The following is a 72,089-nucleotide window of genomic DNA, read 5'->3' on the forward strand; positions in this document are numbered from 1 at the left end:
AATAATAACGATATCACTTCCATTTGCATAGCACTGGACTGTTTGTTTCATTGAGTTAAACAAGGTTGTGGTCTGTGTGATCATACTGGCTAGTTTTCTGTGATTATGGTTTTAGTGTGTCTGCCCTCTGATGCCCTCTTGCAACACCTACTGTCTTACTTGTGTTTCTCTTACCTTGGAGGTAGGGTATCTCTTTACAGCTGCTCCAGCAAAGTGCAGCCACTGCTCCTTACCTTGGATGAGAGGTATCTCCTCAAGGCTGCCCCTCCTGACCTTGAACGTCAGGAGAGGTGGCCTATTGGCCCTCCGGCACCCATGCAGCCACCGCTCCTTGGACGTGGGGTTGCTCTTCTGGGCCGCAGCCCCTGACCTCAGGCATGGGGTAGCTCATCTCGGCATCTGCCCCTGACCTCAGGGGTTGAGTAGCTCCTCTCAGCCACCGCCACTGATCTCGGGCGTGTGGTAGCTCCTCTCGGTCACGACACTTGACCTCGGACGTGGGATAGCCCCTCTGAGCCCAGAACACAGTCTTGTCTAACTCAATGAAACTAGGCCATGTCATGTGGGGCCACCAAAGACGGATGGGTCATGGTGGAGAAGTCTGACAGAATGTGGTCCACTGGAGAAGGGAATGGCAAACCACTTCAGTATTCTTGCCTTGAGAACCCCATGAACAGGATATAAAGGCAAAATGATAGGATACTGAAAGAGGAACTCCCCAGATCAGTAGGTGCCCATTATGCTACTGGAGGTCAGTGGAGAAATAACTCCAGAAAGAATGAAAGGATAGAGACAAAAAAAAAAAAAACAATTCCCAGTTGTGAATGGGACTGGTGATAGAAGCAAGGTCCAATGCTATAAAGAGCAATATTGCATAGGAACTTGGAATGTTAGGTTCATGAATCAAGGCAAATTGGAAGTGGTCAAACAGGAGATGGTAAGAGTGAATGTTGACATTCTAGGAATCAGCAAATTTTAATGGACTGGAATGGGTGAATTTGAATCAGAATGACCATTGTATCTACTACTGTGGGCAGGAATCCCTTAGAAGAAACGGAGTAGCCATTATGATCAACAAAAGAGCCTGAAATGCAGTACTTGGATGCAATATCAAAAACGACAGAATGATGTCTGTTCGTTTCCAAGGCAAACCATTCAATATCACGGTCATCCAAGCCTATGCCCCAACCAGTAATGCTGAAGAAGCTGAAGTTGAACGGTTCTATGAAGACCCACAAGACCTTTTAGAACTAACACCCGAAAAAGATGTCCTTTTCATTATACGGGCCTGGAATGCAAAAGTAGGAAGTCAAGAAACACCTGGAATAACAGGCAAATTTGGCCTTGGAGTTTGGAACGAAGCAGGGCAAATACTAATAGAATTTTGCCAAGAGAACACATTGGTCATAGAAAACACCATCTTCCAACAACACAAGAGAAGACTCTACACATGGCCATCAACAGATGGTCAACATGGAAATCAGATTGATTATATTCTTTGCAGCCAAAGGTGGAGAAACTCTATACAGTTAGCAAAAACAAGACCGGGAGCTGACAGTGGCTCAGATCATGAACTCCTTATTATTGCAAAATTCAGACTTAAATTGAAGAAAGTAGGGAAAACCACTAGTCCATTCAGGTATGACCTAAATCAAATCCCTTATGAATATACAGTGGAAGTGAGAAATATATTTAAGGGACTAGATCTGATAGACAGAGTGCCTGATGAACTATAGATGGAGGTTCGTGACATTGTACAGGAGACAGGGATCAAGACCATCCCTGTGGGAAAGAAATGCAAAAGGGCAAAATGGTTGTCTGAGGAGGCCTTACAAATAGCTGTGAAAAGAAGAGAAGTAAAAAACAAAGGAGAAAGGGAAAGATATTCCCATTTGAATGCAGAGTTCCAAAGAAGAGCAAGGAGAGATAAGAAAGTCTTCCTCAGTGATCAATGCAAAGAAATAGAGGAAAACAATAGAATAGGAAAGACTAGAGATCTCTTCAAGAAAATTAGAGATACCAAGAGAATATTTCATGGAGAGATGGGTTCAATAACTGACAGAAATGTTATGGACCTAACAGAAGCAGAAGATATTAAGAATATGTGGCAAAAATACACAGAAGAACAGTACAAAAAAGATCTTCATGACCCAGATAATCACGATGGTGTGATCACTCACCTAGAGCCAGACATCCTGGAATGTGAATTCAAGTGGGTCTTAGAAAGCATCACTACGAATAAAGCTAGTGGAGGTGATGGCATTCCAGTTGAGCTATTTCAAATTCTGAAAGATGATGCTGTGAAAGTGCTGCACTCAATATGTCAGCAAATTTGGAAAACTCAACAGTGGCCACAGGACTGGAAAAGGTCAGTTTTCATTCCAACCTCAAAGAAAGGCAATAGTAAAGATTGCCCAAACTACCACACAATTGCACTCATCTCAAACACTAGTAAAGAAATGCTCAAAATTCTCCAAGCCAGGCTTCAGCAATACATGAACCAAGAACTTCCAGATGTTCAAGCTAGTTTTAGAAAAGGCAGAGGAACCAGAGATCAAATTGCCAACACATCGAAAAAGCAAAAGAGTTCCAGAAAAACATCTATTTCTGCTTCATTGACTATGCCAAAGCCTTCGACTGTGTGGGTCACAATAAACTGTGGGAAATTCTGAAAGAGATGGGAATACCAGACCACCTGACCTGCCTCTTGAGAAACCTGTATGCAGGTCAGGAAGCAACAGTTAGAACTGGACATGGAACAACAGACTGGTTCCCAATAGGAAAAGGAGTATATCAAGGCTGTATATTGTCATCCTGCTTATTTATCTTCTATGCAGAGTACATCATGAGAAACGCTGGGCTGGAAGAAGCACAAGCTGGAATCAAGATTGCTGGGAGAAATATCAATAACCTCAGATATGCAGATGACACCACCCTTATGGCAGAAAGTGAAGAGGAACTAAAAAGCCTCTTGAAGAAAGTGAAACAGGAGAGTGAAAAAGTTGGCTTAAAGCTCACCATTCAGAAAACTAAGATCATGGCATCTTGTCCCATTACTTGATGGGGAATAGATGGGGAGACAGTGGAAACAGTGTCAGACTTTATTTTTTTGCGCTCCAAAATCACTGCAGATGGTGATTGCAGCCATGAAATTAAAAGACACTTACTCCTTGGAAGGAAAGTTGTGACCAATCTAGATAGAATATTAAAAATCAGAGACATTACTTTGCCAACAAAGGTCCGTCTAGTCAAGGCTATGGTTTTTCCAGTGGTTATGTATGGATGTGAGAGTTGGACTGTGAAGCAAGCTGAGCACCGACGAATTGATGCTTTTGAACTGTGGTGTTGGAGAAGGCTCCTGAGAGTCCCTTGGACTGCAAGGAGATCCAACCAGTCCATCCTAAAGAAGATCAGTCCTGGCTGTTCATTGCAAGGACTGATGTTGAATCTGAAACTCCAAAACTTTGGCCACCTGATGCAAAGAGTTGACTCATTGGAAAAAATCCTGATGCTGGGAGGGATTGGGGGCAGGATGAGAAGGGGACGACAGAGGATGAGATAGCTGGATGGCATCACCGACTCGATGGACATGAGTTTGAGTAAACTCCGGGAGTTGATGGACAGGGAGGCCCGGCCTTTTGCAAATTATGGGGTTGCAAAGAGTCAGACATGACTGAGCCACTGAACTGAACTGTACTATTTGTGGCATTTTGTCATCTAAATTATTGCCACATCAACCTTATTAGTATGTATGCCAATTTTTGTTACTTTTACTCATATTAAGAAATTGGTGTCCTCAGATCTGAGGCAGTAATTCTTAAATTAATTGGTCCAGATAACCCACATATTCTGACAAGATAGTGGCTCTTTTCAATATTGCAGAAATATTGTTTTATCCTGAAATAGAGATACATAGTTAATGAGTGGTATAAATAATGGATGTGTCCCTTTGCTATTTCCTCATCATGAACAGTTATGGAATAGGCAGACCTATTCAATTTTCCTGGATATAACATGCTCCTGTATCCCATAAGTCTTTTATTTTCTCCCCATCCAGTATACATTCTTACTGTTGTTGTTTAGTCACTAAGTTATTTCTGACTCTTTTGTGATCCCATAGACTGTAAGCCACCAGGATCCCTGTCCATAGGATTTTCCAGGGAAGAATACTGAAGTGGGCTGCCATTTCCTTCTCAGGGCATCTTCCCTATCCAGGCATTGAAACCCGGTCTCCTGCATTGGCAGGCAGATCCTTCACCACTGAACCACCAGAGAAGTCCAATATCCAGTAACAAGTATCAGTTAATTGGAGCAGGGAGGGAACTGAAGAGGGTGGAGCTGTCTCCATAAGTTATATGCTGGAGAGTGCAGGTAGGAATATTCCAGGGCTGACCCCACTCCCCTAAAACTGAGCTGTTGCTCAGGGGACATTATGAAGAATGTTTGGGACTTAACATAGAGCTCCTAGTAAGACAGGTGACACTGAGGCAAGAAAGGCAGTGTGGTTTCCTGCATGCATCATTCTGCCGTAATTAACTAGAATGTATGTGATCTACTCACCAATAGATCAGATATGTAAGATGTTTGGTAAAATTACTCCTATGTCTTCAGTTCCACATATGCAAAAAGATTCACATATTAGTGATGCCTCCATCCCAATCCCCCAGACACTGTAATATTGGTTTATTGTTTTCTTTGATCCTTATTCTACCTCTCTCTGGTTTAAAGGAGTTGATGTTTCCTGAATTCCCTGCCCCGGTCTTACATTCTACACAATAAGTTATGTTATATACAATGTCACAAATATTCTCCTCTGTTCTTTTAGAATATTCAAACAGTGGAGTTGCATGTGTATGCAATGTTGATATATAAAAACTGGGGTGTGGTCTGACTTTTATTCTTTCTAGGCTTAAGTATTATGGTGAATTTCCCAGGTGGTGCAGAGGTAAAAAATCTTGGGTGGGGAAGATCCCTTGGAGAAGAAAATGGCAACCCATTCCAGTGTTTTTGCCAGGAAAAGTCCATGGACAGAGGAGTCTGGTGGGCTACAACCCATGGGGTAGCTAAGAGTTGGACATGACTTAGAGACTAAATAACAATAAAGAATTATGGCATTTGGGTATCATAAATATTGTGTTATTTATTGGATTTATACATATTGGTAGTTGTAATATGTTATCTCTACTATTATTTAAAAAAGACAAAAGCAAATTGAGCTGTACAATGACATTATGTGCAACAGCGAAATATCGCTTGCATATCAACCTTGATTAAAATAAAAAAGCTAAAATATTTAATATTCTTCTACAAATTATAAATGATCTTGTCAAATTCACACAGGTTTAACAAGTAAGTATCTTTATTTAGTTATTACATTTTAGTGTTTATGCAACTGAGCAAGTATAAAATGACTCATTTGAAAATTTTCAGTACTTCTTCACTTTTCTACAAAAGTAAGTCTCTCTGCCACTCTCCATATTCTTTAAATTCATCCATTTAGAAACCTACCTGCAATGAACAAGTCTTCCGTCTTTTCACTCTGGTACATGTACCATAGGCAGATTGCTTTTTATTTCTGTCTGGCGACTGTTGGGACTTAAGTCTCTAAATCTTCAACTTTAATATTTTTATGTTATAAGAACATGGTAAATTAGATTTCTCGTTCTGTATTTTCGCTATGGATGCACAACAGCTTTAGCAAGGGTTGAGCTTTTAATACTTCCTTCTTTTCACAAAATTGATCACAGTCTGAAATTTATCAGAATTCATTTTAATACTATGCTTTATGGATACCAAAATCTACATTCTCCTCCCATGAAAAGAGATGCCTAATGAAATTAAAATAGATTTTTCCACTAACAATTTTCATGTCTTTCTCATTGCTGATCCAGTTTCTTCCATTTTTAAAGACTGCCTTCATTTCTTATTTATAGATATGACAATCTTACATGTTGCTTTATTTGTTAGTCAGGGTCTGAGACCTTTTCCTCAAGGACATATCAGTCACCCTTATTTCATTTTTTTTTTTTTTTTTGATTGTGTGGCTTCAGAATAATTTTCCTTTCTTCTAAGTTATGACTAGCCTAATAGTTAAATGAACATAAGACAGAGTAATAGGAGAAAAACAAATTTACTTTTCTACATATGGATGTCCCATAAAAAATATTGAGATTCAAAGTGACCAAAGCAGAGAGCTTTTATTCATTTTAGGCAAGAAAGCAGTAATTTGTGAGGAATTGACAAGACAAAGGTGTTTAGGCTTAGGACAGTAATTAGTAAGCATCTGGTCCCACCACTTCATGACAAATAGATGGGGGAAAAGTGGAAACAGTGGCAGAGTTTATTTTCTTGGGCTCCAAAATCAGTGTAGACAGTGACTAAAGCATGAAATTAAAATATGCTTGCTTCTTGGAAGAAAAGCTACGACAAACCTAGAAAGTGAAAGAAAAGTGAAGTCGCTCAGTCACGTCTGACTCTGTGCGACCCCATGGACTCTAGCCAACCAGGCTCCTCTGTCCATGGGATTTTCCAGGCAAAAGTACTGGGGTGGGTTGCCATTTCCTTCTCTGGGGGATCTTCCCTACCCAGGGATCAAACCCAGGTCTCCCACATAATAGACAGTTATTCTAGACAGTGTGTTAAAAAAGCAGAAACTTCACTTTGTCGACAAAGATCTGTACATTCAAAGCTGTAGTTTTTCCAGAAGCCACGTATGGATGTGACAGTTGGACTATAAAGATTGAGTACCAAATTGATACTTTAGAAATGTGGTGCTGAAGAAGATTCTTGAGTGACCCTTGGACAGCAAAGAGATTAAACCAGTCAATCCTAAAGGAAATCAACCTTGAATATTCACTGGAAGGACTTATGTCAAAGCTGAAGCTCCAATAATTTGGCCACCTATTGTGAAGAGCCAACTCACTATAAAAAAATTTAAAAAAAAAAAAAAAAAAAACCTGATTCTGGGAAAGACTGAGGGCAGGAGAAGGGGGTGACAGAGGATGAGATGGTTGGATGACATCACCAATTCTATGGACATGAGTTTGAACAAACTCCATGAGATGGTGAAGGACAGGGATGCCTGGTGTGCTTCAGTCCATGGGGTCGCAAGTAATTGGACAGGACTGAGAGACTGAACAACAGCAACAAGCAGTCAATAAAGAAGTAACAAGGTTTGGTCATGCAGACTTCTTGGCCTATAAACTCCGTTTCTACCCTCTGGTACAGGGAGGGGAACTTTCAAATGAGAGATTTATTTCCTGCTTTCAGGGCTACAAAGGAGAATCAGAGTGTCCTTTTTCCGCTGTTGTTTCTTAAGTAACTTTAATTCAAAGTATTAATATACCAAGCAGCATATTTTGGGGTGATATAGTCTGCTCTCCTTCAGCGGCATAATATCTATCACACATAGTTCACTCTATATTTAATTTCCTATTCTATTTGTATACAGATAGATCTCATTTTATCATGCTTCATTTTGTTGTTTTTTCTGTTAGTTGTATTTTTTTTTTTTTTTTTTTTTACAAGCTGAAGGTTTGTGGTCAATCTGTATCAACCAAGTCTGTCAGCACAGGTTTTCCAATAGAATTTATTCACTTCATGTCTCCATGTCACATGTTAATAATTCTCACAATTTTTGAACTGTCTCATCATTAATCTATTTGTTCTGTTGATCTGTGATCAGTGATTTTTGACATTACTTTTACAGCTCATTGAAAACTCAGATGATGATTAGCATTTCTTCTTTCTTTTAGTGATCAAGTACTTTTAAATTATGGTATTTGCATTTTTTAGACATAATGCAGCTGAACATTTAATAGACTGTGATATTATGTGAATGTAACTTTAATATACACTGGGAAACCAAGCATTTCTTTTGACTCTCTTTATTGTGATACTTACTTTATTGTGGTAGGCTGGAACTCAATCCACAGTATCACCAAGTTCTGTTTGTAGGTAAGAATTATACATTCTTACAATGCATAAGAAGATGTCTATAAGTAATTGTTACATGAATGTGTTTTTAAATAGTTTCCTGTTGTTATACTGGTGAATGTTCTTTATCTCTGGTGATATAAGGCTGGTAGATGTTCAACAACAATTAAAAATAAACAGCATTTGAAGGTTTTTTTCTACTAATACAGTTCATATGAACAAAGATAATATTTTATTAAAAACATGTGTTGGGATACTTCTGTGATAAATAAAAGCTAATATCCATTTGTTTCTAAAATAGCCTTTGTGTGTTACCCATAGGAAGAGAGAGAGAATGATGGTTACCAGGAGATGGGAGTGGGGGATTGAGAATATGCTGGTTAAATTGTACACAATTGCATTGTAGGAGAAATTAGTTCTTCATTTTATGTACAGCATTAGGATTAAAGCTACAATACTGTATTATATATTGTAAAGTTTCTAGGATACTAGATCATAATTATCCCTCAACAAAAATGAACAATAATTATATGACTGATGCAGGTTTTAGCTAAAGATATAGTGGTAATCCTGTTCTAATACATAGATTACTAAATAAATACTGTACTATACAATTTCATGAAGCAAAGGAAATAACTAAAATATTGTCCCTGAAGTTGTGCAGCATAGCAGCCTTAGAGGATATGCTCTTTATTTTTCATATTCAGTATGATAATATATGAATCATTTCAGGATGCTTACAAGCATATATTCTTATGTATTCATTAAATTCTTCTCCTGAATGTAACATAAAATAAAGTCTTCTTACTGTGAGTTTTGTTTATCACAATTAATTTATTTCTTTACCACAGAAAAGGTAAATGCAAAATTTTTGTGTATGGAAAGTAATTTGTGAAGATAAATATAAGCCAGTATATGTTTACAAACACTCCAGGGGATTTTCTCCTCTGAAACCTCACTGAGAACTAGATAGAGACCTAGGTTTATTTTAGGGTCCTATAAACCTAGAACCCACTGTAAACTAAAATCATTAAAATAAAATATTATTGATATGTGATAAAGAGTGCCTGAATAATGTACTAATTGTTGCCTTATTGTAATTATTAGAGTGATGATGTCTATTTAAATATACTTAACTTACATACACTACAGGAGAGGACAAGCACAAGCAAAGTACTTATAATAATTTGCTACATACTAAACTGAAGGTGTTTGCGTCACTCAAGAGCTTTACTACCATTATCTAGTTACATATTTGAAGGTTGGAGTTTGTCCTTGCTTACTTCATTATGATTCCTTTGCAAAATCACTTTTCTCGTCAGGCACTTCACTATTTCCTAGGATTTCTTAGGATTTCACTCTGTTGAGATAGGACTTAAATTTAGCTTCCTAAACATGGCCGTCTCTGCAGACCATTTAGTATAACTTTCTGCCATTATGAGGGAATGAGCTGTTGTGGCTACATTATTATTAAAAATTGGATAATTAGCTTAACAAAGGGTTTTACATTTAATTGAAGTTGACTTTCTTACATTACAGAAGAAAATCACAGTTAAAATTTAATACATCAGAGGCAAGCAATTGAGAAAGAAATATGAGTCCCCTGTGCCACTATACCTCTATTTGTAATACTCTATAGGAACAGCTTATTTATTAATACAAACACTTGCCTTTAGAAAATAATTGTGTGCCACTGAGTCATGGGCCAATGTTCAGTGTACCAAGGAGGGTACCAAGAGGGGTACCAAGGAGTACAAGATTCATTAAGTCTCTTTGTTGCTGGGAAAAATATTAGAAGTACACATGGGTTTAAAAGGGGGCTAAATAAGACATTTTTGCATTACTAAATAATCTATGAAGATTGTACTATTTATTTCACAAAAATATACTGCACTGTTATGTATATCAAGAGTTTCTAGGGATACAAATTTATAATAATAATTCTGAAGTTTCTGGTAATGGTAAACGACTTTACTTTTGGAAAATGTTTTTGATGTGCAATGAACGAATCAGTTCAGTCAGTCGTGTCCAACTCTTTGCAACCCCATGGACTGCAGTATGCCAGGCTTCCCTGTCCATCACCAATTTCAGGAGCTTGCTCAAACTCATGCTATATAGAGAACACTTAAATGATAACTATATAGATAAACATTTTTCCAAAAGGTTACCTGTTGACCTAGGTACGTACAGACCAAGAAGTAACAATTTCCACAATTAACAAAGCCTTTTATAAACTCCCTCCTAAATGGCTAATCTCTTACCCCCAAAGAATAGATACTTTCTTGACTTTTACTGCGACAGATCAGTTTTGTATTTTTTTTTGAACCAGACATAACTGGATGTCTATAGCATGGAGTATTTTGTTCAATTACATGCAATCCATCCATGCTGTTGCATGCAGTTTCAGTACATTCAATGTCATTGAAATATCTTAATTTTTTGTGCATATGCATCATTTATTTATCTATGTTAATGTTGATGAACAATCATATTTGCCACCAACTGGTAGTGAGTATACTATGAAAGGCATATGAATTAAATATATAGAAAGTGAAGAAAATGGTTAGAATTGGAATTAAATCATGCAAGACAAAGTATCTTGATGCTAACTTTCCCTTTCTATGGAAAATCAAACAAGAAATCTCTTACAAGTCCTTAGCTCAAGCCCCTATTTGAATCATAAATTCTGTGGGGTGTTCACATTAAGTGACTATTTATCCTCCACATTCTATTTAAGGTCAGAGATCTCACACATTGTACAAGTCAATCAATTTAAGACACCCTTTATTGAGATTAAAATTCTTCATTTAATATGCAACATTTTATTTTCTTCAGTTCACTCATTAGCCTTAGATTTGCTCATAAGGGCTAAATGCAGATGAAATTTGATTTTAGACACATTAGCATTTCATGTTTGTTTTTTTCTTTTTTAAGAGAGTAATGTGCTAACTGTATAATATTTATACTTCTGAGATTGACACCCATCTTTGTGTCAGGCTTCATTCTGAATCAATCTCACTTCTGCCATGCTGCTGTTCAATATAGTATCTAGAAGGTAGAGAAATATTCCAAGAGAAGGAAATGGCGACCCACTCCAGTAATCTTGCCTGGAAAATCCCATGGACAGAGGAGCCTGGTAGGCTACAGTCCATGGGGTCACGAAGAGTCAGACACAACTGAAAGACTTCACTTTCACTTTTCACTTTCATGCATTGAAGGAAATGGCAACCCACTCCAGAATTCTTGCCTGGAGAATCCCAGGGACAGAGGAGCCTGGTGGGCTGCTATCTATGGGGTCGCGCAGAGTCAGACATGACTGAAGAGACTTAGCAGCAGCAGCAGATAAATATTTCAAAAGGTAATAACATTAAAAATGATTGAGAAAATGTTATAAATACAAGAAATACCCCCCTCATTTTTCTATACATCAACACATCCCCCTACCTGTCTCAGAATCCTAGAAAAGCTTTTACCCTGGCGTCTACTACCTATTCTCCTACTTTGGCTTTAATCTAAAATGTTTTCACTCAAAGGTGTCTTACAAAGGCACTTGGATACACTTAGGTACCAAATTATTTTTGGCTTGTTTTATTGTAGCAAACACTCAAGAATGCACTTGATTCTTACAGGGTCCTTCAAATGAACGCTTATGTCTCTGTCTACTAAATGGGCCACTTTCAGCAATTCAATCAGCAGCAAACTAGAGTAGAGCTATGTGAAGTTTTCAAATATCTTCTAGCCAGAGGAGAGTTCTTTAAAAAAAAATCATCTGTATGTCTTTAACTTTCCATTACTTTTAGTATTCACAACCCATTTATGTACTTAGATATAAGATGTGTGTATGTGTGTGTGAGTTTGTGCTCAGTCGTGTCTGACTCTTTGTGACCCCCTAGGCTATAGCCTGCCAGTTCCTTTGTCCATGGAATTATCCAGGTAGGAATACTGGGGTGAGTTCCCTTTCCCTTCTCGAGGGGATCTTCTTGACTCAGGGATCAAACCTGCACTCCCTGCATCTCCTGCATTGGCAGGTATATTCTTCACCACTATACCATCTGGGAAGCAGATATAAGGTACAAAACATGTGTTTAAGGCACATGCATTTAAAGCTATCAGTATTTTTTTTTGCTTTATTATGAATAAATTTTCAATAAAATTAACTTCTTTCTTTCTCCTTTTCTCTCTTTCTCATTCTTTCATTTACCCACTTGCTATATATCTCCTGGGTAACAGTCCTTAAAATCAGAATGTTCATAACCCCACATTGAAGGAAATAATTTAGAAAACAGATACAACAATGATCTGAAGCAAAGGCTGGTGTGTGAATCAAGCTCAGAGCTTGCAGGAGAGACATACAATTCCTGGAGGAGGTGACTGGGTTGTAAATTGCAGCCCTCCAACCTGGACACACTGAGTTTCCTTAAATGACACGGTCTTGTCCACCTCACGGTCACTCTAACTGTCCAACCATCTTCACAAAATGCTTTCTCTGCTGACTTGCATCTCTCAGTTACTTCCTACTTATCTCTTAGATACCAAACTAGTTGTGTTCGTTTTCAGGGAGCAATTTTTAACTTTCTTCACTATATTTGAACAATGTGCTTTGGGTTTATGTTGTCCAGTCTTTACATTATTGTGAAAATATAGTTAATTATAAATAATGTGAATAATTATCTAGTTAACACCTATCACTTCCATTAGAAAAGATTAATTTGTGTAAAAACTGCTAGATTTACCATTAAATTCAGAGGAAGCAAGAACTTGGCAAACTTACAGTTCAGAACTTTTCCACAAATAGGGAGCCTTAAATATAAGTTCAAGACATAAAATGGAAGTATGGAGTATATAGGAAACAACACATTTTGGAATGACTTGAATATACTTATTCATCAAACCAGAGGAATCAAAACAATTTTGACTTAAATTGTAGTGTAAGAGTAGGAGAAAAACATATACCTACAGCTTTACAATGGAACCACTTTCCATTTTTAGGCTTCTTCAGAGCCTCTTTCACATGCTTGTTTCTTAAGCTATAAATCAGGGTGTTTAACATGGGAATCACAAAGGTATAAAACAAGGAGGTCATTTTGTCTTCATCTAGAGAGTAAGATGAACTTGACCAGAAATACATGAAGAGCAGAGTTCCCTGGAAAATTGCCACAGCAGTTAGGTAGGAGGTACAGGTGGAGAAAGCCTTGAACCTCCCTTCAGCAGAGTGGATCTTTATCGCTGCTAGGATGGTGTAACAGTAAGACACAAAAAGACCTGAAAGCGTAATCAGTTCAATGAAGCCCAAAATGATAAATATCACTAACTCACTGGCCTGTACATGTGAGCAAAATAGCAAAAGTAGAGGAGGAACATCACAGAATAAATGATTAATCTCTTTTGACTCACAGAAACACAGGCAGAATATTAATATTGCATTAATTAAAGCATCCACAATGCTGATCATGTAAATCTCAACCATGAGCAGGGAGCACACCCTGCTGGACATGCTGACTGCATAGAGCAAGGGGCTGCTGATGGCCTTGTACCGGTCATAGGCCATCACTGCCAGCAGGAGACACAATCTGCAAAGGTTCAGAAGATCAATGACTGCAGAGCACAGCCATAAGAGGGGATTGATTTGCTCTTGGCAAGGAGGTCTATCAACATCTTGGGTCCAGTTGCTGTGGATTAGCAGAGGTCACTGAAGGAGAGGTGACCAAGGAAAAAGTACATTGACATGTGAAGCTTGGAGTCCACTTTTATTAAAATGATCATCCCAATATTTGCAGCAAGAATAATGAGATAAACAACCAGAAACATGGTAAACATCACTTTGATTCTAGGGTCGCTATTAATTCCTAAGAGAATGAATTCATTCAAGGAAGAGCAATTTTCTCCATCCATTCTTCTTTATTCTTCTAAAATGCTCCAGAAATCATAAGAAGAAAAAAAAAAAAGAGTGAGATCAAAGGTTTAACTCTTCTTGACATTTGGAAAAATATAATCTGTAAATAAGAAAATATTTATTACAGTGTATTATATTTTTTATATCCTTTATCCTCATAATGTAACTTAGAGATGTCTCATTTTATGTTGTTGACAAAAGTTGAAGTGTCTAGGATAGGATTTTGACAGCTTGATCCTCAATTTGGATGTCATCTGTGCGGTATTGAAATTGTGTGGAACTTCACTGCTTTATCTCAGCAATCAATTATGAGATTAGAGATCACTACAGGTTAATATGATATGAAAGCAACACCCAAATTAAACAGACAAAACTGGAGTATACAACCTTGTATGTATAAAATAAATATCCAATTGAGCATAAAAATGGTTATACTTCTTGAGCTATTTAAGAATCATATATCAGAAACCAACACAACTTTGTAAAGCAATTATCTTCCAATGAAAAATAAAACTTAAAAAGGAATCATAATTTGCTTAAGATTGTGTATTAAACTCACACAATGAGCGTATCTTGGAATTTAAAATGAACAATATGATATTACTATTCTCAGTCTAAATTAGTGTTCATATTTTTGAGACATTAGGTAGTTCATAAGTTTTTATCTAGATATATTCCACATTATTGTTACTTGCATGCAGGAGTGGTGAGGGGTCAAAAGATATGTCTCTTGGTCAGCCAAACAAATTCTAACAAGTGGAATCAACACAGCTTTTTAGATTTTAGCCTCATTTATTCCAGGTGGCTGCTAAGGTAGGCGGTGCCTGAGACGGGGTTCCATACCTGGGTTGCGAAGATCCCCTATAGGAGGGAATGACCACTGGAACCACTCCAGTGTTCTTGCTTGAGAATCCCATGGACAGAGGAGCCTGGCGGGCTATAGTCCACAGGGTCACAAAGAGTTGGACCCAACTTGAAGCAACTTAGCATGAACACACATCCATTAAAAATAGAGAAGGAAAAAGGAGCAATAAACATATCTTTGATATATTGCCTTCTATTTATGTGTACATGTCTGTGTATGTATTTTTGTTTCCCTGTTAATATATGAAAACTGGAATATGAATGATAGCTTCATTTTGCTTTAAACAAGTAAATATATTATGTGGTTTATACCAGGCTGAATTTATACAAATTTGTATTTGTATTGGGATATATCAGTGGTGACTGGTGAAATATTGAAAAAAGTCTTAGGTATACATATACCATTTCATAGTGGTTAAAATATGAAATATGAAATAAAAATATGATTATCTTCTTAATTTTGATTATTAACTAAATTAATATAACTTTTACTTATCTAATCAAAATGAATCATTTTCTCTTACTTTAAAAGAAACATCATTTTTTTGCAAAGAGATTTCAGACTATGACTAAAGAAAATAGCAAAAAAAAATCTATCTACAAGTTTTTAAATAATTTATGCCTTATTTTTTCAAACATAAAGTATTTTATTTTCCACTCTTATATTTGGTTACTTAGAAACCTACCTGTGATCAGCAAGTCTTTTGGTGCTTGCTCCTGGTAACTGAACAACATACGCAAATCACATTTAATTTTTCAGAGTGACATTTGGGAGTAAATCTCTAAAGCATTTACCCTCATGCTTTTGTATTATGCAAACATATGATTAATTAAATTTCTAGTTCTGTATTTTCCCCTGTGATTGATGAAACCACTTCAGCGATGGCCAAACTTTAGTTCTTTGAACTTGCTTCAAGTTGATCAATATTAGAAAGGTAAAATTATTTTAATATTATGATTCATTGTTACTCTAAGTCTGCACCATCTTCCACTCAAATTAGACATCTAATGAAAGTGAAACAAACTTTCTATTTAATTATTTTATGTTATCACTCATCCTGTTAAATTCTTAAATTAATACATTAATTAAAATACCCTTTGCGTTCTCTCTCCCTCTCCCAACATGGCGGCCTCAGTGAAAAAGAAGAATAAGAAGGGGAAGACTATCTCCCTAACAGACTTTCTGGCTGAGGATGGAGGGACTGGTGGAGGCAGCACCTATGTCCCCAAACCAGTCAGCTGGGCTGATGAAACAGACGATCTGGAAGGGGATGTTTCAACCACCTGGCATAGTAATATGATGATGTGTATCGGGCACCTCCAATTGACCATTCCATCCTGCCCACTGCTCCACGGGCTGCTCGGGAACCCAATATCGACCGGAGCCATCTTCCCAAATCTCCACCCTACACTACTTTTCTAGGGAACCTGCCCTATGATGTGACAGAAGACTCCATTAAAGAATTCTTTAGAGGATTAAATATCAGTGCAGTGCGTTTACCGCGTGAATCCAGTAATCCTGAGAGGTTAAAAGGTTTTGGTTATGCTGAGTTTGAGGACCTGGATTCCTTGCTCAGTGCCCCGAGCCTCAACGAAGAGTCTCTAGGTAACAGGAGAATTCGAGTGGACGTTGCTGATCAAGCACAGGATAAAGACAGGGATGATCATTCTTTTGGCAGAGATAGAAATCGTGATTCTGACAAAACAGATACAGACTGGAGGGCCCGTCCTGCTGCAGACAGCTTTGATGACTACCCTCCTAGAAGGGGTGATGATAGCTTTGGAGACAAGTATCGAGATCTGTTATGATTCAGACCGATATCGTGATGGGTATTGGGACAGTTACCGTGATGGCCCACGCCGGGACATGGATCGATACGGGGCCGAGATCGCTATGATGACCGAGGCGGCAGAGACTATGACAGAGGCTACGATTCCAGGATAGGCAGTGGCAGAAGAGCATTCGGTAGCGGGTACCGTAGGGATGGTGACTACAGAGGAGGCGGGGACGCTGCGAAGACAGATACGACAGACGAGATGACCGGTCCTGGAGCTCCAGAGATGATTACTCTCGGGATGATTATAGGCGGGATGATAGAGGTCCCCCCCAAAGACCCAAACTGAACCTAAAGCCTCGGAGTACTCCTAAGGAAGATGATTCCTCTGCTAGCACCTCCCAGTCCAGTCGGGCAGCCTCTGTCTTTGGAGGGGCAAAGCCTGTAGACACGGCTGCTAGAGAACAAGAAGTAGAAGAGCAGCTACAGAAGGAACAAGAGAAACTGCAGCGTCAGCTGGATGAGCCAAAACTAGAGCAACGGCCTCGGGAGAGACACCCAAGCTGGCGAAGTGAAGAAACTCAGGAACGGGAATGATCGAGGACAGGAAGTGAGTCATCACAGACTGGGACCTCAGCCACATCTGGCAGAAATGCACGAAGAAAAGAGAGTGAGAAGTCTCTAGAAAATGAAACCCCCAATAAAGAGGAAGACTGTCAGTCTCCAACTTCTAAGCCTCCCAAACCTGAACAGCCTCTAAAGGTAATGCCAGCCCCTCCACCAAAGGAGAATGCTTGGGTGAAGCGAAGTTCTAACCCTCCTGCTCGATCTCAGAGCTCAGACACAGAGCAGCAGTCCCCTACAAGTGGTGGAGGGAAAGTAGTTCCAGCTCAACCATCTGAGGAGGGATCAGCAAGGAAAGATGAAAATAAAATAGATGGGGTAAGTGCCCCAAAAGGCCAAAGTGGGAACTCCAGCCGTGGTCCGGGAGATGGAGGGAACAAAGACCACTGGAAGGAGTCAGACAGGAAAGATGGCAAAAAGGATCACGACTCCAGATCTGCACCTGAGCCAAAGAAAGCTGAAGAAAATCCAGCCTCGAGGTTCAGTTCTGCAAGCAAATATGCTGCTCTCGCCATTGATGGTGAAGATGAAAATGAACGAGATTACACCGAATAGACCTCTGCATTCTGTGCTTTCTCCTAGTCTCTCTCCACCCTGGAACATTGGAGAGCAAATCAAACCTCTATCCAGACAAGACAAAATAAAACTCACCATCTCCTGGGGAAAAAAATACATTAATTAAAATAATTATTTTACTTATTATTGTTTATTCTTAATCATTTTTGATTTTGTGTGTTTATTTCAGTGTCAAACCAAAAACTAATTTACAAGACTGATGTCAAGTTTACCTCCTGTATTTTGTTTAGAAGTTTTATGGTTTCCATTCTTATGTTCAAGTCTTTAACTCACTTTAAGTTGACTTTTGTGTATGGAATAAGGAGTACATTTGGCACTAGTGGTAAAGAACCTGCTTGCCAATTTTGGAGACATAAGAGATCCTCCATTGGATCCCCAGGTAGGGAAGTTCCCCTGGAGAAAGAAATGACAGTCCCCTCCAGTATTGTTGCCTGGAGAATTCCATGGATGGAGGAGCCTGTCAGGTTACAGCCCATGGTGTTGCATGACTGAGCAATGCAACACAGTTTCATTATTTTGCCTGCAGCTATCTAGTAGTCCCAGCACCATTTATTACAGAACACATTTGAATCAGTTCTAATGAGATGGATGAAACTGGAGCCCATTATACAGAGTGAAGTAAGCCAGAAAGAAACACCAATACAGTATACTAACACATATATATGGAATTTTAAAAGATGGTAAGGATAACTCTATATGCAGGACAGAAAAAGAGACAAAGATGTATAGAACAGACTTTTGGACTCTGTGGGAGGAGGCGAGGGTGGGATGATCTGAGAGAATAGCATTGAAACATGTATATCATCAAGTGTGAAACAGATCGCCAGCCCAGGTTGGATACATGAGACAAGTGCTCAGGGCTGGTGCACTGTGAAGACCCAGAGGAATGGGATGGGGAGGGAAGTGGGAGGGGGGATCAGGATGGGGGACACATGTAAATCCATAGCTGATTCATGTCAATGTATGGCAAAAACCACTACAATATTGTAAAGTAATTAGCCTTCAACTAATAAAAATTAATGAAAAAAATAAAAATAAAAAAGACTATCTTTCCCATTGTATATTATTTGATCCATATTGTACATTTATCAACCATGTATAAGGTGGCTTATTTTTTCCATTGATCTATGTGTCTGCTTTGTTCCAATACCATACTCTTTTGATTACTATGTCTTCATAATATAGTTTGAAATCAGGAAATGTGATGCCTCCAGGTTTGTTTTGCTTTCTCAAGATTGCTTGCCTATTAAGCATCTTTTTTGATTCCATGTCTCTAGAGGTTTTTTTTTTTTTCTTGTAAAATATTGAATATGTAGCTTGTTTTGAGTGATACAGATATTCTAGCAATAATAATTATTCTGATGCATAACAATGAAATACCTTTCCATTTATTTGTGTCTTCTTCAGTTTCTTTCAGCAGTACAATGTTTCTGTACTGCATCAATACAATTTAGGGGATAGTTCGTTCACCTCTTGGTTGTTTATTTTAATTATTTTTATGAGTTTTTTTTGCTTAATTTCTCTTTCCAATAAATAATTGTTAAGTGTATAGAAATGCAACTGCTTTTGTATTTATTTTATACCTGAAATTTACTGAATTTATTTATTGGTTTTGTTACACTTTTGCCAGCTCATGCGAAGATTTGACTCATTGGAAAAGACCCTGATGCTGGGTGGGATTGGGGCAAGAGGAGAAGGGGACGACAGAGGATGAGATGGCTGGATGGCATCACCGACTTGACAGACATGAGTTTGAGTAATCTCCAGGAGTTGGTGATGGACAGGGAGGCCTGGCGTGCTGTGATTCATGCATGGGTCACAAAGAGTCGCACACGACTGAGAGACTGAACTGAACTGAACTGAACTGATAGTGAAAAATTTAATATTTTCTATAAACTATATGATGCTACCTGCAGAGACTATTTCACTTCTTTTTCCACCTGAACTCCTTTTATTTCTTTTCTTTCCTATTTCTTCTGGCTAGGACTTTCAAGAAAACGTTAAATGCAATTTACAAGGGTTGGAGTTCTTGTCTGTTCCTCATCTTCAAAGGAAATATTTTACCTTTTCACTGTTTCATGTGATATAAGCTGAGTTAATGTGATATAAGTGATATAAGGACATATATGATATGTCCTTTATTTTTACTGAGATAGGTTCCCTCTCTAACTGGTTTGCTGATAATTTTATCATGATTTTTTTTTAAATTTTGTCATTTGTTTTCTATATTTATTGAGATGATTATATTACTTTTTCTTATGTTTGTTAATGTGGTATATCACATTAATTGACTTGCACATTTTAAACTGTCCTTGCATGCTTGGAATAAATAACACTAGATCATAGTGTATGATCTTTATAATACAGTTTTGAATTTGTTTTTTTATATATATTTTGTTAGAGATTTTTGCATTCATGTTCATCAGGAATATTAACCCTTAATTTTCATTCCTTGTTGTGTTTTGTCTGGTATTGAGCCAAGGTAATGCTGGGCTCATAAAATGAGTTTGGAGGTACTACCTATGCTTCTATTTTTCTTTTCTTTTCTTTTTTCTTTTTTTTTTTTTTGGAAAAGTTTAAAAAGTATTAATTCTTTAAATGTTAGAGTTCACCAATGAAGCCATATGGTCCTGAACTTATCTTTTGGGGAAGCTTTGGATAACTGATTAGATCTTCTTACTAGTAATTGGTCTATTCAGATTTTCTATTTTTTCATCACTCAGGGTTTGTAGATTGTTATGCTCTAGGAATTTAACAATTTCTTCTAAGTCATTTGATTTTTTTCGGGGGGAGGAGTTGTATATTGTTCATAGTAGCTTCTTATGATCCTTCGTTTTTGTGTAGTATCAAGGGTCATATCCCTAATGCCATTTATACTATTAGTTATTTGAGGCTTCTCCCTTATTCTTGGTAAATTTAGCTATTTCCCCCCTCCATTTTGTTAATAACAGAAGAACTGTACAAAAAAGATCTTCATGATCCAGTTAATTATGAAGGTGTGATCACTTACCTAGAGCCAGACATCCTGGAATGTGAAGTCAAGTGGGCCTTAGGAAGCATCACTACAAACAAAGCTAGTGGAGGTGATGGAATTCCAGTTGAGTTATTTCAAATGCTAAAAGATGATGCTGTGAAAGTGTTGCACTCAATAAGCCAGCAAATTTGGAAAACTCAGCAGTGGACAAAAGACTGGAAAAGGATGCCAAAGACTGCTCAAACTACCGCACAATTGCACTCATCTCACATGCTCGTAAAGTAATGCTCAAAATTCTCCAAGCCAGACTTCAGAAATATGTGAACCGTGAACTTCCAGATGTTCAAACTGGTTTTAGAAAAGGTAGAGGAACCAGAGATCAAATTGCCAAAATCCAATGGACCATTGAAGAAGCAAGAGAGTTCCAGAAAAAAAAAAACTCTATTTCTGCTTTATTGACTATGCCAAAGCATTTGACTGTGTTGATCACAATAAACTGTGGAAAATTCTGAAAGAGATGGGAATACCAGACCACCTGACCTGTCTCTTGAGAAACCTATATGCAGGTCAGGAAGCAACAGTTAGAACTGGACATGGAATGACAGACTAATTCCAAATAGGAAAAGGAGTACATCAAGGCTGTATATTGTCACCCTGTATATTTAACTTATATGCAGAGTACATCATGAGAAATGCTGAGCTGGATGAAGCACAAGCTGGAATCAAGATTGCCGGGAGAAATATCAATAACCTCAGATATGTAGATGGCACTACCCTTATTGGCAGAATGTGAAGAACTAAAGAGCCACTTGATGAAAGGGAAAGAAAAGAGTGAAAAAGTTGGCTTAAAGCTCAACATTCAGAAAACTAAGATCATGGCATCTGATCCCATCACTTCTTGGGAAATAGATGGGGAAACAGTGGCTGACTTTAATTTTTGGGGCTCCAAAATCACTGCAGATAGTGATTGAAGCCATGAAATTAAAAGAGGCTTGCTCCTTGGAAGGAAAGTTATGATCAACCTAGATAGCATGTTAAAAAGCAGAGACATTACTTTACCAACAAAGGTCTGTCTAGTCAAGGGTACGGTTTTTCCAGTAGTCATGTATGGATGTGAGAGTTGGACTATAAAGAAAGCTGAGCACAGAAGAATTGATGCTTTTGAACTGTGGTGTTGAAGACTCTTAAGAGTCCCTTGGACTGCAAGGAGATCCAAGCAGTCCATCCTAAAGGAGATCAGTCCAGGCTGTTCATCGGAAGGACTGATACTGAAGCTGAAACTCCAATACTTTGGCCACCTGATGTGAAGAGCTGACTCATTTGAAAATACCCTGATGCTGGGAAAGATTGAGGGCAGGAGAAGGGGACAACAGAGGATGAGATGGTTGGATGGCATCACCGACTGGATGGACATGGGTTTGGGTGGACTCCAGGAGTTGGTGATGGACAGAGAGGCCTGGCGTGCCTGGCGTGACTCATGGGGTCACAAAGAGTCGTATACAACTGAGCGACTGAACTGAACTGAAGTGAAAAGTACAGCTTTTATGGTGATTGTCTTTTTCTATTTCATATGTTTTAACTCTGATCTTTCTTATTTCTTTTCTGTTACTAACTTTGGACAGCATGTTTTGCTTTCCTAATTCCTTGGGGGTGTAAAGTAGCTCTAGGGTTTTTTGTTTTTTTTTTTTTTTTCCCTTAATGTAAGAATTTTTTCCACACAAATTTTCCTCTTAAAACTGTGTTTGTTGTAGCTTGCTATTGTCCTCTAATTTTTGGCATGACATTCTTCTATTTCCATTTGTCTCTATATATTTTTTTGAATTATTCTTTATTTCTTCTCTGAACTCCTGGTTGTTCAGGGATATGTTTAATCTCCATACATTTGCAAATTTTTAAACTTATATCTCTAATTGAATTATAGTTTTATACTGTTGTGGCTGGAATAATGTTTGATACGGTTTCGATTTCCTGTGACATTCTTTTTTTTTTTTTCCCATGAATATTTTTTTTTAATTTTTTTTTTGTCATACATTGATATGAATCAGCCATAGATTTACACGTATTCCCCATCCCAATCCCCCCTCCCACCTCCCTCTCCACCCGATTCCTCTGGGTTTTCCCAGTGCACCAGGTCCGAGCACTTGTCTCAGGCATCCCACCTGGGCTGGTGATCTGTTTCACCATAGATAGTATACATGCTGTTCCTTTGAAATATCCCACCCTCACATTCTCCCACAGAGTTCAAAAGTCTGTTCTGTATTTCTGTGCCTCTTTTTCTGTTTTGCATATAGGGTTATCGTTACCATCTTTCTAAATTCCATATATATGTGTTAGTATACTGTATTGGTCTTTATCTTTCTGGCTTACTTCACTCTGTATAAGGGGCTCCAGTTTCATCCATCTCATTAGGACTGATTCAAATGAATTCTTTTTAACAGCTGAGTAATATTCCATGGTGTATATGTACCACAGCTTCCTTATCCATTCATCTGCTGATGGGCATCTAGGTTGCTTCCATGTCCTGGCTATTATAAATAGTGCTGCGATGAACATTGGGGTGCACGTGTCTCTTTCAGATCTGGTTTCCTCAGTGTGTATGCCCAGAAGTGGGATTGCTGGGTCATATGGCAGTTCTATTTCCAGTTTTTTAAGAAATCTCCACACTGTTCTCCATAGCAGCTGTACTAGTTTGCATTCCCACCAACAGTGTAAGAGGGTTCCCTTTTCTCCACACCCTCTCCAGCATTTATTGCTTGTAGACTTTTGGATAGCAGCCATCCTGACTGGCGTGTAATGGTACCTCATTGTGGTTTTGATTTGCATTTCTCTAATAATGAGTGATGTTGAGCATCTTTTCATGTGTTTGTTAGCCATCTGTATGTCTTCCTTGGAGAAATGTCTGTTTAGTTCTTTGGCCCATTTTTTGATTGGGTCATTTATTTTTCTGGAATTGAGCTGCAGGAGTTGCTTGTATATTTTTGAGATTAATCCTTTGTCTGTTGCTTCATTTGCTATTATTTTCTCCCAATCTGAGGGCTGTCTTTTCACCTTACTTATAGTTTCCTTTGTAGTGCAAAAGCTTTTAAGTTTCATTAGGTCCCATTTGTTTAGTTTTGCTTTTATTTCCAATATTCTGGGAGGTGGGTCATAGAGGATCTTGCTTTGATTTATGTCGGAGAGTGTTTTGCCTATGTTCTCCTCTAGGAGTTTTATAGTTTCTGGTCTTACATTTAGATCTTTAATCCATTTTGAGTTTATTTTTGTGTATGGTGTTAGAAAGTGTTCTAGCTTCATTCTTTTACAAGTGGTTGACCAGTTATCCCAGTACCACTTGTTAAAGAGGTTGTCTTTTTTCCATTGTATATCCTTGCCTCCTTTGTCAAAGATAAGGTGTCCATAGGTCCGTGGATTTATCTCTGGGCTTTCTATTCTGTTCCATTGATCTATATTTCTGTCTTTGTGCCAGTACCATACTGTCTTGATGACTGTGGCTTTGTAGTAGAGTCTGAAGTCAGGCAGGTTGATTCCTCCAGTTCCATTCTTCTTTCTCAAGATTACTTTGGCTATTCGAGGTTTTTTGTATTTCCATACAAATTGTGAAATTCTTTGGTCTAGTTCTGTGAAAAATACCGTTGGTAGCTTGATAGGGATTGCATTGAATCTATAGATTGCTTTGGGTAGAATAGCCTTTTTGACAATATTGATTCTTCCAATCCATGAACACGGTATGTTTCTCCATCTGTTTGTGCCCTCTTTGATTTCTTTCATCAGTGTTTTATAGTTTTCTATGTATAGGTCTTTTGTTTCTTTAGGTAGATATACTCCTAAGTATTTTATTCTTTTTGTTGCAATGGTGAATGGTATTGTTTCTTTAATTTCTCTTTCTGTTTTTTCATTGTTAGTATATAGGAATGCAAGAAACAAGAAAAAAACCAAATAAATAACCTAACTCTACACCTAAAGCAACTAGAGAAGGAAGAAATGAAGAACCCCAGGGTTAGCAGAAGGAAAGAAATCTTAAAAATCAGGGCAGAAATAAATGCAAAAGAAACTAAAGAGACCATAGCAAAAATCAACAAAGCTAAAAGCTGGTTTTTTGAAAAAATAAACAAAATTGACAAACCATTAGCAAGACTCATTAAGAAACAAAGAGAGAAGAACCAAGTTAACAAAATTGGAAATGAAAATGGAGAGATCACAACAGACAACACTGAAATACAAAGGATCATAAGAGACTACTACCAGCAGCTCTATGCCAATAAAATGGACAACTTGGAAGAAATGGACAAATTCTTAGAAAAGTATAACTTTCCAAAACTGAACCAGGAAGAAATAGAAGATCTTAGCAGACCCATCACAAGCAAGGAAATCGAAACTGTCATCAAAAATCTTCCAGCAAACAAAAGCCCAGGACCAGATGGCTTCACAGCTGAATTCTACCAAAAATTTAGAGAAGAGCTAACACCTATCTTACTCAAACTCTTCCAGAAAATTGCAGATGAAGGTAAGCTTCCAAACTCATTCTATGAGGCCACCATCACCCTAATTCCAAAACCAGACAAAGATGCCACAAAAAAAGAAAACTACAGGCCAATATCACTGATGAACATAGATGCAAAAATCCTTAACAAAATTCTAGCAAACAGAATCCAACAACATATTAAAAAAATCATACACCATGACCAAGTGGGCTTTATCCCAGGAATGCAAGGATTCTTTAATAACCACAAATCAATCAATGTAATACACCACATTAACAAATTGAAAGATAAAAACCATATGATTCTCTCAATAGATGCAGAGAAAGCCTTTGACAAAATTCAACACTCATTTATGATTAAAACTCTCCAGAAAGCAGGAATAGAAGGAACATACCTCAACATAATAAAAGCTATATATGACAAACCCACAGCAAGCATCACCCTCAATGGTGAAAAATTGAAAGCATTTCCCCTGAAATCAGGAACAAGACAAGGGTGCCCACTCTCACCACTCCTATTCAACATAGTGTTGGAAGTTCTTCCCACAGCAATCAGAGCAGAAAAAGAAGTAAAAGGAATCCAGATAGTAAAAGAAGAAGTGAAACTCTCACTGTTTGCAGATGACATGATCCTCTACATAGAAAACCCTAAAGACTCTACCAGAAAATTACTAGAGCTAATCAATGAATATAGTAAAGTTGCAGGATATAAAATTAACACACAGAAATCCTGTGACATTCTTGAATGAAAGTCTTATTGTCTGTCAGAGTAAGATGATCTGGAGACGTGTTGACCCTTAAAGTGTTGGTCACTCCATCATGTCAGACTCTTTGTGACCTCATGGACTGTAACCCAGAAGGATCCTCTGTCCACAGAATTCTCCAGGCAAGACTACTGAAGTGGGTAGTCATCCCTTCTCCAGGGGATCTTCCTGATCCAGGGATTGAACCCAAGTCTCCCATATTCCAGGCAGATTCTCTACCATATCCCTAGAATAGTCATAAGAGCTGAGGTACATCTATGTGTACAAATTCCTTCCAGAGAGATACTGGTAAATTGGGATGAGAGCTCCACAGACGATTGAATACGTCTATTTTAATTTTATAATCCCTCTTATAGGGATTAAAATATTCTTGCCTTTATTTCACATCTGCTAGATCTCATAATAACAGCCAGTATGTAGATCGAATGTATCTTTAGATGCTCTGATACAGGGCGGTCATAAGGAGAGAGATTACCTAACCAGATTACACATGCATATTCTCCAAATTAGCAACAATCCACCAACACTCCATTTTTCTTGGACAATATATCTCAAAAAATTATTTCTACCATGTTTCTGCTCATAAATAACAGTTCTAAAATATTGTGTGTAAATTGAAGAAACATAGTACAGGTGAAAACCTCTGCAGTATTTTAATTCTGAAACGTTTTTGCACAAAGACACTTTACAACGATAGCTAGAAAATCTAAGAAACAGTGGTGTTTAACTGTAATAAACAATAAAACAGTGTAAAACAATAAAAACAGTGTAACAACTGTAATAAATAAGTACATGAATTTTACATGCTTCTTCAAAAAATATGTGCTGTTTAGACATGCTGATTCAGTGCTTTAGCATCAGATTCTAGAGCAGAAACCAACAAAATATATATGTATTAAGAATGTATACAGATGAATGCTCTTTGCTTCTAGTGTGATATGTATTTTCTTTCTAGATCAGCCATTTTATATTAGTATTCCAACCATTTTATATTCTTTCTTAAAATTTATTATATACATATATATATATATATGCTGCCCATATAACCATATATTCAAGCCACATACAATATCTTCAGTTAATTTTGATTTTGTTAATTATTGATGTCTAATAAACACTCACAAATGTTATCTACTCTTTATTCCTTCCTCTCTCTCTCTCTTTCTCCATTTGTTTCCCAAACATTAGTTATGTTCTTTGGATAATACAGATGGAATGCAGAATCCTTGGTCAAAGATTGCTCACAATCTCACACTGTAGGCCATGATTTCACAAGCAAGATGATATTATACCCAGAATGACTAAAGAAAATGGTTGCCTGTGAACTATGAAAAGGAGCATTTAATCAGAGACTAGAAGGGGAGGAGTTGAGAACTAATTATTAAAGTAAACTATGTAATTTACCAAGGCACTTTAAATTGCTTTCAATTTTGGATTTCTTAATTCTAAAAAGGTTTGTATAAGTGTGTGTCTGTGTATTCAGTCGCATCTGACTCTTTGTGACGCCAGGGACCACAGCCTACCAGGCTCCTCTGTACATGAAATTTTCCAAACAAGTATACTGGAGCAAGTTGCCATTTCCTACTCCAGCAGATCTACCTGACCCAAGGACTGAGTCTGAGTCTCCTGCATCTCTTGCATTGGCAAGCAGATTCTTTACTAAGCCACTGGCAATTCCCTAAAAAGGTATACAGCTGCTCACCTCTGTAAGTATCAAATCATCTTCCTAGAATCTTTTCCTTTTCCAAATTATTTTTGAATCTGACAATATCTCCATTCAAGAAAACCTTTCTTCGGCACACTGTGTTTTGACGTTTGTTCCTAAATTTTTCACCCTGTTTTTACTTTTTTTTTTAATTAATGAAAATCTTAAACTTTACTATGAATTGTATGTGTGGTTAGTTAATAAATGTTTCTTTATTCATCTAGATTATAAGGTCCATTTTTATACAAACTAATGGATTTTTTAAGAAATGTAAAACACTTAGAGGCAGGCAAAGAAACAGTAAATAGTTGATAAATATTAACATACTTGAAATAATAATGCTTGAATGAATGGATACACACACAAAAAATATGACAGAATTTAAAGAGCCAGGAAGTTTTGCACAGAAAGAATTTCAGAGATAAAGTCAAGACATATAATAAAGCATGGCAAGTTTTGAAAACTGCAACAATTTCCTATGGCTGAACTTTAGTATAGATACTCATTTATTAAATAATTTGATAAAATTATATTTCTCACATATCATACCATATAATTTTGCAAAAATAATAACTACTATATGTGTATGCATATGTATGATATAAATATTTGAAACCATCTTTTATTTTTTAGTTTTTCTAGGGCATTTTTCACATCCTTGTTCTGTAGGCTATAAATCAGAGGGTTTAACATGGGAATCATAAGGGTGTAAAACAATGATGTCATTTTGTCTTGCTCTAAAGAGTAGATTGAACTTGGTCTGAAGTACATAAAAAGAAGAGTTCCCTGGAAAATTGCCACAGCAGTTAGGTGGGAGGCACAGGTGGAGAAAGCTTTGAACCTCCCCTCAACAGAATGAATCGTTGAGACTGCTAGGATGATATAACAGTAAGAGACAAGAACTCCTGAAATCGAGCTCAATTCAATAACTCCAAAAACAATAAATACTGTCAATTCATTGACCAATTCATTGACCTATCAGAGCAGGAAAGAAGGTAGAGTGGAGGTAAGTCACAGAAGAAGTGATTAATCTCATTTGACCCACAAAAACATAAGCTGAATGCTAATGTCATGTGTATCAGAGCATCTATCATCCCCATCAGGTAAACCCCAGCCATGAGAAGGGAGCACACCCTGCTGGACATGCTGACTGCATAGAGCAAGGGGCTGCTGACGGCCTTGTACCAGTCATAGGCCATCACTGCCAGCAGGAGACACTCAGAATCTGCAAAGGTACAGGCAATCAAGAATTGTAGGGCACAGCCATAGAAGGGGATTGGTTTGTTCTTGGCTAAAAGGTCAACCAGCATCTTGGGTCCGACTGCTGTCCAATAGCAGAGGTCACAGAAGGAGAGGTGGCTGAGGAAAATATACATTGGTGTTTGCAGCTGGGGATCCATTCTAATCAAAATTATCATTCCAAGATTTCCCAGAAGATTAATAAGATAAACAAGTAGTAACATGGCAAATAAGGTCACTTTACCTCCCAGATTACTGGTACTCCCCAAGAAAATGAATTCAGTCACAGAGGAGCAATTTTCTTTTTCCATTCTTTAATTTTTCTCATCTAAATTTCTGACAAGTGATCAGGAAAACTATAGATGAGCATATGGACATCTGCAAAATATCTGTAAAGAAGAACACAGTCTTTTTGCATAAATGTCATTTTATACTCAGAAAATTACCCAATCATGTAACTACTTCTTGAAGGAACATTGTTACCTACCTCGAAAAATAAAAACAAACAAACAACAACAACAAAAAAAAGCTGTAATACACATTGAAAAAATTGTATCTAAGTCTGCATGTCATCATGATGTATATAAAATTTTATGAGTTTTTCATTTTCCTAGATTTTTGCTTTCTTATCTATGGACATATAATTGGATTAATGTTTCATTCTATGTTCAAAATACCATAGAAGAGACACCAATGTTTGAGATACCTGGCTGTCAGTTACAGGATTAGGCATTTTCCATCTCTAGAAGGAGTTATTTGGACCCAAGAAATTGTTACCATCGTTATGTTTCTCAAAAACAGCTCAGATGATGTTGGTTTAAAATTATTTTCTATTCATTCTAGAGCATATCAGCAACTATTCATAATGAAAATTACTATGCTACTGTTCTAGTCTAAGTTTCCTTCAGCATTTGGTAGACATGAAATAAGTATTATTGATCTTTACTATAGAAATGTGTTGTTGCTTTGCCACAGTACTCATTACCGATCTCTGCAGCGCCCTGGTGCCAGGGGATGAATCCCTTGACCAGTCAAAGAAAAATGATACAAAGAATTGAAAACAGCAGAATTTACCACATGCATTTGCATTTCTTTGATTTTAAATTGGCTTTCAAATTAAAAAAACAGGAAATAGGATGAAGTATAATAAACACTTCTTATAAATATAGTCTTTTCCTTGTGTGCATGTATTTGCATGTGTTGTGTCTGTATGTATGCACGTCTCTGTTGGTATAACAATTAGAATATTGGTGACAGATTTTCTTTAAGTGTATATTAGCATATGATTTACATAGAATTGTTTGCACACATTGCTATGTATAGTGTGGTGTCTAAATTATTTAAAAAAAAAAACAACTAAATGGTACTTCCTCAATGACAACTAAAATATACTTCCTCAATGACAAAGAGTAAAGGCTTTCCTATGAATCTAAATTAAAAGAAAATAATTAAACAATCATTTTATAGATACTAGAGACAGATTCTTCCAGTTCTGAGAAGAAAATATTTTTTGACCATTACGTTTATAAGTCTCTCATTTTTTTAATGGTAAGTTTTTCTCCTATATTCTTAAATCTAGAGATTCAAGAACATACCTAGAAGGATCAGGTCTTTCTGCCCTTGCTCCTGATGCCTAAAAAAATAAACAGCTAACCTTTTATTTTGCCTGGTAGCATTTGGGACTTAAATCTTTGAAGTTTCCATCCCCTGGCTCATTGTTTTCTAACATTTGGTTAATTATATTTTCTGCTCTTCATTTTCCCCTGTGAAAACAGTGAAAAAAAATGCAAAATTTGAGCTTTATTTCTTCACTATTGTCAACATATTTATCTGACAGGAAGAAACATACAGATTATGTTTATATTAAGCTGCACATTTACACTGTGCATCTTACACTTTGACTAGTAAAGTAGAGATCCAGTGAATTACAAGATTTCCCCACTTAGCAATTTATATCTTCCTATCATTCATTTTGTTTCTACTTTTTTGAAATGTTCACCTTTCCCATGCCATTTAGGAATATTTCCAGTAATAAAAGGATATGAAGAAATGTCAAAGCAATGCATGAAAGGCCAAAATATTTAAAAAAAAATCAGTACCTAAAATCAATTCTGACTGATTAATGCAAAGATTTGATTCAGTTTGTGGGGATACTTGGATTCCACTAATAACCATTAGAAATTAAAAGTGAGGGAAATGCTTATTTTATACCTGCACTATATCTTTTTAGAACAATGACTGACTCAGGTAATAAAGACTTATTATGACTCATAATTTTCTGTCTTTTTAGAGAGGCAAAAACAGGATATGTGTATTATAGAGAATTGATGATGTATTTTAGTCCCCTTAGGCTCCCAACTCACTGCAGATGGTGACTACAGCCATGAAATTAAAAGATGCGTGCTCCTTGGAAGAAAAGTTATGACTAACCTGGATAGCATATTAAAAAGCAGAGACATTACTTTGCTAACAAAGTTCTATCTAATCAAGGCTATGGTTTTTCCAGTAGTCATGTGTGGATGTGAGAGTTGGATATAAAGAAAGCTGAACACTGAAGAATTGATGCTTTTGAACTGTGGTGTTGGAGAAGACTCTTTAGAGTCCTTTGGACTGCAAGGAGATCCAAGCAGTCCATTCTAAAGGAAATCAGTCGTGAATATTCATTGGAACGACTGACGCTGAAACTGGAACCAGTATTTTGGCCACCTGATGCAAAGAACTGACTCATTGGAAAAGACTCTAATGATGGGAAAGACTGAAGGCCAGAGGAGAAAGAGACAACAGAGGATGAGATGGTTGGATGGCATCACTGACTCTATGGACTTGAGTTTGAGCAAGCTCTGGGAGTTGGTGATGAACAGGGAGTCCTGGCATGGTGCAGTCCATGGGGTAGCAAAGTTTCAGACATGACTGAGTGACTGAACTTAACCCCCCTTAACAATCATTTGATTAACTCTATAGCTAATGAGTGGTGTTACCATAGGAGTTCAGACACATTATTCAAGTAGTTAACTACTAGCTTGTGGAAATGCTGAAGAGGGTGGATTTTTTACCCAGTCGGCTCAGTGGGTAAGTATCCACCCTCAGTTGAGGCGATGCAGGAGACACAGGTTCACCTGGATCGGGAAGATGTCCTGGAGAAAGAAATGACAACCCACTCTAGTATTCTTACCTGGGAAATCACAAGAACAGGGAAACGTGGCGGGCTACAGTCTACAGGGTCATAAAAGAGTTGGACACAATTTATGGACTAACCAACAACAGCAAACCTCACATAGTTTTCATTTTTCTATTGTGTTGGGAAAATTTAGGATATATTTTCTGAGCAAATTTCAAATATAAAACACAGCATTGGCAATTATAGTCATCACGTTGTGCATTAGATCCCCAGACACTATTTGTGTTATAGCAGAAAATCTGAACCATTTGAGCAACATCAGCATCCCCTTCCCCAACTTCTCTAGCCCATGGAGGGTTCTTTGAGTTCTACTTAGGTTCTTTGAATTCGACTTTTTTAGATTCCATATAAAGGAGATTATACAGCATTTGTTTTTACTTTGTCTGACTTATTTCACTTAGCTTAATGCCTTCGAGGTTAATCCATGTTTTCAAAACTGTGAATCTAGAACGGAGCAAAATTTGCCACCCCAAAATATGGCTCTTTGGTATGACAATTATATTGAGCTGAGTAATTTGTATTGTGCCAAATACTTCTATTTTAATCAATTTACATATATTTTCTTATTAAACTCTACAATAATCCTATGACATTATGGGCATCCCCATTTTATGGTTATTCATTCATTCATTCCATGCATATTTCTTGAATGCTGACTTTTATATACAAGAGATCATTCTAGGTAATACCTAAGTGAAAAAAGGAGCAGTGTGGCAGCCATGATAGGAATCTACACGGTTTGATTGGAGGTCAGCAGGGAAGGAGCTGGTACTGGCTGCAGGGAAAGGGGTGGGGGTCAGAAAGGTAGTGGACAGCAGTTCCTGTGGGCAGATGCAAATGACACAGAAAAGTTTTTTTCTTGTTAACTTGCCCTTAGCTGTCTAAAATAATTTAGATAGATCTCATGTTTCAAAGAAGGAACTACTATCATAGATGGGGACTGCAGAATAATATGAACTAGGTCTCCTAGACAGGGAGGAACCTAAAAAATTGTTATAATTTCTCTCAATGACTCATTGTTTCTGTTCCTCAGGATACATTTGTCTACCAAACATTTGTTCCTTTCACCTCCTGGTGAATGGCTTTCCATTCCTTATTATTTTCAGACTCCTACCACTTTCTCCTTTGTCAGTTATATATGGTTAAAATGTAAAGATAAAATGAGATTATGTATACCTCCTTTTACCTGTGTTTGGAATCTCTCGTGTTATGTGGATCCCATCTATGTACATAATTAAACACTTTTTTCCTCTTGTTAATCTCTTTCATATAAATTTAGTTATTAGATCTGCCAATATGCACTAGGAGGGCAAAATTAAATTGTTTCCTTCCTTAAATATGCTTTACTTATAAAAAGTCATGGAATTGTCAACCTTAAGACCTCTATAATTGTCAGGTCTATGCCTGCTATCTTCCCCTATCACAACATGCATCATTTCTATTTTACACTCTAATCTCCATTTGATGAAGCCTTTATAGAAAAAAATAGATTTAGGATTTTCTTTATAGTTATTACCTATTGTTTTTACTTCATGATGATATTGAGGTTAGTATGAATTATTTGGTATTTATGTAATTAATGTTAGTTAATTCAAAAAGATAATAAGATTTATTAGTATAGAAGCCATTCAAAGTGCCTTGGAACACAAAACACTTAAATGCTCAGACTTTAGTAAACACATAATGCACTATAAGAACAGTGAACTGCTTGCTTGTGGGTTTGTCATATATAGCTTTTATTATGTTGAGGCATGTTCCCTCTATTCCTGCTTTCTGGAGAGGTTTAATCATAAATGGGTGTTGAATTTTGTCAAAGGCTTTCTCTGCATCTATTGAGATTATCATATGGTTTTTAATCTTTCAATTTGTTAATGTGGTGTATTACATTGATTGATTTGTGGATATTAAAGAATCCTTGCATTCCTGGGATAAAGCCCACTTAGTCATGGTGTATGATTTTTTTTTAATATGTTGTTGGATTCGGTTTGCTAGAATTTTGTTAAGGATTTTTACATCTATGTTCATCAGTGATATTGGCCTGTAGTTTTCTTTTCTTGTGGCATCTTTGTCTGGTTTTGGAATTAAGGTGATGGTGGCTTCATAGAATGAGTTTGGAAGTTTACCTGCTTCTGCAAATTTCTGGAAGAGTTTGAGTAAGACAGGTGTTAGCTCTTCTCTAAATTTTTGGTAGAATTCAGCTGTGAAGCCATCTGGTCCTGGGCCTTTGTTTGCTGGAAGATTTCTGATTACAGTTTCAATTTCCTTGCTTGTGATGGCTCTGTTAAGATCCTCAACGGTGAAAAATTGAAAGCACTTCCCCTGAAATCAGGAACAAGACAAGGGTGCCCACTCTCACCACTCCTATTCAACATAGTTTTGGAAGATTTGGCCACAGCAATCAGAGCAGAAAAAGAAGTAAAAGGAATCCAGATAGGAAAAGAAGAAGTGAAACTCTCGCTGTTTGCAGATGACATGATCCTCTACATAGAAAACCCTAAAGATTCTTCCAGAAAATTACTAGAGCTAATCAACAAATATAATAAAGTTGCAAGATATAAAATTAACACACAGAAATCCCTTGTAATCCTATACACTACCAATAAGAAAACAGAAAGAGAAATTAAGGAAACAATACCATTCACCATGTCAACAAAAAGAATAAAATACTTAAGAGTATATCTACCTAAAGAAACAAAAGACCTATACATAGAAAACTATAAAACACTGATGAAAGAAATCAAACAGGACACAAACAGATGAAGAAACATACCATGTTCATGGATTGGAAGAATCAATATTGTCAAAATGGCTATTCTACCCAAAGCAATCTATAGATTCAATGCAATCCCTATCAAGCTACCAACGGTATTTTTCACAGAATTAGAACAAATAATTTCACAATTTGTATGGAAATACAAAAAAAAACCTCGAATAGCCAAAGTAATCTTGAGAAAGAAGAATGGAACTGGAGGAATCAACGTGTCTGACTTCAGACTCTGCTACAAAGCCACAGTGATCAAGACAGTACGGTACTGGCACAAAGACAGAAATATAGATCAATGGAACAGAATAGAAAGCCCAGAGATAAATCCATGATCCTATGGACACCTTATCTTTTTTTTCCTTTCTTTCTTTCTTTCTTTATTTTTTTCAGTGGGTTTTGTCATACATTGATATGAATCAGCCATAGATTTACACGTATTCCCCATCCCGATCCCCCTCCCACCTCCCTCTCCACCCGATTCCTCTGGGGCTTCCCAGTGCACCAGGCCCGAGCACTTGTCTCATGCATCCCACCTGGGCTGGTGATCTGTTTCACCATAGATAATATACATGCTGTTCTTTCAAAACATCCCACCCTCACCTTCTCCCACAGAGTTCAAAAGTCTGTTCTGTACAACTGTGTCTCTTTTTCTGTTTTGCATATAGGGTTGTCATTACCATCTTTCTAAATCCCATATATATGTGTTAGTATACTGTATTGGTCTTTATCTTTCTGGCTTACTTCACTCTGTATAATGGGCTCCAGTTTCATCCATCTCATTAGAACTGGTTCAAATGAATTCTTTTTAATGGCTGAGTAATATTCCATGGTGTATATGTACCACAGCTTCCTTATCCATTCATCTGCTGATGGGCATCTAGGTTGCTTCCATGTCCTGGCTATTATAAACAGTGCTGCGATGAACACTGGGGTGCACGTGTCTCTTTCAGATCTGGTTTCCTCGGTGTGTATGCCCAGAAGTGGACACCTTATCTTTGACAAAGGAGGCACGGATATACAATAGAAAAAAGACAACCTCTTTAACAAGTGGTGCTGGGAAAACTGGTCAACCACTTGTAAAAGAATGAAACTAGAACACTTTCTAACACCATACACAAAAATAAACTCAAAATGGATTCAAGATCTAAATGTAAGACCAGAAACTATAAAACTCCTAGAGGAGAACATAGGCAAAACACTCTCCGACATGAATCACAGCAGGATCCTCTATGACCCACCTCCCAGAATATTGCAAATAAAAGCAAAAATAAACAAATAGGGCCTAATGAAACTTAAAAGCTTTTACACAACAAAGGAAACTTTGCAAGGTGAAAAGACAGCCCTCAGATTGGGAGAAAATAATGGCAAATGAAGCAACAGACAAAGGATTAATCTCAAAAATATACAAGCATCTCCTGCAGCTCAATTCCAGAAAAATAAATGACCCAATCAAAAAATGGGCCAAAGAACTAAACAGACATTTCTCCAAAGAAGACATACAGATGGCTCACAAACACATGAAAACATGCTCAACATCACTCATTATCAGAGAAATGCAAACCAAAACCACAATGAGGTACCATTACACGCCAGTCAGAATGGCTGCTATCCAAAAGTCTACAAGCAATAAATGCTGGAGAGGGTGTGGAGAAAAGGGAACCCTCTTACACTGTTGGTGGGAATGCAAACTAGTACAGCCACTATGGAGAACAGTGTGGAGATTTCTTAAAAAACTGGAAATAGAACTGCCATATGACCCAGCAATCCCACTTCTGGGCATACACACTGAGGAAACCAGATCTGAGAGAGACACGTGCACCCCAGTGTTCATCGCAGCAGGACATAAAGCCAGGACATGGAAGCAACCTAGATGCCCATCAGCAGATGAATGGATAAGGAAGCTGTGGTACATATACACCATGGAATATTACTCAGCTGTTAAAAGAATTCATTTGAATCAGTCCTAATGAGATGGATGAAACTGGAGCCCCTTATACAGAGTGAAGTAAGCCAGAAAGATAAAGAACATTACAGCATACTAACACATATATATGGAATTTAGAAAGATGGTAACTATAACCCTATATGCAAAACAGAAAAAGAGGCACAGAAATACAGAAGAGACTTTTGAACTCTGTGGGAGAAGGTGAGGGTGGGATGTTTTGAAAGAACAGCATGTATATTATCTATGGTGAAACAGATCACCGGTCCAGGTTGGATGCATGAGACAAGTGGTCATGGCTGGTACACTGGGAAGACACAGGGTGGAGAGGGTGGTGGGAAGGGAGATCAGGATGGGGAATACATGTAAATCCATGGCTGATTCATGTCAATGTATGGCAATAACCACTACAATATTGTAAAGTAATTAGCCTCCAACTAATTAAAAAAAAAAAAAAAAACTAATGTACTTTTACCAAACCCACTCCCCCAACAGACATCTTAAGTTAACAATGTTAAAACTAGCAATATAAAGGAAATGGCATCCCACTACAGAATTCTTGCCTGGAGAATCCCAGGGACGGGGGAGCCTGGTGGGCTGCCATCTATGGGCTCACACAGAGTCGGACAGGACTGAGGTGACTTAGCAACCTAGCAGCAACCAGACATATTCCCACAACACAGGTCTTAGGACAACAAGATTAGTCACAAGGTTCTTGTTAAGAACAAGAAATATGTCCTTAAGCAAGATGCATCGTTGTTACCTAATCATTAGTACAGAGCTTAAGGAAAAACACACCCTTGAACAAGATGAGTTGCTTTGTGCAATCATTAGCTCTGGGATTAAAGAAAATATGTGACTAAGACAAATCCCCAGACTCCTTATCAACCTATTTAAGAATTCACTCTCTCAGTATCACCCAAGGACACTTAATTGAATGTGACTTCATCACATTATCTACTGTGTATGTTCTTTCTTGAGTTACATATTTTTCCATAAAATATGCCTACTGCATTTAAGTCTTTAGCAAAAAGTTTTGTTCTTATTATCTCTATTTTCTAAAATTGCTAATACAGAAATTGCAAAACTAACTGCTTTCTAGACATTTATTGCTAAGTATTTCCATCTGTTAAAGTGGATAATTCTGTACAAAGGATATAAACATATTAGATTTGGGATTTTCCTTACTGACATTATTCATACATGCAAGGATGACTCATTTAAAAATTGTTGATGGGTTTAATTATTTTCTAAGTAGGTTTAATTTTTGTTTTCTTAAATAATTTGTCTGATATTATCCATACTAGATTTGCATAATTAGGAATATTGGAAATTTCTTTTTTTCTATAGAAAAGTGTTGGAATATACTATTATATTAGTTTCATATATATAGCTTAGTGATTCCATATTTTATGTTCTCCATATATAGTTATAAAATATAGTCTATATTCTCTGTACATCATATCTTGTATCTTATTTATTTTATATCTAATAGCTTAGTTACCAGCAGGGGGAGGCTTGAGGGAGAGGAATGATTTGTGAGTAAATCAGACGGAGGGTTACATCATCTTGGTACCTGTCATGAGAGATTGTAGAGCCTAGCCCATCTTTCAACTGAATATTTCATTGTGGCTTCAGTCAACATGCAGAAGAAAAACGATAGCAAAAAAATGGACCAATAGTCATTATTTTAAGTCATGTAATTTTGAAAAAGTGTTTATGTAGCAAAAGATAACTAGAATAGTAAGAGTAAATACATCAGAGAGAAACATCTCCGTAAAATATAAAGTATTTGAAAACCATTTATTCATATATATGACACAGAACATGTATCCAAAATACATGAAACTTTTGTCAATAGTAAAAACAACATTAACAACAACAAAAATGAACAAAATACTGAATAGATACACTCTCCGAAAAGATATATAAACAAGTTGAAGCACAACAACTTTCTCGGAATCATTAGTTACTAAGGCAATGACCACAAAGCCACACTAAGATAATATAATACAAATGTTAAATGCACTGAACCTAAACACTGATCATAATTAATTTCTGCTTCATCTGATTTCTCATTGGGAAATTAACTGGGACACAGGCTTGCTTATTAGTTTTGGCATTTTTCTCAGTTTCTTCTTTTCATTTGTTCTTTTATTTATTTCTATGAATCTGGGAAATTCATTATGCTAAAATGTATATAATTAGTACATATTTCATTTTGGAAAAGTGATCCTGAATGACAATTTTTGATGCCTTTTATATGTCATTGTCATTCTTGGTTCTGAGGATCCCAATACTAAAATATCACCTGCACTCCTGTGGAGATATTGTTGGGGCAAAGCTTACAAGTCAACTAATTTTTAATAATTCCCCACTAAAATCCAGAAGGTGATGAGCTTGTTTCAAAAAAAGTTGTACTATCAATATTTGCTTCTCTATTACACGTATGGTGTATGTAGAATTGTCCTTAATCACCTAATCTTATCCATTCTAATTTTCCCCTCAGCTACTTCCATTTTTTATAGGGTATAAAAATCCCTTGAGTTACATTTTTTTTTCAGTGAGAACCCTGCTTTAGCTTTTTAACAGGGCTGCTCCTGAAAACCATGAAAACTAGCATAATTTTGATCTACTCCCACTCAACAATTTAAACCTGAATTTGGGTAGCTACATTATTACTACAAGCTGGGTAACCTAAAATATCTCCCGATGGGATTTGTGTTTCATTAAAAATGAAGATCTTAAATAATTGAAAAGCTTGTCTTAAGGAGAAAACATATTCCTCAGACATAAGCAAGTGAGAAAAGAAAAAAAAAATCTATACTTAGCGTTTTCCTGGTGCTTTGGTGACACTAAAACAATTCTATATAGGGAAATACCACCCAGATCAAGATCTTCTTCAGAATGCAGTTGTCTGGTGCCCAAATCTATAATGATATAGAATGCATTGCATGGTTCCAAGCTGAAATACATTATTGCTCTCTCCTGCTGTGAGAATGACAAGGAGAGCCAATGGGTGTATAAAGACAGTGCTGTTCTACAAGCAAGGCAGCATTTTTAGTAACACAAATATTAATACTATATTGAGATACTCTAGAAAGTATGAACTACATCAATGCCAGGGTCCAGCCCCAGCAGGATCCAGGGGAACCCTCAGGATGAACACAGTCGGCAAATGAGTGAGAGACAGTGAGACAAAGCTCAGGGGCTAAGTCTGAAATTTATTTTTCCACTGGCCCTTTATATTCTTAACAACATCGTTTTGGGGGACGTGCATATTGCTTACCCACAGGTCATCTCAAAACATTACAGCAACTTGACCTTCAACAGAAACAGGATGTCACCCCAGAGTCTTTCTTATCATTTGGCCTTCAGGACTGCTAACATTTTATGGCTTGCACCTGGTGTGACTTAAGCAACTTCAGTAGCCTACCCTGTTTTTCTTGTAATTGATCTGTTTTCTTTCTAATAGGTGTCATCTCTATGGGAACTAGATAGGATTACATTTTTACAGAAATGGAAGGACTGCAAAAAAAAAAACCAGATATGGCACAAAACAGGCTCTTAGTCTACAAGTTAACTACCTGCAAGAAGTCGCCAGCTAATCTCTATCTAAAATATTTTCTATTAGGCACATTTGTGGTGATTATATTTGTGGAGCTTTTCTCACCCTGCGAAGGGGCCTATGCTTAATAGTTTCTTTTGTTAGTGTACTGTGCTTTGGATGTTTAGCAATGAGAGCACACATTAATCAAACAAGCCAGAATGCCAGCAAAAGGGTTAGAATTGAAGCATTTCCTTCATCCCTGATCCCTTCATAGGGTACCAGCGTCCAGGAGATTTATTAGTTAGGGTTTTAAGTTGGTCTTCATTCAATGAAAGAGGAGCAGAACTCTCGACAGGCAACACAAGAATCTGCAACAGGGCAAACAAGAACAACAGCAGAAAAGGGGGGAGGATACAGGGTGGGGTGGAGGCCGAGGCCAACCGGGAGGGTCCCTTATATCCTGGACGGCCTTGCCTGTCAGGTTTTTTCCTCATGACCTCGTCATGGAGGGGGTCCCGGATGGCCTTGCCTGTCCGGGATTTTCTTCATGACCTCTTCTTTGGTGGGATCTCCCTTAACAGCTCCCGGCACATCAATTTCATAAATATATAATGAACACTTGTACAAGAAACTTTTAGATTTAAAAATAAAAGTTAACAGCCTCCTACAATCTCATAGTGAATGTATTCTGTTTATGGAAAGCCATTTTTAGAGTATAATATACACATAGAAAAGGCATTTTCTGGATTTAGAAAAGGCAGAGGGACAGGAGATCAAATTGCCAATGTCCGCTTAGTTCACTTCTGTTCAGTTCTGTCACTCAGTCGTGTCCAACTCTTTGCGACTCCATGAACCACAGCATGCCAAGCCTCGCTGTCCATCAGCAACTCCTGGAGTTTACCCAAACTCATGTCCATTGAGTTGGTGATGCAATCTAACCATCTCATCCTTTGTCGTCCCCTTCTCCTCCTGCCTTCATTCTTTGCCAACACCAGAGTCTTTTCAAATGAGTCAGCTCTTCACATTATGTGGCCAAAATATTGAAGTTTCAGCTTCAACATCAGTCCTTCCAATGAACACTCAGGACTGATCTCCTTTGGGATAGACTGGTTGGATCTCCTTTCAGTCCAAGGGACTCTTAAGAGTCTTCTCCAATACCACAGTTCCAAAGCACCGATTCTCTGCTGCTCAGCTGTCTTTATAGTCCAACTATCACATCCATATATGACCACTGGGAAAACAATAGCCTTGATTAGATGGACCTTTGTTGGGAAAGTAATGTCTCTGCTTTTTAATATGCTGTCTAGGTTGGTCATAATTTTCCTTCCAAGGAGTGTCTTTAATTTCATTGCTGCAATCACCATCTGAAGTGATTTTGGAGACCAAAAAAATGAAGTCAGCCACTGTTTCCACTGTTTTCACATCTAATTTCTATGAAGTGATGGATCATCAAAAAAGCAAGAGTTCCAGAAAATACCTATTCCTTCTTAATTTACTATGCCAAAGCCTTTGACTGTGAGGATCACATTAAACTGGAAAATTCTGAAAGAGATGGGAATACCAGACCACCTGACCTGCATCTAGAAATCCGTATGCAGGGCAGGAAGCAACAGTTAGAACTGGACATGGAACAACAGACTGGTTCCAAATAGGAAAAGGAGGACATCAAGGCTGTATATTGTCATCCTGCTTATTTAACTTATATGCAGAGTACATCATGAGAAACATTGGGCTGGATGAAGCACAAGCTGGAATCAAGATTGCTGGGAGAAATATCAATAACCTCAGATATGCAGATGACACCACTGTTATGACAGAAATTGAAGAAGAACTAAAGAGCCTCTCGATGAAAGTGAAAGAGGAGAGTGAAAAAGCTGGCTCAACATTCAGACAACTAAGATTATGGCATCTGGTCCTATCACTTCTTGGGAAATAGATGGGGAAACAGTAGAAACAGTGGCTGACTTTACATTTTTGGGCTCCAAGATCACCGCAGGTGGTGATTGCAGCAATGGAATTAAAAGACCTAGACAGCATATTAAAAAACAGAGACAATCCTGGGCCATAAATCTAGTCTTGGAAAATTCAAAAAAATTGAAATCATTCCAGTCATCTTTCTGACCACAATGCAGTAAGATTAGATCTCAATTACAGGAAATAAAAAAATGTTAAAAATTCAAACATATGGAGGCTAAATAACACACTTCTGAATAACCAACAAATCATAGGAGAAATCAAAAAAGAAATCAAAATATGCATAGAAATTAATGAAAATGAAAACACAACAACCCAAAACCTATGGGACACTGTAAAAGCAGTGCTAAGGGGAAGGTTCATAGCATTGCAGGCTTACCTCAAGAAACAAGAAAAAAGTCAAATAAATAACCTAACTCTACACCTAAAGCAATTAGAGGAGGAACAAATGAAGAACCCCAGGGTTGGTAGAAGGAAAGAAATCTTAAAAATTAGGGCAGAAATAAATGCAAAAGAAACAAAAGAGACCATAGCAAAAATCAACAAAGCTAAAAGCTGGTTTTTTGAAACAATAAACAAAATTGACAAACCATTAGCAAGACTCAATAAGAAACAAAGAGAGAAGAAGCAAATTAACAAAATTAGAAATAAAAATGTAGAGATCACAATAGACAGCACTGAAATACAAAAGATCATAAGAAACTACTACCAGCAGCTCTATGCCAATAAAATGGACAACTTGGAAGAAATGGACAAATTCGTAGAAAAGTATAACTTTCCAAAACTGAACCAGAAAGAAATAGAAGATCTTAACAGACCCATCACAAGCAAGGAAATTGAAACTGTAATCAAAAATCTTCCAGCAAACAAAAGCCCAGGACCAGATGGCTTCACAGCTGAATTCTACCAAAAATTTAGAGAAGAGTTAACACCTATCTTACTCAAACTCTTCCAGAAAATTGCAAAAGAAGGTAAACTTCCAAACTCATTCTATGAGGCCACCATCACCCTAATTCCAAAACCAGACAAAGATGCCACAAGAAAAGAAAACTACAGGCCAATATCACTGATGAACATAGATGCAAAAATTCTTCACAAAATTCTAGCAAACAGAATCCAAAAACATATTAAAAAAAAATCATACACCATGACCAAGTGGGCTTTATCCCAGGAATGCAAGGATTCTTTAATATCCACAAATCAATCAATGTAATACACCACATTAACAAATTGAAAGATAAAAAGCATATGATTATCTCAATAGATGCAGAGAAAGCCTTTGACAATATTCAACACCCATTTATGATTAAATCTCTCCAGAAAGCAGGAATAGAAGGAACATACCTCAACATAATAAAAGCTATATATGACAAACCCACAGCAAGCATCACCCTCAATGGTGAAAAATTGAAAGCATTTCCCCTGAAATCAGGAACAAGACAAGGGTGCCCACTCTCACCACTCCTATTCAACATAGTTTTGGAAGTTTTGGCCACAGCAATCAGAGCAGAAAAAGAAGTAAAAGGAATCCAGATAGGAAAAGAAGAAGTGAAACTCTCGCTGTTTGCAGATGACATGATCCTCTACATAGAAAACCCTAAAGACTCTTCCAGAAAATTACTAGAGCTAATCAACGAATATAATAAAGTTGCAGGATATAAAATTAACACACAGAAATCCCTTGCATCCCTATACACTAACAATGAGAAAGAGAAATCAATGAAATAATACCATTCACCATTGCAACAAAAAGAATAAAATACTTAGGAGTATATTTGCCTAAAGAAACAAAAGACCTATACATATAAAACTATAAAACACTGATGAATGAAATCAAGGAGGACACAAACAGATGGAGAAACATACCGTGTTCATGGATTGGAAGAATCAATATTGTCAAAATGACTATACTACCCAAAACAATCTGTAGATTCAATGCAATCCCTATCAAGCTACCAATGGTATTTTTCACAGAACTAGAACAAATAATTTCACAATTTGTATGGAAATACAAAAAACCTCAAATAGCCAAAGTAATCTTGAGAAAGAAGAATGGAACTGGAAGAATCAACCGGCCTGACTTCAGACTCTACTACAAAGCCACAGTGATCAAGACATTATGGTACTGGCACAAAGACAGAAATATAGATCAATGGAACAGAATAGAAAGCCAGAGATAAATCCACGAACCTATGGACACCTTATCTTTGACAAAGGAGGCAAGAATATACAATGGAAAAAAGACAACCTCTTTAACAAGTGGTGCTGGGAAAACTGGTCAACCCCTTGTAAAAGAATGAAACTAGAACACTTTCTAACTCCATACACAAAAATAAACTCAAAATGGATTCAAGATCTAAATGTAAGACCAGAAACTATAAAACTCCTAGAGGAGAACATAGGCAAAACACTCTCCAACATGAATCACAGAAGGATCCTCTATGACCCACCTCCAAGAATATTAGAAATAAAAGCACAAATAAACAAATGGGACCTAATGAAACTTAAAAGCTTTTGCACAACAAAGGAAACTATAAGCAAGGTGAAAAGACAGCCCAAAGATAGGGAGAATATAATAGCAAACAAAGCAACAGACAAGGGATTAATCTCAAAAATATACAAGCAACTCCTGCAGCTCAATTCCAGAAAAACAAATGACCCAATAAAAAAATGGGCCAAAGAACTAAACAGATATTTCTCCAAAGAAGATATACAGATGGCTCACAAACACATGAAAAGATGCTCAACATCACTCATTATTAGAGAAATGCAAATCAAAACCACAATGAGGTACCATTACACGCCAGTCAGGATGGCTGCTATCCAAAAGTCTACAAGCAATAAATGCTGGAGAGGGTGTGGAGAAAAGGGAACCCTCTTACACTGTTGGTGGGAATGCAAACTGGTAAAACCGCTATGGAGAACAGTGTGGAGATTTATTAAAAAACTGGAAATAGAACTGCCATATGACTCAGCAATCCCACTTCTGGGCATACACACTGAGGAAACCAGATCTGAAAGAAACACGTGCACCCCAATGTTCATCGCAGATCTGTTTATAATTGCCAAGACATGGAAGCAACCTAGATGCCCACCAGCAGATGAATGGATAAGGAAACTGTGGTACATATACACCATGGAATATTACTCAGCCATTAAAAAGAATTCATTTGAATCAGTTCTAATGAGATGGATGAAACTGGAGCCCATTATAGGGAGTGAAGTAAGCCAGAAAGATAAAGACTAATACAGTATACTAACACATATATATGGAATTTAGAAAGATGGTAAAGATAACCCTTATATGAAAAACAGAAAAAGAGACCCAGATGTACAGAACAGACTTTTGGTCTCTGTGGGAAAAGGCGATTGTGGGATGTTTCAAGAGAACAGCATCAAAACATGTATATTATCTAGGGTGAAACAGATCACCAGCCCAGGTTGGGTACATGAGACAAGCACTTGGGCCTGGTGCACTGGGAAGACCCAAAGGGATCGGGTGGAGAGGGAGGTGGGAGGGGGGATTGGGATGGGGAATACATGTAAATCCATGGCTGATTCATGTCAATGTATGGCAAAAACCACTACAATATTGTAAAGTAATTAGCCTCCAACTAATAAAATTAAATTAAAAAAAAAAGGTCCTTCTTTTACAACAAATAATCCATCAGAAAAGAGTAATATCAGGAATTTGATCTGCTGATAGATGGCTGTATTTTCCTGTTACTGATAATGAAATAATTGATGCTATGTTTTGTTACTCAGCTTTGTGAGAGGAATATGGCAATTTGAAATTGCCATGAAATTTGACAATTTTATTTAGAATGGCCTTTCCATCAAGTCTCCTTTCTTGTGTTATTTCTTTTAAATTATTTGCATTTATTTATATTTTGATTTAAGCTATCCAAGTATGTTTGAGTCATCATGCAACTATAATTAAAATATAAGCCAGAAAAAGTTATTTGGGGGATGATCTTTGTGATTTTTTTTGTGTTATGATAGTTGGTATAGTCAGTTTATTTCAATTGAACGAGTCATAAAGAACTCAGCCAAAGAGGTTTTTATCAATCTCAAACACTGATTTTGCCTTTGAGTGGTAATTCCTGCAACTGACAGCCATACTTTCAATAAATTTCAACTTAAAAATGTTATATAAATCAGCTAAGATCAAAACAAATAAAAGGCATTATTAAGACTGAGTTTTAGGCATGTTCAACTCAAAATCCAAGTTACTTTCACTGTAACAGATAATTTCAGGGGAACATAGAATGTATCATTTATATATATTCTCCTTCCTGGGAATTAACATAACCCAATAAGTGTTTGATTTATGAATGGATAAAAATATCCAATATTAATTAGATTACTACATCCTATACTAATGATTGGTATGGGATGCACTATTCTCATTATTGTGTTTGTGTTCACCTCTCTCTCTGCACATTGAAGTCTTGTCTTAATTCTTCTCCAATATTGTAACAATATCCTTTTTCTATATTTTTCTTAAGTATTTTGGGAAAAACAAATCAGAGAAAAGTAGAAGTAATCAAAAAACAAATTGAAAATTAGCAATCTACAACTGAGTACTAATTTGCTTGACTAAGATTTGAGACAAAGTTGTTAGTAAGATGCAATGATAAGTAATTTTTGAAATTTCCACAGGTATTGTGAATATTAAATAGAAATTGCATGAAAAAACCTTTTGAAATGTAAAGATGACATTAAGCAATTTCTATCCAATTTCTGATTCCCTCCTTAAATTTTATAGTAGCATAAAATCTTTCCTTCACATAAAAATACTGAGGATTTTCTCCATGAATTTTTAATGTTTTCAGGTGGTGTCAGGGATACCATTCATGCATGGCTTTATTCTAATACTGACAAATATTATGTATTCATCTATGACAGTGAAATATGTATATACCAATTACACATTGTGTTGGACTCATATTATTTCTGTTTTAATAACCTAAAACCCTGTGAACGGAGTTACAAAGAAAAAGTGTGCAAACCAGTTGATGACTACAAATTTCATTCTAAGTCCACTATTTATTTCAGACTTTGATTAACAGTTTCTATTTGTGTTAAATGATTTTATGTTTACTTTCCAGAACAGTTTAATTGAAATTACAGTGTTCTGCAATACAGAGGGGTTTCCCAAATGGCAATAGTGGTAAACAATCACCTGCCAGTGCAGGAGATGCAAGAGTTGCAGGTTGCTGCAACTAACAAATGTTAGTCAAGATTAATATACAAAAGAATAGAATTGCAATCTTTATCATTTTTATGACTAAAAGCATTTAGTATTTCATTCATTACCTGAATAAAATTATTTCCAGTGCTATATAAAATATAATTTCTTCTTGTACATATATGACGTTTTGGTGATGAAATCTTGTATAACATGAAATAGGTAAGATTTGAGCTTGAATTGCTCAAGAGTAAAACAAGTTATACTTCAAGTATATTTGTATATTTGATAAAAATTGCTAATTCAATCCTTGAAAATAATTTAAAAACATTGTTGAAACTAGAGCTATCTTTATTATTTCATAAATCCTGAATTCTATAATTTTTTTCAAAACAATTGTTCTTTGAATTCCCCAATGATTAAAACTTAATTTTATGTATTACTTCATTTTAAATATCTTATTATAATATCAAAATGAATAGACATATGTAACTTTTTTTGTTACAATATGTGGGCTCAAATGAAGTTTTCTTTAATATTATCTATACCTAGACTTTAGCTATTACATTTTTTGGCATTTCAAAGTGACTTAATACCATTATTTATTATAATTATTTGATTAATTTTATTTAATATAATAAGAAATACATAGAAGTTGCTTTAAAGAACAAAAATATTTGCTACGATGTGTAAAATTAATAATTTACACAATAAAAACCTGTGTGCATGATTAATTTTAAATTTAAAATAAGAATTAAGACTTACTATCATTGTCACATTTACCTTTTTTACTTGAAATGTTGCTGATTTTTCTCATTAGAGAGGGTTTGAATACTATTGTAAGTGGAATTACCTGTTTCATCAAAGTAATTCAACTGGCCTTTAAATATTCTATTCTTTCTAAAACATAAAGTGCTCTTAAATAAAAGTAGTTATCTCTACCCAAGGATCTCTGTCACCTGACACATTTAAATTTCCAATTAAAATCATCGCTTTCTGAATTTTCTGATTTGTTTTAATTTTTAAACTTTTCCTGAATAGCTTTCACTCTACTTAGAATATTTTTTTCTTCAACCTCTCCAGGGAACAGGATACAATGCATTTTATTTCTTAGATGTGAACAGGGTACTAAGTAATATTATTTATGGGCTCCCCAGGTGGTACAGTTGGTAAAGAATTGGCCTGACAATGCAAGAGATGCAAGAGGCCAATGCAGGAGATGCAAGAGATACAGGTTTGATCCCTGGTTCAGGAAATCCATATGGAGTAGGAAATAGCACCCCGCTCCAGAATCCTTGCTGGGGGAATCCCGTGGACAGAGGAGCCGGGTGGGCGACACAGTCAGACACGACTGAGCACGCACATTCACACAGTATTATTTGGGTTGATCAAATAGACACACATCCAATTCTTACATTAACTATTATGAATGCATTATGCAGAGCCACTGTATGATATGTTCCTTGATTCCTGGTTAAAAGACACATTTGTATAATAGTTACAATACATATTCTGATGTCAAATATTTTTATGTGCAAAATTAGTATGTTACTGATTTCTTAAGCAACCTGAGATTTATCTGATGAATATATTAAACATACATCAAAATTTAAAAATTGAACCCAAGGTTAATCGCAGTAGGAGAAAAATGTTCACTTTTATGCAGCCTACCACCAATTTTTCCCAAATTTATTTTACATGTTCATGGTGTGAATACTTTCAGACTCTCACTTCAGTTCAGTTCAGTTCAGTTGCTCAGTCGTGTCCGACTATTTGCGACCCCATGAATCGCAGCACTCCAGGACTCCCTTTCCAGCACCAATTCCGAGAGATTATTCAAACTCATGTCCATCAAGTCGGTGATGCCATCCAGCCATTTCATCCTCTGTCATCCCCTTCTCCTCCTGCCGCCAATTCCTCCCAGCATCAGGGTCTCTTCCAATGAGTCAACACTTTGCATGAAGTGGCCAAAGTACTGGAGTTTCAGCTTCAGCATCAGTCCTTCCAATGAGCACCCAGGATTGATCTCCTTTAGGATGGACTGGTTGGATCTCCTTGCAGTCCAAGGGACTCTCAAGAGTCTTCTCCAACACCATAGTTCAAAAGGATCAATTTTTCGGTGCTCAGCTTTCTTTGCAGTCCAATTCTCACATCCATACATGACCAGTGGAAAAGCCATAGCCTTTACTAGGCGGAGCTTTGTTGGCAAAGTAATGTCTCTGTGTTCTAATATGCTATCTAGGTTGGTCATAACTTTCCTTCCAAGGAGTAAGTGTCTTTTAATTTCATGGCTGCAATCACCATCTGCAGTGATTTTGGAGCCCAAAAGAATAAAGTTCGACACCGTTTCCACTGTTTGCCCATCTATTTTCCATGAAGTGATGGAACCAGAGGCCATGAGCTTAGTTTTCTGAATGTTGAGCTTTAAGCCAACTTTTCACTCTCATCTTTCACTTTATTCAAGAGGCTTTTTAGTTCCTCTTCACTTTCTGCCATAAGGGTGGTGTCATCTGCATATCTGAGGTTATTGATATTTCTCCCAGCAATCTTGATTCCAGCTTGTGCTTCTTCCAGCCCAGCATTTCTCATGATGTACTATGCATGTAAGTTAAATAAGCAGTGTGACAATATACAGCCTTGACGTACTCCTTTTCCTATTTGGAACCAGTCTGTTGGTCCATGCCCAGTTCTAACTGTTGCTTCTTGACCTGCATACAGTTTTCTCAAGAGGCAGGTCAGGTGGTCTGGTATTCCCATCTCTTTCAGAATTTTCCACAGTTTATTGTGATCTACACAGTCAAAGGCTTTGGTGTAGTCAATGAAGCAGAAATAGATGTTTTCCTGGAATTCTCTTGATTTTTCGATGATCCAGTGTATGTTGGCAATTTGATCTGTGGTTCCTCTGCCTTTTCTAAAACCAGGTTGAACATCTGGAAGTTCATAGTTCATATATTGCTGAAGCCTGGCTTGGAGAATTTTGAGCATTACTTTACTAGCGTTTGAGATGAGTGCAATTGTGTGGTAGTTTGAGCATTCTTTGGGATTGCCTTTCTTTGGGATTGGAATGAAAACTGACCTTTTCTAGCCCTGTGGCCACTGCTGAGTTTTCCAAATTTGCTGGCATATTGAGTGCAGTTCTTTCACACATCATCTTTCAGGATTTGAAATAGCTCAACTGGAATGCCATCACCTCCACTAGTTTTGTTCACAGTAATGCTTTCTAAAGCCCACTTGATTTCACATTCCAGGATGTCTGGCTCTAGGTGAGTGATCACACTATTGTGATTATCTGGGTCATGAAGATCTTTTCTGTACAGTTCTTCTGTGTATTCCTGCCACCTCTTCTTAATATCTTCTGCTTCTCTTAGGTCCATACCGTTTCTTTTCTTTATTGAACCCACCTTTGCATGAAATGTTCCCTGGTATCTCTAATTTTCTCAAAGAGATCTCTAGTCTTTCCCATTCTGTTGTTTTCTTCCATTTCTTTGCTTTGATCACTGAGGAAGGCTTTCTTATCCCTCCTTGCTATTATTTGGAACTCTTCATTCAAATGGGAATATCTTTCCCTTTCTCCTTTGCTTTTTACTTCTTTTCACAGCTATTTGTAAGGCCTCCTCAGACAGCCTTTTTTTTTTTTTTTTTTTTCATTTCTTTTCCATGGGGATGGTATTGATCCCTGTCTCCTGTACAATGTCACAAACCTCCATCCATAGTTCATCAGGCACTCTATCAGATCTAGTCCCTTAAATCTATTTCTCCCTTCCACTGTATAGTCATAAGGGACTTGATTTAGGTCATACTTGAATGGACTAGTGGTTTTCCCTACTTTCTTCAATTTAAGTCTGAATTTGGCAATAAGGAGTTCATGATCTGAGCCACAGTCAGCTCCCAGTCTTGTTTTTGCTGACTGTATAGAGCTTCTCCATCTTTGGCTGCAAAGGGTATAATCAATCTGATTTTGGTGTTGACCATCTGGTGATGTCCATGTGTAAAGTCTTCTCTTGTGTTGTTGAAAGAGCGGGTTTGCTATGACCAGTGCGTTCTCTTGGCAAAACTATTAGCCTTTGCCCTGCTTCATTCCATACTCCAAGGTCAAACATGCCTGTTACTCCAGGTGTTCCTTGACTTCCTACTTTTGCTTTCCAGTCCCCTATAATGAAAAGGACAACTTTTTTGGGGGTGTTAGTTCTAAAAGGTCTTATGGGTCTTCATAGAACCGTTCAACTTCAGCTTCTGCAGCATTACTGGTTGAGGCATAGGCTTGGATTACCATGACATTGGATGATTTGCCTTGGAAACAAACAGATCATCCTGTCATTTTTGAGATCGCATCTAAGTACTGCATTTCAGACTCTTTTGTTGGCCATGATGGATACTCCATTTCTTCTAAGGGATTCCTACCCACAGTAATAGATATAATGGTCATCTGAGTTAAATTCACCCATTCTAGTCCATTTTAGTTTGCTGATTCCTAGACTGTCGACATTCACTCTTGCCATCTCCTGTTTGACCACTCCAATTTGCCTTGGACCTAACATTCCAGGTTCCTGTGCAATATTGCTCTTTACAGCATCCGACCTTGCTTCTATCACCAGTCCTATCCACAACTGGGTATTGTTTTTGCTTTGGCTCCATCCCTTCATTCTTTCTGGAGTTATTTCTCCACTGATCTTCAGTAGCATATTGGGCACCTACCGACCTGGGGAGTTCCTCTTTCAGTATGCTATCATTTTGCTTTCTCATACTGTTTATGGGGTTCTCAAGGCAAGAATACTGAAGTGGTTTGCCATTTCCTTCTCCAGTGGACCGCATTCTGTCAGACCTCTCCACCATGACCTGACCATCTTGGGTGGCCACACACAGCATGGTTTAGTTTCACTGAGTTAGATAAGTGAATCAAAAGAATGTCTGGAGGTTCTTAAGACCTCACTAGACCTACTCCCATAATTTACATTTTGAGATAATACAATTAGCCAAACTTTTTTTTTTTTCCCAGAGATTGTCCTCAAGCAGGATACATTATTGTTATATAATCCTAAGGAATGTAGAGGGTCACAAAAGTTTGTCCTTTCTTCCTCCTTGAGAATTCCAGAGCCCTCTCTCCTTGGGGGCCCCTGGACTTCTTATCTGCCTAGGATTTGACTCTCTCCCCCACCCCTTTTCTTTTAGGAGAATTATGTTGTCAAGGGAAAGGGGCATCCTTTTCATCCCATAACTACTTCTTGCTGTTTAGGGGCATGGTCCCTAAATTATTGAGGCAACATAGTCTCCTAACCTTCATATTGAGGGTCTCTGATAATTTAATTTACAAACATTTGTAAATTAAATTATGTTTACAAACATTTCAATTTACAAACATTTGTAAATTAAAAGATTTTAGATGGTTAGAAAAACCCGATATGCAATTACAGACTTAAGGCAAAATAGTCATTAAACCAAGTTAAAATCAAAATGAAAAGTCACATTATTTCCATAGTTACATCAGTCCATCTTAAGGTTGTTAGATGTCATCAGTTTAAGAGGAGGCATCACATGCAATTGTTGTTGAAGGTATTTGCAGAGTTGGAGAAAGTCTTTTCTTTGAATTGGAGATGTCCACCATGAGAAAACTTCCAGTGATGAAGAGTGGAGTGCTCCACAAACCCAGCAGTTAGAATGATTGTGTAATTCAGCATAGGAATGAGACCAGGACAGAAAGGCATTGTCTTGAGGATCAAGCAGCAGACTCAGGATTTTTGGAGTCACAAGAAGTAGGCTCACATAGATTATCGGGCCCATCTGAAAAGTATAAAGTCAGAGCATAGAAAGTAAAGACATAAAATAAAGTCACTTAGCTCTGGTCAGGGTGTCACCTTTTAAATAGAGGGTGATGTACCCACAAATCAATTCCTGACACAGCTGTGGGAGAAGAAAGAATAACCTTGTAAGAGCCTTCCCAGAGAGCCTCGAGGGATGGGCCCCCAGACCCCAATGTTTTTATGAGGACCGCGCTTCCTGGCTCAAATAGACACTTGCTTGACTCAGAGGCTGGGTCAGGAGTCTTCTCCCAGAGTTCTATTAATGCCTATTGAAAAGCTGAGAGCTTAGTTACATAGTTAATTAAAGGTTTCAGGGTCTACAACAATGTCTGTGCATAAGAAAGGCCTTCCATAAATACATTCAAAGGGGGGAAGTCCCTCCTTTCTAGGGCCAGTTCAAGCCCTCATTAAAGCTATGGGTAGGGCTTGAATCCAATTGTCCTGAATCTCTTGAGTTAATTTGCACAGATGTCTTTTGATAATGTCATTAGCTTTTTCAACCTTTCCTGAGGATTGGGGTCTCCAGGAACAGTGTAAGTGATATTCTATTCCTAGAGATTTAGACACTCCCTGAGTTACAGCAGCTTTAAAGGTGGAGCGATTGTCACTCTGAAGTCTCCGTGGCAGCCCAAACCTGGGGATAATTTCATGGATTAGAATCTTTATTACCTCCTTAGCCTGTTCACTACAACAGGGAGAAGCCTCAATCCATCCAGTAAAAGTATCCTCCCAAACTTGTAAGCAAGATTACCCATTAGCTTTAGGCATATGAGTAAAATCAACTCCCCAGTCCTCTTCAGGACACTTTCCACTTCGTTGTAACCCAGGTTTTGCTAGTTTTTCAGTCTTTGGGTTATCACACCATTTAATAATATTCTTTAAAGTTTTCATTACATGTTTACCTTCAAACAAACGAGAAGCCATCTGGTAAGTACTCTCTGCACCCAAATGAAAACTCTGGTGTAAACTGTTATGCCCGATGTCCAAATCCCCTAGCGGGAAGAGAGAAGGCTTCCAAGACAATGCAACTCGCAAAAAAGGGAAGTTTATTGCTGACTCGAGTCAGGGCTTACTGCCGCAACCAACACAGTGGTGCAGGGTCAGAAAGCCCTGAGCCCAAGCTGTTCCCCAAATTTATAGGGTGTGCATAAGCAGTTGGTAGCTGGCTTAAGTGGATTGGTTACATGTTTGCAAAGTAATCTTATTGGCCCAAACCTTCGCGGGCTTTTTTTAAACTTGGGCATTCGCGGACTTTTCAGCTTTCCCCTGATAGGTTCCCTTTTTCTTGCTAGGTGCATGTTGATTGGCTGGCTCCAGGTGGCCTGATAATCATGTTACCCTGGAAAACCAGGCCTACTCCTAATCTAGGCTGCCTGTCATGGCGCAGTCTCACATTCCCCCCCTGTCTTGTTGTTTCTGTAGAGGAATCTTTCTCTTCATCCTGGGCTACCATCTGATATTGTTGCCTCAATACCATAATCTGAATGGTATTTAGACATTCTTTAATAAAAGACATTAACCAGTTTAAAATACAAGGGCCAAACATTAGTGTCAATAACAGTACTATAAGTGGACCCAGGAGGGTGGAAACTAAGGTGGTCAGCCAGGGGGAGCGTTGAAACCAAGACTCAAACCATGATTGTTCATTTTCTCTTTCTTGTTTTCGCCTGCTTAGGCCTTCTCTAACTTTTTGAAGAGATTTCTGTACTACTCCTGAATGGTCAATATAAAAACAGCATTCTTCTCCTAGGGCTGCACATAGTCCCCCTTGTTGTAAGAACAGCAGATCTAAACCCCTTCTATTTTGTAACACTACCTCAGCCAGAGAACTTAAGGATTCTTGGAGGTGGGAAATGGATTTTTCGAATTGTTCAATATCTTCATCTATTGCAGCCCTTAGCTGGTTATACTGTTTATCTTGGAGCGTTAAGGCTGCAATTCCACTTCCAGTTCCTATAGCCCCAAATCCCAACAGGACAGTTAAAGTTAGGGCAGTGACGGGTTCTCTTTTTACCCTATACTAACTTGATGTCTCTAACTTTGGCTGCAGGCCTTCTTCTGAGTAATAGTTCAGCCGGGGGATTAGATGGACTAGGACACAGAAATCTTGGGAGGTTTTGGGGTTGTCATCTGGGAAGAAGGTTTTGGGGCTATCACCTGGTTTGGTCCCAAAGCTACCTTGGGGGCCAAATAGAGTGGTTCCAGCTGTAATTTGAGCTCAAACCAGAATCCATTATCGAATCAAGTCTGATAAAGACGTAGGCCCCAGGCTCTGCCTACGTTCCACCTGGTAAACCTTTTTCCCTCATCAGTGAACTTAATCTGTAATGGAAAACATTGTCCAGGTTTAGACGACAACATCTTACATGGTGGGAAATCTTGGGGGTAATTTTACCTGAATGAGGTCTTTGACGGGATTGGTGAGCCAATGGACCATTCCTGTAGTTTCACATCCCCAAGCAGCGCAATAAGAAGAATCAACTCCCCCACATTTTGCAATTTGGTTCTGATCCCTTCCTCCCCCCAGACAGACATATACGGGTGTTGGTTTTGTGCATGGTGTGTCTCCCTGGAAGGCCCAGTCAAAAAGGCCGAGGGTTTCAAACTGAGGGCTCCCGATGAAGTCACTCAGTTGACTGGGACCGTGGAAGGCGTTAATGTCGGCTGCCAGGACGCATAAATCAAAGGTCAATTCAGGCCACCATGTCCCTTTGGGGGCTACATTGGAACTCAAATTAAGCAGTTCTCCGGTCTCAGGGTTGTAGACCACCCAAGTCATGTTAACCGGATGATGGGGGTTGTGGCTGGTCGCTCCTGGGTCGATGAGAGCTGCCATCAGCAGGAGAATTAGGAGGCCTCCCATTGGACAAGTTTCAGTTTCAAAGGATTTGACGGGTGAGGACTCGCCTTCCATTCTGCCCACGCTTTTTCCTGTTCTTCCGGAGTGGCTTGCTGCACGTGATTGCAGTGAACCCAGGGTCCAATCCTGTCGACCTTAACAGCGGTAGGAGTGGTAAGGAGAACAACATAAGAGCTTTTCCATCTAGGTTCTAATACTTTAGATTGGTGCCGTTTTACCCAAACCCAATTACCTGGGCCAATATTATGTGAGGGGATGGCCCCCTTACTTTGACCCTCGTGTATCTCTCGAATCAATTTCCAAACATGGTTATGCACCTTACTTAATGTCATCAGAGTTTGCTGGAATTGTCCCAAAGTAGGGGGTGGCAGGCATTTTCCCTCGAAAATAGGACACACAGGAGGGGGTCTTCCATACAGAATCTCAAAAGGGGTAAGATTCAGCTTATAAGGGGTGTTACATGCCCGAAAGAGTGCAAAGGGAAGGAGGGTCACCCAGTCCCTGCCAGTCTCTATTGCCAACTTTGTCAAAGTTTCTTTTAGGGTCCGATTCATTCTCTCAACCTGTCCTGAGCTCTGGGGATTATATTCCATTTTGTCTCCAGAGCTTGGGCCAGCCCTTGTACAATCTGGCTCACAAAGGCAGGTCCGTTATCAGAGCCCATAGTCATTGGCAGCCCATACCTAGGCACTATCTCCTCTAAGACAGGGGGGAATGTGAGTGAACAAAATAGAATCTAAGAGGTCAATGAGGCCTTGGGGTTTCTCTGAGAAAGGAGGTTTCTGGGTTTTCCAATTGTACAGGTCACTCATGGAAAAGGGCCAGTACTGATAGGTTCGCTCACCATCCGGGGTTAGCTGGTCCCACTCGGACGGGGAGCACCTGAACAGTGGATGAAGGTAACTCTGGGTCCCCAGGGACTTGCCCACCCCTATCACCCCTAGTTCTCCCCCGAGTCCCCAATGCTGGTCCTCCCTCATGGTCGGTTCCCGTTGGCCCTCTTAGTCCTCTAGGTTCACCTGTGGGAGCTTCTCTCCTCGGAGAGAATTGCAAGGGGGGCACATACAGCAGAGGCCTTATCTTCGTTTCTAGATCTATCAGGTTTGGATAAGATGATTCCTGAAGGACTGGTTTTGGGTCCTCTTTCTTTTTAGTTTCTTCTGGGGGGGGGGGGGTCTCCATCACCAGGACCTGTGAATTGGAGGAACTAGGGAGTTTGTGATCGAAAGGTTTTAACCACTTAGGCGGATTTTCCACTAGATCCTGCCAGACCATGACATAGGGGACCTGATCCGGATGGCCCCAGGGATCAGGAGCCATAATTTTCTCCTTCACAGCCCATATGATGGACGGTTGAAAGGTGCGTTCCGGAGGCCACCCAACCCGGAAGGCGGGCCACTCTGCAGAGCAAAAGGTTATTAATTTACTTTTCTTGACTAGCAAAGACAAGTTATGGGCCCTGGCCCTGACATCCGAAAAATGGTCAGTCATGAGAGAAAGTGGTGTAGATTCCCCCTGACCCATGGTCAAAGAAGAAATGGTAAGGAAGAGAGAGAGAGAAGAAGTCACTGAGAACGACCACCAAAAAATCCTACCGGGAGTGGTGGCGGCCAAGAAGTTGGGCTTATGGTATGCTTTTGGAACTGTTTATGTGCCTGCGTCATTGCACGGAAGTTTTCTTGCTGGGGGCAGGCACCCTAGAGGTTTCTAGCCCGTTCTGTGATCCCCTTATCCTCTCACAGGAGTCTTCAAGTGGCAGGCGCCCTAATGGCCTTTAAGTGTCTGACCCATGCCCACACAAAGAATTTTAGGCCACGTCCTCAGTTAGGGATGTTGAAGGAGAGTTTCACCTGATCGGGCTCCTATTACTGAGGCTCACTTATTGTAGGGCCTTCAGAGTCTGCCAGAGTGTAGCCCTGGCTGGGGCTCATCAATTGCCCCCACAACCGCTCGCCTGTTCACTGAAACTCCAGAAAAGAAAAGGAGTTGAGGGCAGATCAGAGAAGAAGAGGAAAGGAGTAAGTCAGAAGAGAGAAAAGAGAATGATGCACCAGAAGAGAAAGAGACCGGAGACAATGCTGGCACACACACAAACACAGAGGGTCGTAGACAAACACATGGATAGACATATGTCGGCCAACAACACAGCGCTGGGTTTTCGGTCCCCCTGAGTCCTCTTGCCTCCCAGTACAAGGTTTATCTTACCGAATGGCATCCACTGTTCACCAGACTCGGGATCAGGAGAGGAACTCTCCTTCCTACAGAGCTGGCAGCCTTCCAGCACGCTCGCTGGCCTTGATCTTGTGCCGGCTGGAACGTCCAATCTGTTCCCCCTTTATAGAAAGCTTTCTCCTGCACCAGATACCTTCCTGCTTCTCAGCAGGGCCTCGGATTTACACTGGACTTTCCTGTCCTGCCTGAGCACTGGTGCTATTATTTATCCTTCCCCTCTGTCCTGAAAGTGTTCTCTTTCCCCAGTCAAGGGATCCCGGACGAACCCCCAAATGTCATGCCTGATGTCCGAACCTGCCGAGCGGGAAGAGAGAAGGCTTCCAAGACAATGCAAGGGAAGTTTATTGCTGACTTGAGTCAGGGCTTACTGCCGCAACCAACACAGTGGTGCAGGGTCAGAAAGCCCTGAGCCCAAGCTGTTCCCCAAATTTATAGGGTGTGCATAAGCAGTTGGTAGCTGGCTTAAGTGGATTGGTTACATGTTTGCAAAGTAATCTTATTGGCCCAAACCCTTGCGGGCTTTTTTTAAACTTGGGCGTTCGCGGACTTTTCAGCTTTCCCCTGATAGGTTCCCTTTTTCTTGCTAGGCACATGTTGATTGGCTGGCTCCAGGTGGCCTGATAATCATGTTACCCTGGAAAACCAGGCCTACTCCTAATCTAGGCTTCCTGTCATGGCACAGCCTCACATAAACCCTTAAGAATTTTCCATTGAGCACTTTCAGGAATTATTAGTCACCTATCCTCAGACTGTAACCATCCTCTGTCAGTAATCTTTGCTACTCTTTTCTCATATGTTTCTAATTCTTCTTCAGTATATTGTGGATTTTCCTATTCCACAGGACCTGTCCAGATCAAATGTGTCTGTCGTGAAGGGGTTTCCTAAAGTGTCGCTTTTCTGGCTTGACAGTCAGCCAGCTGATTACCTTCAGCTACTTTACTCCCACCCCTGTTGTGCCCTTTGCAATGCATAACAGCTACTTCTTTAGGACAATATATAGCAGTTAAAAGTCTCTTAATCTTTCTGAAATGTTTAATAGGTTCTCCTGTTGCTGTTTTAAAATGTCTGCCTTTACATATTGCAGCATGAGCATGTAAAGTCAAATAAGCTTACTTAGAATCAGTGTAGATATTTACCCACTGCCCTTTGCTTAACTCTAGAGCTTGGGTCAGAGCCATAAGCTCCGCTAACTGAGCACTGGTTCCCTGGGGGAGACATTTTGCTTCTAAAACCTGTTCAGCAGTCACCACAGTGTAACCTGCTTTACACTCTCCATCCCGAACAAAAGGACTGCCATCTGTAAATATTTCCATGTCAGGATTGTCTAATGGGGTATCCATTAGATATTCCCGACCTGCAGAGTTTAAATTTAGGAATTGGGAACAATCGTGATCAGGTGTTTCATTTTCCTTCTCAGGAAGGAAAGTGGCAGGATTTAAATTTCCACAAATTTTAAGCTTAGTTACTTGTCCTTCTAACAACAATGACTGATATTTAAGAAGCCTACTGTCTGTCATCCAAATATTAACCTTAGAATTTAAGATTCCACTCACAGCATGAGAAGTCAGTATACAGTAAGGTTTCATCCATTAATTATTTTTAAAGCTTCAGGTGCTAATAAAGCCTCTGCCCCAATTACTCTTAGGCAGTGGGGCCACCCATGTGAAATTACATATAATTCTTTGCTTAGATAAGCAATAGGTTGTTGGTGATGATCTCAGGGTTGTGTCAAAGCTCCCAAGGTCACACCTTTTCTTTCAGTGACAAACAAAATAAATTCTGACCCTGTGGGCAAGTTCAGAGCAGGAGCTTGCAAGAGAGCAGTCTGAAGAATCTTAAAAGTCTTTTGAGTATTTGGACACAAAACCAGTTTGTCGGTTTGGGCCTGCTGAGTTTCAGCTATAAGTTTATATAAAGGCCGTCCAAGTTCCCCATAACCTGGAATCCAAATGTGACAGTAGCCTGCGATTCCCAAAAATCCTCTCAATTGTCTTAAAGTCATAGGTAGGGGATAATTTAGTATAGGCTTAATTCTCTTAGGGCCTGTGGCCCTAGTCCCTTCTGATATGATAAGGCCCAGATATCTACCAGATTGTTGACAAATCTGAGCCTTTTCTCTTGATGCCTTGTAACCGAAGCCTGCCAGAAAGTTTAAGAAGTCTTCTGAGGCTCGTGAACAAGCTTCCTCTGTCTCAGCACAGAGCAAAATATCATCTACATATTGTAACACCACTGCTTAGGAGCTATTAAAGTTTTGTAGATCCCATAACAAACTTTGTCCAAATAAGTGAGGACTGTCTCGAAATCCCTGGGGCAAAACTGTCCAGGTTAACTGAGAAGCTGGCTGCATAGGGTTTTCTAAGGCAAATAGAAATTGACTTTCCTCCACCAAAGGCACTGAATAGAAGGCATCTTTTAAATCATTTACTGAGAAATATTTGGCTCGTTCAGGAATTTCAGACAACAAGGATTAGGCACCACGGGGTGTAAAGGAACTACAGCTTCATTTATTATTCATAAATCTTGAATTAGTCTCCACTTATAATTTGATTTCTTTATACCCAAAATAGGAGTGTTGCATGGACTGTTACAGGGAATTAATAGTCCCCGCTCCTTTAAATTTTTGAGGATGGGTTTTAACCCTCCTTAACCTCAGGTTTCAGTGGGTACTGCTTCTTATGTGGAAATAAGTGTGGATCTTTGAGCTTGAGAACTACAAGAATAGCATTTTGTGCTCGACCCACAGATTTTCCATCAGCCCATACTCTAGGATTTACATTTTGCTCAATTAAAGGGAGAGGAAGGGAGGCTCCATATTCATAAAAACAGAGGCATAGATCTTGCTCAATATATCCCTCCTCAAAAGGGGTGAGGGAGACTCTGGCAAGATCAGAAACTCATGTGAAAATAGCACAGAGTCTCAGTTATAACTTAAAGAACAACTGAAGTAAGAGCTTTTGGCTTGTTTAGACAGTCCCATTACAGAAGTGGATTGGGAAGAAAGTGGGCCAGGGGCTTCAGTAAGCACAGAGTAAATTGCCCCAGTATCTAAAAGGAAATCAACAGATTGGCCTCCCACAGTTATTAATACCTGGGTTTCCTCAGGTGTAATTAAGACAGGAGCTTGTGTGGGGACCCTCTGGCACCTTCAGTCCTGTTTGTCTTGAGAGTCTGACCCCTGAGACCTATGCCTCTGGGGGCAGTCTCTCTTCCAATGGGGTCCTATGCAGACCAGACACGGAGCCGGGGGTGGCTTAGATGCCTGAGGGCAATCCCGCTTGAGGTGCCCCTCCTTTCCACAGTAATAGCAAGCCCATCCCTTTTCACCTGGGTCCCTCTGGGCATTTTTCTCAGGCTGTTTAAGAACGGTTTTCATAGACATTGGGAAGACTTCCTTTGTCTTTTTCTGCTTTTCTTTCTTTTGTTCATATTCCTTACCATAATAGACTGTCTGAGCCAGTTGTAACAGAGTATCTAAAGACTGATTTTGTCCTTATGCCCATTTTAATTGCTTACAGCAGATATCTGGAGCCTACTGACTGAGAAATGTATCCTTTGAATCATTTTTCCCTATTCACTTTCGGGATCAATCTCAATGAATCTGCGAAGGGCTTCTCTCAGTCTATCTAGGAATCTACCAGGAGCTTCCTTTTCCTCCTATTCTATGTTTGCCAATTTGCCATAGTTTAAAGGCTTAGCACTGAGTCCTTCAAGAATACATCTGACAAAATGACCTTGATCCCATCTTCCTTTAGCTGTGTTGTCATCCCAGTCTGGTTCTGTAATTGGAATCGCCTAATTCCCAGTGGGAAGGGCGGTTATCTCGTCCTCCCTCTTCCCTACTGATTCATTACCAAACCATTCATCTCCATAAGCAACCGCCTTTCCCAAAACTTGACTTTTTGTGTCTGGAGTCAGTGTTTGTCCCAAGATATACATCATATCCTTCCAAGTAAGCTCATAAAGCAGAGTAACACCTTTTAAAGTTCTAATATTTTTTGGGGGTCCTCTAAATATTCTCCCAGATCCTCCTTGATTCTTTGTATTTCTTGATAAGAAAAAGGCTTATTAACTCTCATACACTGATTATTTCTCCAGGTGGGTGCTTCATGAAGAGGCATCAGCTTATATGGCTGTTCCTCAGTCTCTCTGGCTGCTTTGCACATATGATCCCAGGGATAGATTGGAAAAACCTGACACCCAAATCTATACCCTAGGACATAAATTTGGAATATTTCACAGAGAGAAAAAGGGCAACGCATATGCTATTTCTACCCATTTGCCTTGTTTTCTACAGAACCAGTCTAATTGTATCCCAGTTTTTCAGGATATAGTTCAAAGGAGTGTGGCTGGAATTGTTAGCTCCCATGTGTAAGAGAGAGAGAAAAAAAAGTGACCAGTGACCTCTTTCTACTGGAGATGCCCCCCCCCCATGCTCTAGATGGGGGTGTAGACAGACTTTACACCAAAGCTTTACTTCATGGTCAGATTAGTCTTTCCCTTACCGACGCAGGTGTCACACTCATCCCTCCTGGTTCTACCACCGAGACGGCGAGGGGATGCACTGGGGTAGACCTGATGGTATCCCTGACTGACGTCCAGCTCCTCACCATTAAAACCTTGCTTGCCTCTGATGCCACCTGGGGTGTGATCAGAGTAACCTTCTGGAATGCCTCCCAGGCTAAGACCGCTGAGGGAAAACATTTGTCACCTGAGTGCCTGTGCACGACCCTGAGTAAATTCCTGACCACAAGACCGATACAAACATAAAACTGAGACGTTCCTTCCAGTGTCACCACACCAGTATAAGTCTCCTCTAGTCCACTATGAGCCAGCATCACCAAAGGAAAAAAAAAAAATCCATTGTAGTTCCAATCGGAGTAACATTTAACCTCAGAGATGCTCTTGGAGCTAGAGCTCCATCTGCTTCCAGACATTTCATGCCTAACGAAGCTAGGCACTTACTGATTACCAATCAAAGTTTGGGATCTAAGTAACAGTACACAGTAACAGCACAGATCACAAGTCCCTTGAAAGTCTATGATCCAACAGATTAGGTTAGCACTTCTAATTTCCAAGGAGTTATGAAATGGTCAAAGAGACCGAAAAGTGTGACTAAGAAATATTTCAGTTCACATGCTTTGCCATTTCTGGTTGGCCCCCCAAAGGAGACACTGGGTGCTTCTTGGCATTTGCAGATCTGTATAAACCCCTGACAGGTTTCTGCCATAAGCCTGAGGTCAATAGCATATGAGGTCACCACGGAACTGCAGAGCAGAGCTCTTCACTTGTTTTGCTCAGGTGTGTGATTCATTCACACAAGCACATCGTAGAGTTAGTGAAGTACAGCAGAAAACGTGTTCACTAGGAGAAGAAAGAACTAGAGCTCCAAGCATCCTTACCTTGTCCGAAATAATCCTGGGTGAGCCCCCAAGATGAAAGGTTGTTGTTGACACATGAAAAGACACTGTGATTCTTGGCCTCTGTGGGGAGAATAATTCAATCCAGACGAGACTTTATCACTCAGAGCTTTGTGTAATGAAGTTTTTATTAAAGTATAAAGGAGATAGAGAAAGATTCTGACATAGGCATCAGAAGGGGGAAGAAAGAGTACCCCCCTTGCTAGTGTTAGCCGTGGAGTTATATACTCTCTAATTAGTTATTACAGAGAATCAAAAGAATGTCTGGAGGTTGTAAAGACCTCACTAGACCTACTCCCATAATTTACATTTTAAGATAATAGGGTTAGCTGGAAGGTTTTTTTCCCAGAGCCTATCCTCAAGCCAGATACATTATTGTCATATAATCATAAGGAATGTAGAGGGACAAAAACGTTTGTCCTTTCTTCCTCCTTGAGAATTCCAGACCACTCTCTCCTTGGGGGCCCCTAGACTTCTTATCAACCTGCCTAGGAAATGACTCTCAAGAGGAATCCCGAATTTCCCCTCGCACCTCAAGAGGAGGCCTATCTCACCTATTGAAACTTGAGATGAACCCCACGGTTCCTTCTGCAAGTCAAAAGGACAGCGAGTTACCCCACCACACAAGATCAGGCCTGATTCCCATGCACCGCCTCTAATGGAAACCTGATATCCCCTCACAACAGGAAGGGAGGTTTTACACCTCTATAAAAAGCCCAAGATCCCCACTTGAAACTTGATAGGAGGCCTGTCACGCTCTTACAACTCGAGAGGAAGGCAAAATTCCATGCTTCAACATGAGAAGAAGCCTGGCTACCCTGTTGAAACTAGGAAAGAAGCCCAAGATAGCTGTTGCAACTGGAAAGGAAACATGAGTTTCCCGCCTCAACATAAGGTGTGGCCCTATTCCACTGCAGTGACTCGAGAGGAATCCCTAGGTGCCCCCTTGCAACCTGAAAAGAGACCTGACTTGCCTGAAGCAACATGAGAGATTGCCTAAAGCCCCCGTCTCAACTCTAAAGGAACCTAAAGCTTCCCACCAAAACTTGAGAAACATCACAAGATTCCCCCCTCAATATGAGATGAGGTCTGATTCCCCTGGCGTCATGCGAGAGCAATCCTGCACTCCCCCTCGCAACTCGAAAGTAGTCTTGACTTTCCTAGGCAACAGGAGAGGTTCCCTGAGGTCCCCATTGCAACTTGAGTGGAACCCCAAGCTTCTTGCTGCAACTCGAGAAAAAACACGAGATTCCCCCCTCAACACGAGATGAAGCAATTTTCCCCTGCAGTGCCCCAAGAGCAATACCGAGTTCCCTCTCGAGACTCAAAAGGAGGCTTCACTACCTTGACGCAGCACAAGAGGTTCCTGGAGATACCCATCACAACTCCAGAGGAAACAGATGTCTCCTGACACAACTCGAGAAGAGCCCTGTATTCCCCACCTCATCTGGAGATGAGGGCCAATTCACCTGCTTCGACCTGAGAGAAATACGGGCTTTCCACTCGTACTCCTACTCCTACTCCACACCTACTGAAACTCGAGAGAAATCCCAGTGTTCCTGCCACAAGTCAAAAGGACACCGAGTATCCCCTCAACTTGAAATTATGCCTGATTCCCCCTGCACCAACTCTAATGGAACCACGAGTATCCCCTCTCAACACGAAAGGAGGTCTGACTCCCTGTTGCACCTCTTGAAAAAGCCCAAGTTCCCTGCCTCAACTCGACAGGAGGCCTGACAACCCTTTTACAACTCGAGAAGAAAGTGGAGTTCCATGCCTCAACACGAGATGAGGCCTGACTCCCCTGTTGAAACTCAGTAGGAACCAGACATCCCTGTTGCAACTGGAGAGAAACACTGAGTTTCCCACCTTAACACGAGGTGAGGCCTTATTACCCTGCAATGACACGAAAGCAAACCCAAGGGACAATCACAACTTGAAAGGAGGCCTGACTTCCCTGAGGAAACATGAGAGCTTCTCTGGAGACACTGTCGTAACTAGAGAAAACACAGACTTCCTGCCGCAACTCCAGAAACACCACGAGATTCCCCCCCCCCCCAATGCAAGATGAGACCCGATTCCCCTGCAGTGACTCGATAGCCATCCTGTGCTGCCTCCTCACAACATGAAAGGAGATTTGACTTCCCTGAGGCAATATGAAAGGTCCCCAAGATCCCTGATGCAACTCGAGAGGAACTCCAGGCTTACCACTGTAACTTGAGAAAAACCACGACATTCCCCCCTCAACGCGGAATGAAGCCTTATTCCACCACAGTGCCTCTTGAGGAATGCTGAGATGCCCCTTGAAACTTGAAAGGAGGCCTGACTTCCCAGAGGCAACACACAAGGCTCCCTGAGATACCTGCAATAACTTGAGAGGAACCCCAAGCTTCCCGCTGCAACTCGAGAAAAAACCACAAGATACCTCTCTCGACGTAAGGTGAAGCCATTTTCCCATGCAACACCTTGAGAAAAATCCCGAGTTCTGTCTGGATACTCAGAAGGAGGCTTGACTTCCTTTATGCAACTCAGTATGTTCCCTGAGATACAGGTCGCAAATTGAAAGTAACCCGGAGGTGCCCACCTCAACTCGAGATGTGCCCTGTGTTACCCACGTCATCTTGAGATGGGGGCCGATTCCCCTGTTTTGACTCAACGGGAATCCCAACTTTCCACTCTCACCTCAAGGGGAGGCCTGTATCACATACTGAAACTCGTGAGAAACCCTGCACTTCCTGCCACAAGTTGAAACGACACCGAGTTCTCACTCAACTCACAATCAAAACCAATTCCCCTGCACAGATTGAATGGAACCAAGATATCCCCTCACAATACAAAGGGAGGTCTGACTCCCCTGTTGCACCTCTAGAAAAAGCCCAAATTCCCTGCCTCAACATGACAGGAGGCCTGACAACCCTTTACAACTCGAGAAGAAAGTGGAGTTCTATGCCTCAACACGAGAAGAGGCCTGACTCCCGTGTTGAAACTTGCTAGGTACCCCAAGATCTCTGTCACAACTGGAGAGAAAAACTGAGTTTCCCACCTTAACACGAGATGAGGTCCTATTCCCTTGCAGTGACTGGAAAGCAATCCCAAGGGCCAATTGCAACATGAAAAGAGGACTGACTTCCTTAGGCAACATGAGCAGTCCTCTGGAGACACTGTCGCCAGTAGAGAAAACACAAAGCTTCCTGCTGCACCTCGAGAAACACCATGAGATTTCCCCCCTCGATGTGAGATGAGGTCTGATTCCCCTGCAGTGACTTCATAGTAATACTGAACTCCCCTTCGCAAGAAGAAAGGAGACTTGACTTCCCTGAGGCAATACAAGAGGCTCCCTAAGATCCCCATCGCAACTCGAGAGGAACCCCAAGCTTCCCGCCGTAACTTGAAAAAAAAACAAAAAACAAAACAAAACACAACATTCCCCCTTGACGTGAAATGAGGCCCTATTCCACTGCAGCGTCTCCTGAGGAATCCCAAGGTACCCCCTCAAAACTTGAAAGGAGGCCTGAATTCCCAGAAGCAACACACGAGGCTACCTGAAGTACCCCCTGAAACTCAAGAGGAACCCCAAGCTTCCCGCAGCAACTGGAGAAAAAACACGAGATACTGCCCTCAAAGCGACATGAGGCCCTTCCCCCCTGCAACAGCTAAAGAACAATCCCGAGTTCTGTCTCAATAAAGAAAGGAGGCTTTGCTCCCTTTATGCAACTCAAGATGTTCCCCAAGAAACATGTCAGCACTCGACAGGAACCAAGTTTATGACCACAACTCGAGAAGGGCCCTGCTTCCTCAACTCATCTCGAGATGAGGATCAATTCCCCTGCTTCGATTCGAGAGGAATCCCAACTTTACCCTTGCACCACAAGAGGAGGCCTGTATAATCTATCAAAACTCGAGAGGAAACCTTCGGTTACTGACACAGCCAAGTGGAAACCAAATTTCCCCTCAACTCGAGTTAAGGCCTGATTCCCCAGCACCGACTCGAATGGAAATCTGAGTCGCACCTCACAACACGAATGGAGGTCTGACTTGCCTGTTGCACCTCTAGAGAAAGCACAAGTACTCCACCTCAACTCAACAGAGGCCTGAATCCCCTTTACAACTGAAGAAGAAAGCTGATTTTCATGCCTCAACAAGAGATGAGGCCAGGCTCACAGGTTGAAACTTGATAGAACCCAGAAATCCCTGTTGCAAGTGTAGAGGAAGGCTGAGTTTCCCCCCTCAACTCGAGATGAGGCCCTGTTTCCCTGCAACAGCTCAAGCGGAATCGCGTGTTGCCCCTTGCAACTTGACAGGAGACATCCCTGAGGCAACATGAGAAGTTCCCTAATGTCCACGTCTCAAATCAATAGGAACCCAAAGCTTCCCGCCGCAACTCGAGAAAAACTGTGAGATTTCTCCCTCAATGCGAGATGAGGCCCGATACCTCTACAGTGACTCAAGAGCAATCCTGTGCTTCCCCCAACAACTCGAAAGGAGATTTCACTTCTCTGAGGCAGTGTGAGAGGTTCCCTGATGCCCCCGTCACAACTCGAGAGAAACCCTAAGCTTTCTGCCAGAACTCGAGAAAGACCACGGGATTCCTGCCTCACTGTAAGATGAGCCCCTTTTCCCTGCAGTGCCTTGGGAGCAATACAGTTTCCTCTCGAAACTCAAAAGGAGGCTTGAATCCTATTATGAATCTCAAGAGGTTCTCCGAGAAACCCGTCACAACTTGAAAGGAACCCCAAGGTTCACGCCATAACCTGAGATGTGCCTTGTGGTTGCCACATTATCTCGAGATGGGGGCCAATTCCCCTGTTTCAACTTGAGAGAAATCCTGATTTTCCTGTCGTACCTCAATGGGAGGTCTGTCACACATATTGAAACTTGAGAGGAACCCCAGGTTTCCTGCCACAAGTCAAAATGACACCGAGTTCCCACTCAAGTCTCGATCAAAACCGATTCCCCTGCACCAATTGAATGGAACCCCAAGTATCTCCTCACAACATGAAGGGAGGTCTGACTCCCCTGTTGCACCTCTAGAAAAAGCCCAAGTTCCCCACCTTTACTCAACAGGAGGCCTGACAACCCTTTTACAACTCGAGAAGAAAGTGGAATTCCATGCCTCAACATGAGACAAGGCCTGATTCCCCTGTTTAAACTCGCTAGGAATTCCAAGATCCCTCTCACAACTGGAGAGAAAAAACTGAGTTTCCCTCCTTAACATGAGATGAGGCCCTATTCCCTTGCAGTGACTCGAAAGATATCCTGAGGGACAATCACAACTTTAAAAGAGACCTGACTTCCCTGAGGCAACATGAGAGGTTCTCTGGAGAAACTGTTGCCAGTAGAGAAAACACAAAGCTTCCTGCTGCAACTCAAGAAACACCATGAGATTCCCCGCCCCCCCAATATGAGATGAGGCCCGATTCCCTGCAGTGACTCAGTAGCAATACTGTGCCCCCCCCCCCCCCATTGCGACACAGAAGGAGACTTGACTTCCCTGAGGCAATACGAGAGGTTCACTGAGATCACAGTCGCAACTCGAGAGGAAGCCCAGGCTTACCGCCGTAACTCGAGAAAAACCACGACATTCCCCCATCAATGCAAAATGAGGCCCTATTCCATGGCAGCGCCTCCTGAGGAATCCTGCGATGCCCCTCGAAACATGAAAGGAGGCCTGACTTCCCAGAGGCAACACACAAGGCTCCCTGAGGTACCTGTCATACTTCATGAGGAACTCCAAGCTTCCTGCCACTACTCAAGATGAAACACGAGACAGTCCCCTCAAAGCAAGATGAGGCCCTCTTCCCCTACAATGCCTCAAGAGCAATCCCGAGTTACATCTTGATACTCGAAAGGAAGCTTGACTCCCTGTGTGGAACACAAAATGTTCCCTGAGATACACGTTGCCCCTCAATAGGAGCCCGAGTTTATGACGATAACTAGAGAAGGGCCCTGTGTTCCCCACCTCATCTCAAAATGAGGGCCTATTCCCCTTCTTCAATTCTAGGGGAATCCCAACTTTACCTTCGCACCTCAAGAGGAGGCCTATTTCAACAATCGAAACTCGAGATGAAACCCTCGGTTCCTGGCACAAGCCAAAAGGACACCGAGTTCCCCCTCAACTCAAGATGAGGCTTGGTTCCCCAGCATCGACTCAAATGGAACCCTGAGTCGCCCCTCACAATATAAATGGAGTTCTGATTTGCCTGTTGTGCCTCTAGAGAAAGCACAAGTTCCCCGCCTCAACTCAACAGGAACCTGGACACCCCTTTACAATTCGAGAGCAAAGTGGATTTCCATGCCTCAACAAGAGATGAGGCCAGACTCGTATGTCGAAACTCGATAGGAACCCTGTTGCAAGTGGAGAGGGAGCCTGAGTTTCCCTCCTCAACTCGAGATGAGGCCCTGGTCCCCAGCAGCAACTAGAATGGAATCCCAAGGTGCCCCTTGCAACTTGAAAGATCTGACTTATCTGAGGCAACATGAGAAGTTCCCTGATATCCATGTCTCAACTTGAGTAGAACCCAAAGCTTCCCATGGCAACTTAAAAAACAACAACAACAACATCAGAGTCTCCCCTCAATGCCGGATGAGGACTGATTCCTCTACAGTGACTCAAGAGCAATCCTGTGATCCCCCTCGCAACTCGAAAAGAGACTTGACTTCCCTGAGGCAACACGAGAGGTTCCCTGATGTCCCGATCACAACTCAAGAGAAACCCTAAGCTTCTGCCAGAACTTGAGAAAAAACACAAGATTACTGCCTCACTGTGAGATGAGGCACTTTTCCCCTGCAGCACCTCTAGAGCAATCCAGATTTCCCTCTCGAAACTCGAAAAGGGGCTTGAATCCCTTTATGAATTTCAAGAGGTTCCCTGCGATACCCTTTGCAACTCAAGAGGTACCCCGAGGTCCCACCACAACTCGAGACATGCCCCATGGTCCACACATCATCTCAAGATGGGGACCTATTCCCCTGTTTCAACTTGAAAGGATTCCTGCCTTACCCCTCGCACATCAAGGGGAGGCCGGTCTCACATATTGAAACTCGAGAGGAACCCTGGGCTTCCTGCTGCAAGTCAAAATGACACCGAGTCCCCACTCAAAAAGTGATCAAAACTGATTCCACTGCACCGACTGAATGGAACCACCAGTATCCTCTCACAACATGAAGGGAGGTCTGACTCCCCTGTTGCACCTCTAGAAAAATCACAAGTCCCCTGCCTCACCTCGACAGGAGGCCTGACAACCTGTCAGGAAGCATTTAATAGGAGGCTTCCTATGTGCTGTTTTGGTTCTGTCAGGAATCCTCTGGTCCTTATTAATTCCTCAGGAATTAAGAGGTGAGGCACGCCTTTCCCAGGGCTGAGGAATCCAGGCATTTCTCATTACGGTGATAAGTACCCTCTTCCTTTTTATGAACCATACGGTAAAAGGTGATTGCTTGCAACTCTCTCTTTGATAGGGATCGTCTTATGTTTTGTGTATCTGGAATTTTAACCTTTATCTTTGCTGATAATAACTACCTTGCAAGACAGTATATATGTCCACATCATGTTGATTAAAATACCTTTGCTTCATCAGAGCTTGAGTCCCTGTGTCTTTCCTTCTTTCTTTCCTTCTCTCTCTCTTTCAGGCTAATTCCTTGGAGCACAGAGGCCCGCTGAGCTCACTTTCTTGCCCGGGCTTCTAAGACCCACTTGAGAAGGCATGCTGTGCTGTCACCCACTCGAGAGGGCGCCCAGTGCCTACGTGCAACAGTGTAAGCTCTAAGAACAGGGCTTTATTGACCTTCCCTGTAAACCAGGAGATATCAGCCTCTTTCTCTCTCTTACTTTCTTATCATCGACTCTGGACCACCAGATTCCAGTCCATTAAAGGACCAACAAGTGGCACCCAGAAACAGGGACTCTGGTACATGTGGATTCGGACAGAGTGACCCCAGAGGGCCTATTGAGGCCGGTAAGTATTAAGACATGGCTCAAATGGCTGGAAAGCCCCATCACTTTTGGCCTTTACTTTATCACTTATTTAAATTTCAGGGATTTTCAGTTTCATGCCAGCAAATAGAGGCTTGCCTTCAGACAGTGGTTTAATGTAACTCTTGGTTCCCTGATGAAGGTAGTTTTGATTTAGAAATTTGGCAGCAGGTAAAAGAGAATGTTGAACGAGCCATCAGACAGGGAAAAAATATTCTTATAGATTTCTGGCCCCTATGGGCCCTCATTGAAGCCACAATTCGGCCATTACAAGGTAATTCTAGCCCTCCTGATATTCGGCAACAGGCAGAACACTCATTACGTGAATATGAATTAGACAATGATATGTTATGAAAGGCCCAATTAGAACAACATAAGA

At 39.6% G+C, this 72,089-nt stretch overlaps 3 pseudogenes; 1 reads left to right on the forward strand and 2 right to left on the reverse strand.

Moving 5' to 3' along the window:
• Positions 1 to 295: 295 nt before the first annotated feature.
• On the reverse strand, positions 296 to 13,827 carry LOC133055559 (olfactory receptor-like protein OLF2; annotated as a pseudogene).
• Positions 13,828 to 15,788: 1,961 nt separating this feature from the next.
• LOC133056802 (eukaryotic translation initiation factor 4B-like) lies at positions 15,789 to 17,749 on the forward strand (annotated as a pseudogene).
• Positions 17,750 to 28,208: 10,459 nt separating this feature from the next.
• Positions 28,209 to 29,140, reverse strand: LOC133055836 (olfactory receptor 5W2-like; annotated as a pseudogene).
• Between the last annotated feature and the right edge of the window lie 42,949 nt (positions 29,141 to 72,089).

The sequence above is a fragment of the Dama dama genome, chromosome 5, assembly GCF_033118175.1.
Source record: "Dama dama isolate Ldn47 chromosome 5, ASM3311817v1, whole genome shotgun sequence".
Lineage (NCBI taxonomy): Eukaryota > Metazoa > Chordata > Mammalia > Artiodactyla > Cervidae > Dama > Dama dama.